The following is a 67,042-nucleotide window of genomic DNA, read 5'->3' as shown; positions in this document are numbered from 1 at the left end:
TGGTGTAGAACTAATTTTCTAATTTTTATAGGTCGACGATAATTCTTTTTGTGAAACTTTAATCAGTAATATTTATCGTCAGCGCGTGAGAATCTTTGCTTAGTTTTGGAAAAAAAGTTGCGAGTGAAAAGAAAATAACTTCACGTGCAATCAGAGTTGAGAAAAAAAGTTTCAAATACAAACAAAGTCGAGAAATGTTAACTTGTAGGAGCCAGCGTCCAAACATGGCCTACTGGTGGAAAGTTTCGGAGGCCATGTCACTACTTGACAGGGAGCTTGTAGGCTTGGGGTTACAAAACTACGTTACTTCACAGGATTCATCAGTCGCCTACAGCCCTATACCTCAGTGATTTTTAACCTGTTTCTGATAAAGTACCACTGAGGTGTTTCATCAAGTCGTCGTGTCAGTGGCTAGGGAATGTGCCGCCCGGGGCGGATTCCGATTTTGCCGCCCCTTCAAGAAAAAGCATGTGAAAATAAAATGGTTTTAATTGACTTAAAGTGGAATTATTGCATGTTTTGAACCAGTAGCGTAGCCAGTAATTTTGAAAAAGGGGTTTTAAGGGCTGGCGGGCGAAGCCCGACGGCGTCCTCGCCTAAGACGACACCCAGCGGCGGGGGGTCTGGGGGGCCTCCCCCAGAAAATTTTAGAAAATTACTTTGGATTTGGTGCATTCTGAGAGCATTTTCAACAAAAATGTGGGTATAAATCCCCTAGTATAAATAATATTTATAATATTTTGAATGCTACAAAACTTCGAACAATTGAAAAATTGCTTCAAATGTGTGCTGCAATAAAGCATTTTATCAATTACTTTTAGCTTATACACACTAGTATACAGTATGATACACTGCAGTATACAATACACATAATTTCAATTGTATTTGACATCATGCATATTTGACTTTTTTTTTCACATTTTCAAGCAAATAGTTTTGAGACGTAATCCTAGTTGAATTGACCTTTAAAGGAGTACAATGACATATAAATAGTATAAGGGTATGCATTTCATCAATATAGTGTGACAGAATATTTTTTTTCAAGTTATGGAGAAAAAATGGTGAATGGCATTTTTTCCGAAAAATCAGCATTTTTGGGAAATTTCAAATGCGTTTTCGCAAGCTATTCCTAGACCAAATAAGCTCAGATTTGGCATGGAGTGTTTTTTCGGGCCTATTTTCAAATAACCATTTGAGGTTTTCGATTTGGTGAAAAAGTCCATTTTGCGACCCACCCTAATAAATATTCCTGTAAAATGGTGCTGTCCGGTGGCATAGCAAAAGGATAAGATCATGTTTTTTTGGAAATTTTTCGGTAACTTAATAAAGCTAAGTCTCTATGTTTTCTTGTTGCTAATTCCTGGCTGAGATATTTGAATGTTTGGTATTGGCAAAACTCGCTCTTTTAATGGAGTTTCGTTTAAAATTAGGCAAACTTTGTTTTAGAGGCATAGAGACTGAAAGCATCATTCTCAATATCGTGACGTCACATGCGTGCCAAAGGGGGGTTGTAACCCCCAAACCCCTCCTCCCCCTTGGCTACGCCACTGTTTTGAACGTTGCCATTCTGTTTGCTTTTATTTTCCGTGTACTTTTGCATTATCAATAAAAAAAAAAAAACGTCCTGTCTGAAAGTGCCGCCCGGGGCGGTCCGCCCCCCCCCCTAGCTACGCCACTGCGTCGTGTACCAGTGTTGAACGGAGTTTGATTTTTGAAACTTCACTCCTACTCCATGAAACCAGACTACAATCCGAATCCACTCCGAAATCGACTTCTGAGTAAACGTGATAGGCTACTCGCCAATGCATATAAGGGTGGTCCACAAAAATGTGACATATTTTGTTTATCTGTCATTTCCATAAAAATTAATTCTACCTCTTGATTTTCAGGTTAGTTATAGAGTACAGCTATAAGTTTTATGTGTAGCAGTATGGAGCCGGGATATCAATTTTCAGTGGCTGAGCGGACAAAAATCATTGAACATTACTTTTCGAGAAAATCTGTAATCTTGACCCAGAGACATTTTCGTCATGACTTTCCTGGAAGGAAAACACCGTCTCGGAATACTATCAAACGCTTGTTAGAGAAGTTCAGAGACACTGGCAGTGTGACTACTGTAGCAACAATAAGAAGCATAGTGGTCCACCTTCCACCGCAAGAACCCCCGAAAAAGTTCACGATGTTCGAGCTCGTGTGGAGAAGTCTCCACGGAAATCCACCAGAAGACTTTCTCAGGAAGTGGGGATTTCAAGATCTTCTGTCAATAGAATTATTCGTGCTGACTTGCAACTTTTCCTATACAAAATTCAGCTTCTTCAGACTCAAAGTCAAGCCAACAAGGATGAACGATTTGAATTTGGTCAGCAAATCAGTGAACGGATTGAGAACAATCCCGGTTTTTTGGATGTGGTTCTCTTTAGCGACGAGGCCCACTTCCATTTGAGTGGCCATGTGAACAAACAAAATATGAGATTTTGGGCAGAAGCACAGCCTCATGCGCATGTGCAAACACCCTTGAGTGTAACAAAAGTCACAGTTTGGTGTGCAATAGGACGTAATGGCATTTTTGGTCCCTACTTTTTTGAGGACGACGAGGGATGCCAGGTGACTGTTAACACTGAACATTACATCAAATTGCTCAGACGACAATTCATTCCAGCAGTAAGGAGGAGAAGGGGGACCGACTTGAATACAGCTGTATTCCAGCAAGACAGTGCCCCACCGCATTGTTCCAATCGTACCCTTGAGTATCTGCATCAGTACTTTCCTGGGGATCGATTGATTTCAAGGAGGACCAACAACCCCTGGCCGCCATATTCACCTGATCTTAACCCTCCTGACTACTTCCTCTGGGGATATCTGAAGGATAAAGTCTACCAGGACAATCCTGATATCATTGACAGACTGAAGGAAAACATTAGAAGAGAAATTAGAAGAATTCCAAGGGACATGTTAGGGAGAGGAATGGACAATTTCAATGTGAGAGTGGCAGCGATGATTCAGCAGCGAGGAGCATGGATCAAACATATTATCAAATATTGAAATAACTCAGAAACCGATTCGTTTTTTCAAAAGTGCTTTTGAGGGCAAAAACTTATAGCTATGACCCATCTCCGGCTGAAAGGATTTTGAAAAATCTTCAGATTTGTAGAAATTATGAACAAACGAAATGTGTCACATTTTTGTGGACCACCCTGTAACACGAAAAAGCTCAGGGGTGCAAAAATCTTGTCAACTTTGGTAGCACGTAAATGCTTTCAAGCGGCGCACACTTATGAACATTTTACAGCCACTTCGAAAATCGTGGAGACAGTTTTTTTCTTTTACAAATAGATCTATGTGGGACTATTTGATTTAGTTGAAATGCAAAGTTGCTGAACCAAACTACGAAACTTTTGTAAAAAATGAAACTCCGAATCCATGTTTTGAAAATTGGGCAAGCTCCGGCTCCACTCCATGCTCAACTCTGACGTGTAGCCTACATACCCCAGTACTGTAGTTGTCAAACTTTACGACGCCTTTGAATAAGTTTGCTAGAATTGCGACGCACCCAGCGATAGGAATTTCAGTATTTTTATTTATTTGTTTGTCTCCAGCCTCCATTTGTCTCGCCGCGAAGTAAATTAGAGCTGTGCTAGGTAATTGTTAAATTTAATCAATTGCTGCGGTTTCGCGATAATAAGTGCGAATGCACATGTCAGGGTAGCCTATAACAACGTCAGATTTTATAATCGCAGTGGAGTTTCGAAAAAAAAAAACATTATCATTGTTCGACACCCGTGGATAATTGAAACGACGTCGACGCATGCAATTTGAGAACTTCTGCTGTAGCAGGGGCGGATCCAGAGGGGGGCGATTGGGGCGATCGCCCCCCCCCCTAAAACCCATAAAAGTAGCTTTATTCTTCATTAATATGTATACGATTTGGAAAACAACATATCGAAAGCAATGCTGAATAAGTCTTTCGCCATGTTCAAAGAATAGGTTAGGCTACAAGGTAGGCTATAATAATAACATAGTATAGGGCTATTATTTCGTCGCAGAGTCTAATTACCGAACGAAATTACTAAAATTTAAAAAGTTTCTAAACTTTTTGCCAGCACTGTAGTGTAGAGCATAGCGATAAATCCCTTAGCCTAGATAAGTTAGTTGACAGAGCAGGTTATTGGTAACTTTGACGGTCAAACGTGGAACTAAAACCATTGGAATTCCACCTTGAAATTGCATCTAGAAACAGCAAAGCTCAATTTTTTCGTTGAGACTTTAGCATCTTGACACCTAACATCATTGCTACCACAAAATTGCTCAAGTATCGACCCGATAGCATTGACAAAAGTCATTTTTAATGCCTACAACGGCTGGTTACGTCATATATATAGTGTAGAATCAATGGAATCTGCTCAAGGTTCAGAGATCCAACTGTGGAAGGAGAAGTGGGAAAATAAAACTGTTCCGGCGACTGCTGCAGTCTTACCGATGACTGCGGAAGAAGCTTTACAACAGTGTGATGAAAATGTGTACACTATCGTACACTCTCTTCTAAAAATGCTATTAACCTTGCCAGTCAACGTAGCATCAGCCGAAAGAAGCTTTTCATCTCTTCGGTCGTTGAAAACCTGGCTGAGGAACAACATCGGCGAGGAAAGACTAAATGGATTAGCCTTACTATACCAGCATCGGGACATTTTAATTGACACAGACTACGTGATAAATCGATTTGCCAACAGTAGAAACCGCAAACTTGACTTTGCGTTGTAGTCAAAATACGACACCTATTAGCCTACCGTACCGGCAAAGTAGCTTTTTATTTTCGATTTATTTGTGAAGTCCAGAAATAGTTGTTTCTGTTATTGTTAGTTTCTTTTTTGTCTGGTGCAGCGACCGTGCATGACACGTTTTCAGGAGGACTATATCTTTTGGTCGTCATTTAATTATGTTTAGCTGCCATTCTATTGTACAAATTGTAGTGTTTCGCTGGTCCAAAATAAAAATTTACAATCGATACCTAGCCTATAGTGGCGATTCTACGGGGGGTGGAGCATAACCCAGTGTTTTGACCTGGCCCCCACTTTTGTTGCTCATTATGTTGAATGTATGCATAACCTTTCCTCATTGCTCTTTGTAACAATTCAAAACTTGTCAGAGGAATAAAACCTCGAAGTTATACAGTAAGTCTATAACAACCTCGATGTCTGTATCAGTATTGGGAAGACAGAATTACCTGTTATTATCTTTCCGAGGTCAATTTTTAAATTGCCGTGAAACAATCAAGAGTGAAACCTTCAGTCTCAACTGTAAATGCGGCTAGGTTGCTCAGGCTTCAACTTGACATGGCAAGGGCATATCAGCTTTTCATCCCTCCGTTTGTTAAACAACAGCATTGTTGAAGGTTTTTTAAGTTATAGAATTTCAATTTCTCATAATTTGTGTTCGAAATGCTCTCAGAACGCATCAAATTTGATCTAAATTTTCTAGGGGAGACCCCCGTCGTTGTTTGTGCCTGGCTGATCACTTGCCTGAATGTCAATGACATCGCCCCCTCTAAAGTAAATACCTGGATCCGCCCCTGTGCTGTAGTCTACTCCCACATTTCAGAAACATTCATTCGATCAAATAGGCTATTGCATTTACAAAAATATAACTACAATGATATTAACTACAAAGATCACAAATCAATTTACCACATTTATTTGGCATCCACCAACTGGAAATGCGTGTTAAATACTGATCACAAGACATTCATATGGACATATACTTATGTCTTTGCACCTTATAGCCTACATAGAAATTACAGCTCTACCGTACCAAACGATGCATCGAAATTAAACTGCCTAACTTGACATCAGACAGCAGGAATGATAGAATTTACACCTTTAGAGAAAGAAATAAATCACATGAAGCATAGCAGTGTAAAAGGAAAACTGGTCAGAAATCACACAATGCTCTTTCAGGGAACGATTTTTCTACAGATTAGGCCTACCGCCTACTTGGCTCCACACGAAAGATTTCCTACTAGACAACGATTTATCGCCAAAGCAAACTAACTTACAGTTTAGCCATTTTTTGTTTGGATAACGAAAGAGAATGATTTTGGTAAGCGTACTTTCAAAGAATTGTAGATTTTCCTTTGCATGCCATCGGTTACTCATTCCCTGTCATTATTAATGTCATTATTAATATAACAAACGTTGGCTGCACTGGAGCTAATCTATTTAGGTGGGGGTTGCATAATACGCCGATATGTGTCTGCGGAGCGGTAGAACAAACAATGCAACACATACTCCACGAATGCCCCATCTTACGGCCCCCAAGTGGAATCATTGGTATTCGAAAACTGGACCCAACTACCGTATCATGGCTGCACGATGAGGCATTGCCAATCTAAGCTACTTGTTCCAGACAATTGTTCACCTAATCAAACGTCATATAAAAACCGTTCAAGTCTACTGAATATTACGTCATGGAAATTCCTAAAACATGAGCCAAAATTGCACCATCGTTCGTAAGACCTGTGTCAAACCTGTTTAAACCTGTTTCAGTTGAAACCTGTTTAAACATGAAATGTTGCGTCGCGCTAACTGCTGGCGTGCCTTTGAGTTATCACAAATTTTTCTGATTCATTCTCGAAGTTGTTTGTTGGAAGTCGGTCGCACATTTAACTGGTTTATTTGGTGCTTGCTAGCTGGACAAATTCTCCGTCTTTTATCCAAGTAATCTGTATCGTAGTGACAGTTTTAGAGGTGTACGGCTTTGCATCTCGATTTCGATAGCCGCGGGCTAATTTTACAGGAATACACTTTAAGAATAGACGTTTCGAGGAGTGTTTCTTTTTCGGTCACTACATGCAGACAAACGGATCCGGGAACTTTATGTTACAATTTTCCCACGAAGAGATTATGGTTTACCGCTGTGACCATAAAAAATAAAAGACGAGTTCTTGTTAGCTGGTAGGCCAAGAAGCACTAGAAGCATAAAAAAAAATAAAAGAAGATTTTTGTTAGCTGGTAGGCCAAGAAGCACTTGAAGGCATAAAAATAAACGACGTGTTTGTTGTCAGCTAGTGCAGAAGAACTACCGGTACTTAGAAGTACAAGAAATAATAAAAGAAGATTTGTTGGTTGGTAGTCTACACTCTTACAGAAGCAAAGAAAAGTAAAGACATTTCTTCTCAGTTTGGTACAGAAGAAAAATAACTTTGACATTCATTGGCAAGAAAGAAGATTAAAAGACAATCCATCTGTGCTTGTAGATTCAAGTGGAAGAATCCAAGCAAGTTTTGTGGACTTTAGGACTTCATACCCGTACAGCTACGGTATCGTGCATTTAAATTCTTTTTTGTATTTTTTCGGTCTTTGCAGTTAAGTTTTTTATAACTACTGTAGCCTAATAATTTTGTGTGTTTGTGTAACTTAATTTTTTTAATTGTTAAATTTAGCCCCAACATTTAATATGTCTACACTCGGTGGCGACAGGGACTCGACCGCCGTAGACTCGACTGAGTTTAAGCCTGAAGATGTTCTTTGCGGTCGGGCAGGCCATTCTGGGGAGGGACCCAGTAACGATGAGGCTAAGTCAGTTCGAGAGGCCCGGCATCTTAGACGGGATATTTTGACTCAAATTGGGAAACTTTCTGTAGCCCTAGGTTCTTTGAGTGATAAGCAGGAACTGTTAATTTTTAGATCTAAGTTATCTACTTTAGAAGAGGAATTACGGCATTTCCATGCTCTTTTGACTAAAATCTTTAACTCTGCAATCTTGGCAGAACTTCGTGATAGGGTAGATCCCGAATTTAACTCGTTAAAAAATAACTTTGAACAAAAAGAAAGTGAGTTCTCAGATATGTTGGATGCTGACATACATCCTGAGGATAGCGCCTCAAATGTAAGCACTAGGATGTCTAGGACTTCGTCTCGGATAGTGGCACAAATTAACCTGCAGCTAAGACGAGAGGAGCTCCAGATACAAGCTGAGGCCGAAGCGAGAGCTGCTGAGGCTGCCGCGAGGGCTGAGGCCATTCGAGCTGAGGCTGCCGCGAGAGCTGAGGCCGAAGCGAGAGCTGCTGAGGCTGCCGCGAGAGCTGAGGCCATACGAACTGAGGCTGCCGCGAGAGCTGAGGCCATTCGAGCTGAGGCTGCCGCGAGAGCTGCTGAGTTTGCACTCAAAGACACTCAGTTGAGGGCTGAACAACGTAAAGAGGTAGTTTTAGCTGAATATCGATCAGAGGTGAACTCTCGGCGTAGCTCTAAGAAGGGCTCTTCTAGGCATTCCAGAAATGAACATCAATCGCAGTTTAATTTACATAACCTTTTCCAAACGCCCGTTCAACCTGTGAGTGGACCAGGGCAATCCACACGTTTTCCAGCTGTTTCAGGAGGTCTCGGGGCCGCGGCCTCCAGTGATCTGAAAGAGTTTAAAGATGAATTATCGCAGTGTTTGCTTTACGCGCAAGCTTATGGTCAGCGTGACAAATTGGAAGGACGTTTTGTTTTGGATTTGGCTAAGCGACTCCCGTTTGACGCTAAGCAGCGTTATCTTGACTTTTTAGGTGATCAGTATGGTGGCACTGATGAGCCTACTTTTCAGAGTTTGTTTGAATTTGTAGTACGGGAGGAAACGCGTAAGTCGACTGATTTTAGCATTATGCTAATGGGCGATTCTGGTGAGTCGCAGCAATTTAAAAAGTTTGGCAAAGGAAAATTGCCTTCATGTCCGGTTAGGCAGACGTCCGTAAAACCCCATGATGATGTGATGTCAGGGAGTTCGCAGTACTCGACTGTTGTTGGCGCACCGCGCGGTGGTGAGGCTAGACGTAAAGACCTGCCGGCATGTATTTGTTGTTCGTCACGTGGTCAAGTTGAATATCATTTTTTGTCTAATTGTAAAGAATTTTTGCGCTTGACACCTAAAGATCGGAGAGATGTCATTGTGAAAGCTGGCAAATGCTTGAATTGTTTGCGCTAGCATATGGTTAGGGATTGCGTTCATGCAAATAACTGTCGTAAGTGTGGGCCTAACAACGATAGGAAACACCATTTTCTTCTGCATGATTTTTACCACGAAGAGATTATGGTTTACCGCTGTGACCACTACTACAAGTCAAACGAGAAAAGAAGAACTCATTCCCTGACAGCAAATCAGTCGTTTTTTAGCCTACACTGATTTTCTGTTTGAGTCGTTGCTAAAAGCCATCACCTTCGTGAAAGCGGGGCTTGTCTATGCATGAAAATTTAATTTAGGTTTGTGATCATATTAATCTTTGTCAAAAAATCTGTTAATGTTTTCAACATCTTGCACCATGCAATAGTTTGTGGTAGAAACTTGGAATGATCCTAAGCAGCGGTTCTTAACCTTTTGCCTTGTCGGCTCCACCTTGAAATTACCAATCAATTCTTGCACCCCCTCCTAGGATTGACTGAAAGGTAATGGACGCCTACAGTTTGAAATTTTTGCTGAAACCTGGTAAAAAAGCTTTGCTTATGACGTCATATTATAACAAACCTTGATAATTTAGCATTCCCGCACCACCTAGCACAGGTCTCGCACCCTTTTGTGGTGCGTGCAGGCCGTGCACCCCTGGTTAAGAACCCCTGATCCAAAGAGTGGCGCTTATAAACACAAGAAATTCACTATTGCCTACTACAGTAGAATTCGCCTATAACGGCTTCGTTTATAACGTCAATTCGGCTATAACGTCAGTTTTTGCAAATCCCCTAGAGGTGCCGTTATAGGCGAATTCTACTGTATTTTCAGAGAGGATGTAAGAAAACGGTTTAACAATAGCAAACGTTTGTGAACTTCAAACGAAACTACGCCTAGCTCGAAATAGATAGGCTACCGGTATGCTACACGAACGCCGCGTGTTGTCGCATTCCCTTTAGTTTACAGTGTTAAGACAAGTAAACAAATAAACACAATGAAGACATCGATCGAAGCCATTAATAAGCCAGCTTCTTGTATGACAAAGCTTCGATAATGGAATCGAATGACAATATGAAGTACCCTGCTTTGAGAGAACCAAGGCAGCTATCATATTACTGGTCTCCTTGTCTGACAGTGGACTGCCCGCCTTTTGTATTGTCTTAGGTGAAGTATGTTGCAGGTACAGTTTAATTATAGAAGTTTAGTTTTGGGATAAATTCGATAAGCGATTTATGTATTTTATTGTAGCCTAAACTATAAAATCGCTTTCAAAACTTTAGCCTATCAAGAAATTCTTTCATTTTAGAATATTGGCTAACAACTAGATTGCATAATCAAAGTGAACAAATCGGAAGTCTTTCTGCATAAGTTGGAAACACCTGCTGTCTATAATTATGAACATGATTCCTACATTTTCACCAGTTCCAGATTCCACGTCTGTAAGTTGACTTGAAATCAGGCTATTCATTTAATAACGAAGTTTCTTAGGCGAAAATTATTTTAATTTTTTGTAAGGCTAAGCTAGATTTACTCAATGAGGCCCAACACAAAATGTGTTAAGACAAGGTTTCTGACCGTCGCAGAAGCTTGATCAAATCAGATAGGCTTAAGCTAGGAAGGAAAAATTAGTCTAGAAAAATACAGCCTGCGCAGTTCAAAGGGGGAAAATTGCGTCAACAAACTTTTTATGCGGTAAACAAAAACAGTAGGTACAAAACACCTGATGATCATAAATTAGCAAGACTCAGCAAGTTTTTGTTTTGGCAGAAACGATTTCATTACTACAAATTTTGAGGCTTAAAGTCAATGTAAGCATGCCAACAATTAAGTTTAAACATGTTATTTTGATCATGTCTTTATGCTTTCCAGGCATTAAAGATGCAGTATTCGCCGGTGCTCCCCCCATTTACCCCGCACTCTAAAGTTCACCCAACGCCACACAACAGAGGAGTTAGCTCTTGGAAGATCAAGTGAGTGCATACCTATTTGGTTTGCAAATAACCTAAGCAGAAAAAAATTGCTATGAGTTCTTGCATGAAACTGAAACTATAGGCAATGGCATTTTAGGAACTGGGATTACGGTAGGCTACTGCTTTATAATAGGTTATTTTAGGTTTGGGTTTTTGATCAATAGCTTTATTGATGCAAACATGTAACGGTTAATCAAGAGCTGGTGTTACAATTGGCAGCCACAGTTTCTGCATATTTTTTACCGTGTGTTAGCCTAATTATTTAGCCTATGTTTCAGGAGGAGAGAAGAGCGGTTTCCTCCTTTAACAAAGAGCACGTCCGCCTGGAGAGACATTCATAGAGAAGATTCGTATAAAGAACCTGTAACTGTAAGATACTAGATCAGTTGATGAGTTACAAATGTATTTGAATCCGATATAAGACATTGATGTACGTGTGCTTTGTCATTTGAATAACGTACATTGAAAACAGCACTTTGCCAGGGAGTTCAACAAGTTTAAATTTTTACTACTCGCATTGGTCGAAAACAAACCGTGGGATGATCATTGATCAAGCTGTGTGTTAATATTATGGTAGTAGGCTATGTACAGCCTAACGCAAGATTTAATTTGTTCTATCTCTTCTCTGTACCATAATTTATACATTGTAGTTTTTCTTAACATATTTCAGACGAACTGCTATCGATAGATTGACTATAAACGGTTAGAAATTTATTTGCAAGTTTCTTTTTTGCCTAAAATCAAACTTCTTTGCAATTGATCAAGAACCTCATTGCTTCAGGTCCTGTCTCCAACGACATACACAGATCAGAACAAAAGTTTTCAATCCACCACGGTACTGCGCTCTGTTCCCATCATGCGGCGACATCTTGACACTTTCGGAGGTCGAACTTTCTCTCTTCCTGCCAAGACCAAACCAGTGCCTTTCCACACCGGCCGATTCATTGTATGACGGCATTTAGAGTAAAGTAGGCTATCTTCAATAGCGGATTTAGAAAAAATAATGGGGTAGCCTACCACAATTTGGTTTCAAATAAGCATTGTAAGAAATAAATAAAAAGGCATATTTCCTGGCATCAAAGGGGCTAACTACAGCTTGGATATCATGCAGTCTTGGTTCGAATTTTGACAAATTTTTCTTAGTTTATCACTAACAACTGCATTTTTTCAATTTTTTAGGGGCACGTGATCAAGTGCCCTCTAAATCCGCTTTTGATTGTGATATCTAAGATTGTGGAATTCATGTAGGTTTTTGCAATTAACTGAGTTGTGTTAAAATTTAATAATCAAAAAATGTAATGTGCAATCCCAGCGTCTGCAGACGTTGAATTGATGTTTAAAAGGTCAAATTCGGTAACAAATATGTCACTATGTGCACGTGTGAAGAAAGGAGCGTTTCTCCTGCAATGGACAGTTGGACACCCAACAACGAAAGATAGTAAGGTCTTTTGAAAAAACAATAATTATTTTTCAGTTTGATCCAAACAACAAGCCCATATTCTTTGAAGAACTGACACAAAATCAACGACTCCAAGCTGAGATAGCAATGGTGGAAAAAGTTCGAGGTTTAAAAAGAAAAAGAGAAGCTTTAGCGTACAAGCAAGTCTACTCTTTTGCGCTGTTAATATCATTTTCATTTGACGCTTTTAGGCTACAGATTGCAAAAGTGTGCTATTTTGATTTGTCATCCTTTTAACAAGGTAAATAATTTGGAACGAATGATGTATGAATATCGAATGAATATTACAACACAAGTCAATAATGAGGTTGATCGACCAAGCACCAATTTATTGTGATGTACTTGTATAGTGGAATGTTCCACTGAAACAGCGTTTTCGAAGGATCAGATTGGAAAAATCTTGTGCAGCAATAATAAAGGACCACCCTTAGTAGCCACAATAACAAAATTTTAATATTCAGGTGGGGCTGGAAGAAGTTTGATTTGTACGGTTTTGAAATGTCTCGAGGAGAACGGTACAGCGTTCAAGCTGAAGTGCAAAAGCTGAAGGAATTAATTTTACCTTCGACTGCTAGAGATATCTACACCGGTAGAGGAATTAGACTTCCAGAGTATGTTGATATTGATATAACGTTACTTGAATAAAAGGAACAGTGTAAAATTATTTACCCAAGTTAGTAACTAAAATAAGGTACTTTGTGGTCTATCACCAAGTTGCCTACAGCTGTAACACCTTTTTTGCAACATTTGTATTGTTTCCAAGCATCGGCAGTTTATAATCACAGAGCTTCGGAAGATGGTTTACTTTTTTGTACAATTTGTAATCAGAACGTAAAGAGAATCTACTGAAATTTTCTGTAGGCTACTAAGTTACAAAGCCCGTAATTTTGAAAAGCTAAAAAAACTATTCAATTTTGAAAATTCTTTTTCGAATATTTTCTCTAAATAGGAACTATCCTTTCTTACATGGATTTAAATCGAAAGACGTCATACTAATGTAAAAAATAACTGATTTGCTGACTGGGGGTTTGTGTCGATATCTCGTCTCCGACCATTAAAGACCAGTGGTTATAATTAGATTAGAAAGCTTATTATCTTGTGAAGCTGACACCAGTCTAAACAAAATTAAAATTGTTTGCTTTGTTAGTGCAATGTTTTGGAACATAGTAATAAACTTAACATTAAAGAGCACATTTTCTTTGTCAGGCATCACCACACAAAACGACCAGTCAAACAGCCAACCCCGGTGGAACCACCATACCCACCTCCTCCATCCACAACGTTGCTCATGGATCGTGATCCTCTCGCGATGAAACCAACCTCGCCACCACTTTTGCCTCATGGTCAAAAACAGCAACGAACCGTATCAAAGACGGCTAGGTCACGTGATAGGCCTATGTTCAAGCAAATCGGGCCTCAACTTCCACCACAATCCAGTGTTGATCTTGTGGTTCAGAGCGTGCCTGTGCCAGGTAAAGGCTACAACTACCCGGGAAAATATGTCATTTTACGTCGTTTCATGATCAAACGATCTTGTTAATATTTGTCTTTACAGGAATAGTTGTATCTCCAACACCGAGACACCCAACAGATAGAACAATTGTAGAAAGTTCAACACTAAGTGGTAATCGTGAGCCATCACCGCAACCAACGCCGGTTAGTTTGACAATGGTTGGCTAGTAGGCTAATTAGCTCTTACTGGACTACAACTATTGGAATAAATTTATGTCAATTTACTCAGTGCTTTGCAAGTCCTTTCAAATTTCAGCTTTAACCAGACATCTATTGCAGTGAAATACGTTAAGTTACAGTAGCTATTAATTTGTAGTCTTTGTCTAATTAGTGTTTCTCTCTTATGTTTTTTCCTTTCAACTAGTTAATCTACTGGTTTGAATTGTTAGGTTGGCCGTTTATAATAATGTTCATCGATGCATAAGCCTTACAGTTAGGTATTTTCACGCACGTCTTAAACCATTATGGCATTGTAACCTTTTCCTTTTGTTGGTTATGTTACTATATTTGGTTGGTTGGTTTTGAATCTTTATCCTCGGACTGACAAAGCCTTGATAGGTTATTCCTGGTAGTTTTGCATACTTGTAGAGGTTCTTGACGCAGGGCCGGCTACCGAGATTGACAGAGTGAAGTTTTCCGTTTGTTGAAGTGTTGTGGCCGGAGAATTATTCCATTCACTAGGTGCCACTGAATGGAGAGGCAGTCCTGAAATGCGTTGCTCAAGCGTACACCCCGAGAGTCGAACCAGCGCCGCGTGATCTTGAGCCGGGCTCGTAACCACTGACCAATTGTAGACCGATGCATGATCAAGGTCATTGAAAACTAAGGTGGCTCGTTTTTGAACTTTTTTTTTAAATTCTCTCGGGGTAGTGGGGAAATGGTGCCAATGAGTGAGAAAACGCTCATGACAAAATTTGAGATACGTGAAAAATTGTCTTCAGCCTCCTCATGGGGCCCAAAAATCGAAAAATGGGGTCAAAAACGCATTTTTTTTCAAAAATATTTTTAGTTTGGGTAGATACAATATTGTTTAGATATATCTAATTAGCCTAAGAAAAAAAATTGAAGTCATTTGAACTATTCCTTCAGCTTCCTCACAGCTTCTGAAAATTTCCATTTTGCTGAAAATTTCGCTTTTTTGTGGGTGGTTACATGATACATAATTGCGTTAGACATTTTGCCAGCTATAAAACGTCATTGTATTTCTCTTTATAGACCTGCCCTGAGCTGTTGCGTCATTTTTTAATGAAATTGGGTTAATTTGGTAGGAAAAAGTGACGTCTTTTATTTGAATTTATGTCACTGACGAAGTTTGTAGTTATGTAACCACAAACAAAAATGCGAAATTTTCAGCAAAATGAAAATTTTCAAAAGCTGTGAGGAAGCTGAAGGAATAGTTCAAATGACTTCAATTATTTTTTTAGGTTATTTAGATATATCTAAACAATATTGTATCTACCCAAACTAAAAATATTTTTGAAAAAAAATGCGTTTTTGACCCCATTTTTCGATTTTTGGGCCCCATGAGGAGGTTGAAGACAATTTGTTACGAATCTCAAATTTTGTCATGATTGTTTTCTCACTCATTGGCACCATTTCCCCACTACCCCGAGAGAATTAAAAAAAAAAGTTCAAAAACGAGCCACCCTATTGAACACGCATTGCTAAAATTAATGAAAATATGTATAACTACATTACTTCAAGAAAGCTTTTAAAATTTAAATCGATTTTTTTCTACATCTTATCCAACTCAAAACGTTTTAATTAAAAATAAAAACACTCTTGCGCACCAAAATGTTAGCTCTAACATTGCAGCGGTCAACATTTACCTTGTCCACTTCTGTAATAAGAGAATTAACCACAGACAACGAAAACTTTAAAAAGACGGTTTCTTCGTTTGACACGCATGTTGCCTACCTGTTGGATGTGGGTGGAGAAAAATTGTTGAAAGTTTTAGTGATTTATTTTATTTTTGACAAGATCATGAAGATGCATGAGCCAGTGGAAACAATTGAAGTTATTGAACCACAACCTATTCCTGTTGAGGAAGATATGGCAGATAAGTAAGAAATATGTTTATTGCATCACAATTTGATCGCTTGGAACAATTAGCTTGTTTTTCGAGAATAAAACTTGTTGCTTTGGTTGACCAAAAAAGCGTAACAGTTATATTTACTGTCAAGACTTTTCAAACGTTTAGATGCATTGGAGCTGGGGACTTGACGTTTCTAGTACAGCTTTCTATAGCCTGATATAGATTGAACTGCCAGAGTCAAAAACTATGTTTGTACAGCTTATTAAAGCTAATCATTGGTTATTTTTCAAGAATGCCCAAACAACCATCGCCTTTGGTAGCTGAAACTCCTGTAGAAAGATCTCGCTCAATGGCGGCACCTAGCGCTAGCCCTGACGTAAAAGGACAGTTCAATCCCTTGATTTCAGCATCGGCAGTTGACGATTCGATCACCACAACTGAAGAGTTTGCAAAACTAACAAACCAGTTCTTGCAACTAGATAAGGAAAACAAAGGGTGAGTTTTATTGTTTGTTTGTTTTTGTTTCAAGTTACTCATTAACTTCTGCTTATTATTGCTTTGTGGGTCTGTTTGTCATATGCTCAAAGCATTTGAAATTTCTTTCAAAAATTAATTTGCAAAATAAGTTCTTAAAATAACTTTGTGAAAAAATCATGCAGTTCACTGGAAAAATAATTGAAAATATAAATTGATCTCTGGATTGGTCAAACGAAATGTTACAAATTCGTCTGTCATAAGTAACAATTAACAAAATATTGATTTTAGTCACATCGCGTTCGACCAGTTGATATCGGTGTGCCCAGCCGGCCTTCTGGAAAGCCAGCGAGGCTTCCTTCAAAGCTTGTACAACGTCACGACGCAAAACCGTTCGTTTGGGCGAGATGAATTTGTCGCCATGACGTCATTAGCGCATCGATTGCTTGGCCTCAGGTGTGTTGGAGATTTCTCAATTTATTTTTCACTGACATTTGGAAATATTCGAATTGCGTATGGCGCCATCTTATTGCTTTTCCTTTATCCCATTAGGTAATATGACACGTCATCAACTTTTCTTGGTTAATACGACGAGTCTGATAACTTTCGAGGGGTTATGCGATGTTTAAACATTCCGTTGGTGTGTTGCAAATTATTTAAATCAAAGAACGCAGTTTGCTAAAATGACTCTGCACTTCAGTAAGCTTAAGCTGATTAAACAGAGCAGGTCTCGGAGAAACAATAGATTTGTTGCATTTGGCAGATCAACAGAAAGAAAAAAATTGCATTAAAATATGAAGACATGCACATATAGTACTCGCCATGAACATTCTACCACAAAAAGAATGGCTTGCCACCGTCAAATAGACGTTAAATCAATCAACTTTAGGAAAAACTTAAGTTTTCCACTTTGAAAGATTTTGCTTTCATCAGAAGCAAATTTTTACGTTATATAATTTTTGTAAATGTTATGTTATATAATTTACTTCATGTTTCAAAATAAGGTACAACCAAAACGGTTTTTGGTATAAACTCTGATTTCAAACAGGCAATAAATCTGTAGATCACAACATCGCTGACAGGTACTGACTTAAATCGTGTCTTACTTTGTCGCAAAAAAAAAAATTGTAGTCAAAATTGAAATCTTAGTTCTATCTATAACACTGAGCGGTAAAGGCGTGATAAAAAACATGGCAATTACACAACTTTTCACACTTTTGCTTTTGCAAAGCAAATTTCAATGCACATAAGCACAGCTTTGTGCTTCGATATATCTCTGATTTGCACTTACAAAACGCTAAAAATGGATATTAGAACAGAAAACAAAAAAACAAACGAAAAAATACAAACTACGAACATAAAGGCTATAACCTACTGATGAGTACTAATGCACAATCACATAAAGTTGACAAATAAAATACAAATTTTGCAAATGTTCTTTTGGGAACCTTGGCTTTGGTTCTAAATTAACAAGCATACGTAAACCACAACAGGAATGTTAGCTCATTTTTACAACGATTCAACGTGGGTAAAACTTGTTTTCCATGAAAAACAACTGACTATTCTGGAAATCTTCAACCAAAGTTGCCCTTTTCTCATTGTTTTAACGTCCCTGGACGTTGAAACGATGCAAAAAAGAAGCTTTTGCCCGCAAAAAAACTATGTCCATGACAAGGAGTCGTCCAGATTATCTTTTTTTGAAGAAAAACTGGCAATTTGACTATCCAGGATTGTTCTAGCCAGTTTGGCAGCGGTTAGGAGTACAACATACAGTGCATAAAGAACATTGACCAAAATTAACGAAAGAAGAGTGTAGATGTGGTACAGGCATTGAAAAGAGACTTGGAAAAAACGTCGCATGCGTAGATGTGCGATACGCCATCTAGCAGAATTGCACTGGGTTGTTACTTCTTCAAGTTCGGTTTCCACAGTTTCTAATTCGAGGTCAATCCGTTGTAATTCAGCCAAAAACACCTGTAAAACAACTCAACGTATAATTTTTATCGTATCTCGCAAAATTTAAAGTAATTGGATGGAAGGACAAGAAAGCCAATCTTCGTGTCTATCCTTTGGGCATGCCGATAAGTGTCTTGCCAAAGAAGCAGCCGACTGTTTTTGAGCGGTATCGAACCAGCGCCCTTTTGTACGTCGTACCACGGCTCTCACCACTGGTGCAACATTAGATTAGGCAAAATGGAGAATGTCGGTTCAAAGTCGTTGCTTAGTTGGTTTTTCCGCCCTCACAGTCCTGGCCAGTATGAGTTATATATATTCCGCAGTAATTGTTATCCATAGATAGAAATTGAGATATACATCATTCCATTTACACAAACTGAGCTGTTGGTTTGTAGACATTAGGTATAGACTTCTGACTGTGAGCTACAAATTGCGTGGACTTGATGATGTTTATGATATGAAACCCAGCCCACTGAGCCCAGTGATTAAATCCAGAAAAAATTCTGTTCTTTTCTTATACCACGCATGTTCCAATTCTGGACTTTTGATTGTAGGCCTTCGTCACGTGATTTAATTGTATTGATAATAATTTTTTGTCTGTATTCAGAGAAGTGATTTATATTGTCCAAGCATCTTGAACGTTATGTTATTTTTGCATTGCTTTACAAGTTTACAACAAATCTTTTCGACATCTTAAAAATGTTAATTCTTATGCCAAGATGCTAAGTTTTGCATTCAGAAAAGCAGCTGAACAAAAGTGTAGCCTACTGATTTGAATCACCAAAGCAACAAATGAAAAGTTACAAAACAATTATGAACATTTTCTTTACCTGCTTGTGGTTATTGAGGCGATTTCTCTCACGTCCAAGCTTGACTTTCTTTCCATTGAGTTCGGTTAAGTCATCGTTGGCTGTTTGTAGTCGTTCGGAAACTTCCATTTCGCTTTACATAGTAAATCTACTTCGTAGGTTAGTCATTTACATACTGTACAGCAAATTCAGATTCTAAAAACAAAGGTCTTTGTGAGCTTTCCTTTTTGGTTGAACGTATTTCTGCTAACTGTGCGCAAATCCTAATACAGTCCACTGTGCGTTAAGCCTAATACAACAGCATATTATAATATCACACGTCGGCGTGAAATAACCTACTGCATCATCATCAAACCAAAAGCAGAGCTCATAATAATTTTGTTCTGTACTTTTCACTCAACATGAAATTGTTTGTACTGGCCTAGTAGAAGCACATACACTTTCTAAACCAGCGGTTCTCAACCAGTGGGCCATGGCTCACTGGTGGGCCATAGAAGCATTTTGAGTGGGCCACAGACATATTTTAAAAACTGAAAGATTTATTGAAACATTTTGTTTCATTTTTGTCACTAGGCTATAGTCAATTTTACACTTGTGTGTTTGTTTAGTTACAATTAATGATGCTGCTGTTTTTAGCTACAAAGTGGCAATCATCATTCTATCTAAGTATTGCAACATACAGTACAGTTTTACATCAACTCAGTTTTTACAACACTTTATGATGTAATAGACTACTAGTTTGTGGTTACAATTAAGCCATCTTTATAAGCGGTAGCCTTAATTGTTGAACTTCTGCAGATCCGCTTTTTAGTAGGCTACTTGCAGCATTTTATTTTGTGGATTATTTGGGGAGGAATTGACAATACAGTACTTGAATCTTTAAGTTTGATAAAAATTACATTAAGTATGCAGCCTACCAGGGGCGCCGAAAGCGGGGGGCAGGGGGGGCGAAAGCCCCCTGCCCTCAATTTTTCTGCGGATGGGGGGGCAGGGGGACAATGATGTCCTTCTGAGGTCATGTAAGCTACTGCACATTTTGCAATATAACAATTTCTGCTATTCGCTTTTAGCCTAATTATAATCTTTCATTGTTGCCTCAAAATAATATTCACCACACAAAATTCTGTATCACAGTATGTTACATCATTATAACATAGCATGATGCCCTTCTGTGCTATTGTTCTTTGCCTAAAACTTTAAAAAAAAGGCTTTTCAGCCACAAAAGTGTCCTTTTTTCATAATCCTGCCCCCCCCCCCCCCCCCAGTCAAAAATCGTTCCGGCGCCCCTGCAGCCTACATCAATTTTTGATAACAGAAAAGAAAGAGGACAATGCGTATTATGTTGTAAAGTTCTTAGTCATCCAAATTACAAGGAGAAGGATGAAGATGTGAATTTTTTTTAACGAAAAAAAATACTGTGAAGCGTCAGCGCCTGGATTCAACAAGGGGATTCCAGTAACATTCCAAAGGCAATGTTTTGCTGCTTTTTGTTTATAAACCTTTTTTGTAATTTTTTTTCTTACATAAAAACTGAATGGGCCACAGAACTTTTATGCAAACAAAAGTGGGCCACGAAAGAAAAAAGGTTGAGAATCACTGTTCTAAACCGACTTCAAATGCTTTCGCTTTCAAATTGTCCTATAATATAGGTTAGTAGCACTGTCCCTTATGTAGGCACGGGCTAACTCAGACAGCAAATCAGTCGTTTTTTACATTGATGCAACGTCGGCAGGGGTTAAATCAATCTAAAAAAGACTGATTTGCTGTCTAGGATAGTTTCTGTTCTCGCCGGATGTCTGTTTCCTGCACCTGGTATGTGGACTACATCTGGTGTGAAAACATGCATGGCACAAAGAAGTGGAAACATCTAATTCTAAGCTTTGAAAGTTTTTTTTGCGTGGTAGGATGGTTGTTGACCTGTGATGTTTGACAGCACAATGAAAAGCGAAGGAATCCATTTTTTTACTTGTAAGTTATCGTTATGACAAAATGCACTTGTGATTGTATCCTTTGTTTCTTTACATTTGATTGTACCAATAGCCACTGTGGGGATGTCAAGAATAAATATGCTTACTGTGATGACTACATTTCGAAAACATATTAAGACTGCATCGTACTCTAACAATTATATTTTCTGAGCTCTCCTGAATTAACACTGTACTTGTGTAGAAGCTGTTCAGTCATGAACTCTTTTCAGCTCGAAGTAGCCTTTCTCACCTTCACGTAATGCTCGGTTGGCAACCTGAATGCGCTGTACGTGCAAGCGCCATTCATGTTTACAACTATTGGTTCGACTTTCGAGGTTTTGATTGCCTTTCCTTTATGAAGATAAAAGGCAGCAGTGCTGTTGAGCTGCACGGCTCTTTTTTCCCATTAGTTTATGTGCTAACTCTTTATTTTAGACAAATATGTCGAATTGCTGATCATTCTTCTAACGTTGTGTAACACCAGCTTAACGAGCATAATCGCTTGTTGCAAAGAGGATTTGGTTTACCAACAATGTAATCTTTAACTTTTAACTTGCCATTGTACTTATCTACCAGCAGTCCAAAGGTTGTATTGACTGTAATTTGTTTTAACGTTTCTGCGTAATTGCAGTCGCATATCTGATGTTACTAAACGACCACAGCTAAGCAACCCGATTTGAATCCCAAAACGCATCAAACATGTCGTGGGCAACTTTATGGCAATCTTACGTAACATTATCTAATCGTTTGATTTATTTCACCAATGAGTTTGTTTTTGTGTATTCAACGTTAGAAGACATTGCGAAACAAGATCAATATTGAGTGCAGGGAATTTTCCATGTCTTCTTCAGCACAAATACAAGTAGGTGCAAGACGGGTTCATGCTTCCGTTGATTAAAAATACACCAGAAAGTGCTAAGTTGGGCTTTTAGAAGCAATTTTTTGGTCGAAATGAAATTTCCACTAAGAATTTGATTTAAAATGAAAAGTCAAGACAACGATTTTTGTAACAAAAGGATATACCGTACTTCAAAATATTCTCACGATTCTCAAACTATTTGCACAAATTCAAAATCCAGCAAACAACATTTGTTCTTGGTGCTTTTGTCATCGCAACACATACAGTATTAAAACACTTCATTTACATCTCACTATAAGATAGCATACTTTAAATATTTGTTTTCTACATTCTACAGTAGATTCTACATTCTACAGTAGTAAAAATATGAGGCTAGATACGAAACATGTTTAACAGGTTCATAAGGTTCTGCAGTTTTGTCTGTTTCCTTTCAGCTAAATTTAGATGTCAGACCTACAGTATGTTGCAAAAAAACATCCTGGCATGAAAATTTTTCTGAATTAGTTTTTGTCGATTATAAGCGACTGTTTCTCAACATTGCTAGACATTAAAACAATGTCAAGAAATAAAACAAAAATTCTGGACTTCAATCGACAGCACTTGTGGCCAAACGGACTTTGCTCTTTGTCTGTACAAACAACAGATAGTATGAGGGAAGTGATTTGGCAACTGTCTTTTTTAATTCATTTTCTCTCGCTTCACTTCATTGCACAACCATGGAATTGCAAACGTCAACAAACCTGTATTGCTGTGTCAGCTGCTGTCGCAACAACACGGCAAGTCCATTTGCCAGGTCAACAGTCAATTTTCTTCAGCATTCTACAACTTTTACTTGAAGAACAACATCACATCCAGCAAATAACCTTTCAGCTGCTCGATCTAAGCATTTTGTGAAACTACTTGCTTATCTACGTGATTCTTAGACCTTTCACCAAACCTGGTAACCTGCATTCTTAGCGTTTGAATAATGAGCTTGCAGGCAGATAAATATAACCATAAACAAACATAACTCAGCAACAACACTACATTTAACATTATAAAAAACAAAAAGCAAACGTTTTCGGCTAGTCATACAGCCCTTTTCAAGCCTATAAGAAAATACATATTAAAAGAAATGCTAAAGTGTTTGTCCGAGTTCGACATCAAGATTCACGAGGCATTGATCATCAAATCTTTAAACCCAGGGCTCAACAGGCAATTATTTGCTGGCGGATCTTTTAACAGTTTTTGATTAAATTATCACGTCTTGTGCTTCTCGCATTTGCTTCGTTTGTGTCACTATCTCGTGTTGTGCTTCTGTCAATTTTGCGCAATTCTGCCTGATTCCTTTTCTGAACAATTAATTAATTTTTTCTTCTCAAATACTTGACCCGTTGTTCTGTGTAATTTTCAGTTATCTTGTTGTGTGAGCAAGACAGTTTCTCAAATGTTTAGATTTGATCATATTTTTGCTGTGATACTATATGATTCTTTAGCATTTCTTTTAATATGTATTTTCTTATAGGCTTGAAAAGGGCTGTATGACTAGCCGAAAACGTTCGCTTTTTGTTTTTTATAATGTTAAATGTAGTGTTGTTGCTGAGTTATGTTTGTTTATGGTTTAAAAGAGTTACCTCTCTACCCAAATTGTAAGATAAATATAAATTTACCACACATCTTTTCGCTATCGAGTATCGACCACTGTTGCAGCGAGGCGTAGCATGACGTCGTAAGATGATGAATCAAATTTGCATTGCTCATTGTCAAGCTGTTGAATTATTTCTGTTCATGAATTGATTTGTATAGCAGTCTTTGGGCCATCTTTAAGTCAGAGCTGCTTGATTCACTTCATTGTGTGTTGCTGTCCATCTATTGTATGTTTACCATCTTTAGTTTGCCTTTTCATTTCTTAGGACCACATTTAAAACAAGTTCAATTCTCACTACGACCATGATATCTCTTGCTCAATGTAGTCATTGCGAGAAGCAGTTTCCCACGACGCACTCTTTCCAAAGAAATTAATCATTGGATTACCTGTCTTCGCTCATTTTCGAAAGCCATTGCTCGTGACATTTCAGAGCCGTTGAGAGGCTAATTTGGGCCCGGTCTCAACAGCATTCCCGGCCCCTAAAACAAGATCTACTGAAAAATACAGTTCTATTTAAAAAAATTAAGAAAGGGAAATATTTTTGTTTCTCGTAGATTGAAATATTTCCCAACCCATTAGGGAAATTTTCTTTGAGTAGCATCCGATTAGTAATCGGCTGCCGAAAAACATATTGTTGATTGAATGGTTTGAATGGCTTGCGTGGAAGCTATACCGTTATGGTTAGCGAATCGCAACTGCTCGCTGTACTAGTATAGTAAGTGCTCAGCCTTGTGCTGATAGCCGGGAAGAACGCTCCTTTCTTCACAAAGGGAAATATTAATGACATCTTGGAGAAAAGTAATAGTTTTCCCCAAAACGCAAAAGTAATTTTTATAATAAAATGAACTTGATGGAAATGCACTGGAGAAAACACAATATGCGGTGTTTTTACTCTATTTTCTTGCCTCAAAAGGAAAAGCTTCATGGCCCTTAAAACTATCTCAGGCCCAGATTCAAAAGTACCCTGGACCCGTTTTTTAGGTGGTTAGTTTAACCGCTCGCAGAAGTTGTTTTTGCAATGCGAAACGAATCGCTTTCTATTTCATTCAAGAAATATTCCAGCCAAGCTCTTCACTAAAGTACCCACTGTCTTTGCTTAGGTACAGATTAACTTTTTACTGACCAGAAACCACCAACATTAAAAACGTCCGAATAAACATGTTTTGTTTCCATTTCTCTCAGAGAGTGGGACTGCTCAAAATAAAACGATTTGAAACAAAAGCAACATTACCACATCATTCTATCCTTCGATAAGGACTATGCCGTGGTGACTGGTGATGTCTGTGGGAAACGACATACAACAAACCACAACAACTCTGTTCAGCATGCTGCGGTTAAGTTACAGTAATTTTTTGAGTAGGCTAAGCTTTGTTCGCCCAATCACTTATTGCTCAATGCTGTACAAGGGCGGCAGTTGGCCCTGTAATCTTTTTCACCGCCCTCATAGCAAAAGCGTCATACCATTCTCTGATTTGTAAGTGTTTTAAATTTTTTACTGAAGAAAAATGATTGGTTGGCCATGGCCATCTGTTATCTGGGGAAAAGAATAAAGAAAGCGTAAAAATCTAATTTTTAGAAAAATTTATTTAAACGTTTGCCCAAAGTTAGAAAAACCTGGAAATTTATGCAAAATGTGACAAATCAGGCCGTATCTTTAGGTGGCCATGGGTTGGCTCTTAGTCAAAATTCCAGTATCTTTTGCATTTGCAACGTCATGTAAATATCACTACTGATTCACCAATTACAGGTTTAGGCATTGTTTCCAGACAAAAAAATCGCTAAATCTCTACAAGCGTCATTCAAAAACTCCTACATGTCCCTACGCAAAGTTTGGCACTGATTAGTCAGTGTCAACATAACAAAACGTGTACTGTAGCTTCATAAGTCACCATTGAACCTGCTTAATCAGCCACGTTTAATTGGACCATTTCAAACAACAATATAAGTAACGAAATAGAATCCAATAAATTACAACTGAGTGCAAATCAGTGTATTGGTCACGTCTATTCAAGGGCGTAGCCAGAATTTGGGAGGGGTGTCATACGAGTATTTTGCATAATGTGAGTATGCTCGGCAACGAGCAAGTCATCGAAGGCGGAGCACCTATATAGGGGAGGTGCGGTGGTGTTCTTCCAGAAATTAGTAAAAAAAAAACTACCTTAAAATTGCGCATTCTAAGAGTATTTTTAGCCTTAATCAATCGTAAAACTTTATTAACTAATGCTGTAACAGAGTGTGAAATATTAAATCAAAGTATTTCGGGTGGGAGAGGAGAAAATTGTTTTGGTGACTAGTTGTGATAATTAATGGTGGTAAATTTCTACGTATGGCAACATTGGTTTAAGGTGCTTTATTTCTTTCAACAGGCAGTAAATACATGTTGCAAACTGTTTTGTAACACAGCAATTAGCAACGCCATTATAAAGGTTGAAAGAGCTGCCAGGAAATGCAAACATTGATGAATCATCGACGCATTCCAATGCATTGGGACTAGCTAGGTGAAGGGCTGAATCACCCTGATCTCGGCTAGCACAACTTGCCTTTTTATATCGTTTCAATGTCGTCAGACGTCGTCGTAGCTCAGTCGATGGAATTCCCAGCTTTTGCAAACAAAGAATCGGCAGAATGAAGCAACTGTGGTTCAAATCTTGAGGTTGCGCTTAAGCCACGCATTTCAAGGACCTCAATGAAGGAAATAATGAGAATACAACAGGGTTGAGCATTATAATCATATATTTTACATTTTTACGAATAGTTTTAACAGTCGAACGTTTTCGGTTTAACTTAGCCCTCATCAGGAATTTGAAAATAGTCATAAAAATGCAATAACTATGTAAAATGTATTGTTATAATGTTCAAACCTGTTGTACTGTTGTGTCTTGCCTGTCTTTGGTACAAGAAAGCAAACTCTCTCCCGAAACCATAAATAATGAGAAAGTGGTCAACTTAGCTGAATTGGTCTTGTATTATTGGTTCAAAGTCATCGCAAGTAAGCAAAACTACCAGGATTAAGCTTCCAACATGGCCGTTTTTTCTGTCCGAAGGTTAAAATTCAGTCAGTTGAAATCTTTCACAAATTTTGTGAATTAACCTGAAAGCTGTCAAATTGTGATTTGTATCTTTACCAGACATTTTCTAGTGAACTTTGTTGACACATGCAACAGAAATTGTTTGTCGGCTTGACATTTAACAACACTGCAACAACAACATGACACGTAAGCTATTTTTTTCTATTTTCAGCTCGTCAGTGCAAGTAATGTTCGAACAAATCGACTTTACAACTTTGGAAGAATCGATGACGCAATACACGGTATAGTTTTTCTTTTTTGTGTGGACAAAGTTCCCAAGCCTGCAAATTAATCTATTTTACATTGGTTCAATGTCTAAATAATTCATCATGTTGAATTAAAGTAAAACTTGACTGGCTTGCTGACTTAGTTAGTAGCCCAGTGATATAATCAAACTTGGAGTAATTGGAAAATAGTTTTCAGCAAGTTTAAACTTCACTCAAGTTTGAAACTTGCATATACTGGAAATTGGATTAAATTTGATACTGAAATTGAGTTTAATCGTTTGTTGGTATCAAAACCTAATTTATTTGCATGAAAATGAAAGATTTACATGCAAGCGTGCAAATGGCCTGCGTAGCTAAAAGCTAAAAACTTTTCCGGTAGAGTCAATATGTACCTTCCTTTGCAAACAAAGTGCTAAAAATGCATATACTAAATATAGAATAAGCTCTCCAAATTGTTGAGTGAGTTAAGAAAATTTATACTCATACATGTATGTTAAACGTCTATAAATTTTTTAAGTTTAGCCGAAGATCGTGTGGCAAATTTCGCTTTTCTATAACGTTAGGCTTTTGACTCTGAATTGCGGGTTGACAGGCTGCACATCAGTCAGTTTGATTGTAGTTAAGCGACTTAAATGAAGTTTGTGTGAGGTGCTCTACTGGTGATTCTGCAATTTGTTCTGTGGGTTTTGTTTGGAACAAACCCAAGGTATTTCATAGTTCTAATTTTTTTTTTTTGGGGGGGGGATCTTCTAAAGGCCGTGGTTGTGGTGACTGGGGTGACACAGGTGGTTGAAGCTGCTTTGTCCTTTGATAGTAGTAAATTCATTCACTTGAGTTTGCGTTGCTTAGCATTTCATTTATTATTGAGCACTCTTTTTGCTTTGTAGGACAACTTATCGTTTTTCTTTTTTAATACTGATGTGTAGATAAATCTGTGACCAGAATATCGCAATACATTTAGGAAAAAATTAGCAGTAGTACTGAGAATACTAAAAATTTGAAGACCAGCATCATATTGCGAATTTGGTCAAAATAACCAAAGTTTTAGTTCAGTTTTATGGATTAGACAAATATAGTTGTCTAAATTGTCCAATTTTTATTAAATCAACCACCCAGAACTTCATCCTGTTGTTTCTTGCTACTGAAATGTTTTGAACTTGTATTTATACATCAATGTTTCGGTGACTTTGAGGTATATGTTTCGGTATATAAAAAAAAAACATTTCTTAACCGTAAAGTTTGTATGTCAAGCTCCTTTCTTGATGCGTTATTTTGTTTTTGGAGGTCTCTATCAAAATTATTCACAGGGACGAATGGTACAAAACTACAAGACAACATAACATGTACCTATGTACGTTGTCAAAGTATTTGTAACAATGATAGATAGTAGAAAACAAAACTGATAAGCAGTTTAAATCTGGATCGTGTGAAGATTGTAAAACATTGAAAGCTCATTTCGTTGTGGCTTGTTTGTTGAGAATCCTGGTTTTGTTACATGCAATGAAATGAGGATTTAATCGATGTATTAGGTGTGGTCCGCAAGTAGACATGTATGTCTTGTAGGCTACTTCTCTGTACAACTTCTGTTAAGAATGCAATGCCTCTGTAAACAAATAGGTTCACTTTAAAAATATTTTATTTTTTCCTTTGTTTCTTAATTTGCCATTTCTGCTGAGTAATTGTACATTATGGTTTCAGGAGTTATTCAGTTCTGTCGATCGAACCGGAAGAGGGCGTATTGGCGTTGGAGCACTCCTTCAAATTCTCAGCACGACTCTCCAGCGCCAGCTAGAGCCCGATACTAAGTTGGCTATACAAATCATGGAGACCATGCAAAAGGTACTTACCTTGAAGATTGAGTTTTCTGCATTAGCCTACGTAATCGGTGAAACAAACTAAACACTTAAGTATAGGAAATCTGTCAACGGTGGCTGTGTAAACATAGACTTGGCAAAACGTTTAAATAGTTTTACGTTACTGTGTGGCTCAGATAGTATTAAACTTACATCACTTCTCTTCTTCTCTCTTCTCCCTCGACTCTGGGGGGAAGAACAAGCACCTTCTCGTGGTCCCTCCCGTCAGTACCATATCTTTAAGAAAAAAAGATATGCGAAGCGAAGCTTGTCACACTCGAGCAAACCAGGCCCAGGCTCAGCGCAGGGTGGATAGGGAAACGCCCTTATCTGGGCGCGGTAGCTCCTTTGTCGAAAAGTACCGACGACCCACCGTACTGCAGCTGAACACCGAGGGCATTACGGCCAGCAAGCTCAGCATCATCGAGTATCTGGCCACAAAACATCAGGCCCTCGTTATTCTCCTCCAGGAAACCCACTGCACATCTGTGGATAAGTTGATATTACCCAACTTCACACTCGCAGGCGCAACCATCAGCAGGAAACACGGCCTCGCCACGTTTGTCCATGAGCAACTGAGCTGGACGCCAATCAACCAGTCCAGTGCTCAATCGGAGATAGAGTGGCTATGCATAGAAATATCAGGCTATCACATCATCAATGTCTATAAGCCACCACCCTCACGCTTAACACCAACAGCCATCCCAGTGTTCCTCCCACCCAGCCTCTATGCTGGCGATTTTAATTGCCACCACGTTGACTGGGGCTGCAACATGTATGGCATTGGCATGTATGGCTTATGATACCGTATGGCATAGCGGCCTTACCTGCAAGTTATTCCGTCTGCTCCCTGACAGACACATGGTCCATATGATGATGGAACTTGTGCAAAACCGCAGTTTTACCCCCACAACCGGTAGCGGTCGTCGAAGCAGACTACGCCGACTTAAAAACGGCGTCCCACAGGGCTCAGTCTTGGCTCCTCTCCTGTTCAACATATACACCTACAACTTGCCCCCCACCATCTCCAGGAAGTATGCTTACGCAGACGACCTGGCACTCCTGCACTCAGCAGGAAACTGGCAGTCAGTGGAGAGGAACCTCAGCCAAGACATGCAAACACTATCAGCATACCTCCAGAAATGGAAGCTACAGCTCAGCAAGTCAAAGACAGTGTCGGCGGCCTTCCACCTTAACAGTGAGATAAACATCAACATTGATGGGGAACGCCTGCCCTACTGTGCGGAACCAACATACCTCGGCATAACCCTCGACAGGTCACTCACGTACCGCCGGCACTTGAATCCACTGCGCAAAAAAACTATCTACACGCGTCGCACTTTAGAGGCGATTGGCGGGTTCCGGCTGGGGAGCTGGTGCTAAAACTCTTCGCACAGCTACCCTAGCCCTTGTTCATTCCACCGCTGAGTACTGCGCGCCAATCTGGTGTCGTAGTTCTCACACCCACCAGATTGATACTGCCATCAACGACGCACTGCGTACTGTGACTGGATGCATGCGTCCCACTCCAACGGACTGCCTACCCATCCTAGCAGGCGTCCAACCCGCTGAGCTACGCCGTAAAGGAGCCACGATTTCTCTCGCTCGCCGCGCTTTGGACCCCGACCATCTCCTCCATGCAACATTCAAGCGACCACCACCTATAAAGCAGCGGCTGAAATCAAGACGCCCCCTTGTGCCGGCCGCACAACAGCTACCTAAAAATGCAGAAGAACTTGGTTTAAGTGCGGCACACTGGACGAACCACATGTGAAACACGGAGTGGCAAAATCACACCTCCACGCTCCGTGACTTCATACCCGACGCCGATCCCCGCCCACCAGGGATGTCCCTCACAAGGCTTGCCTGGGTCAGGCTTAACCGCCTGCGAACTGGCGTCGGCCGCTTTCGTTCGGACATGCACAAGTGGGGCCTGGCTCCTTCATCAGAATATGAGTGTGGTGCCACGGAACAGACCGCAGACCATGTCATCCACCACTGCCTAACCCACCGGCCTCCACACGGTGCGCATGGTCTGAGGGTCCTGGACAACGAGACTGCTAAGTGGCTGAAGATTTCCTGCCCTCCAATCTAGCCTGGAAAGATCGCTCATACGCCATCATCATCACTTCTCTGTAGACCTGGGTTTGCTTTGTTTCCACGCTTCGTGTACTGTAGTTCGCAAGGGCGCCGGAAGCGGGGGGGAGGGAAGATGCTCTACCTGCCTTCTATTTTCTGTGGATGGGAGCAGGGGGGCAATGGTGCTCTTTTAAGCTCATGTAAGCTACTGCACATTTTGCAATACGATATAACAATTTCATCTATTCGCTTTTAGACTAATTATAATCTTTCATTTCTGCCTCAAAATAATATTCACGGCACAAAATTCTGTATCACAGTAGGTTGGTCCACATCATCATAACATAGCATGATGCCCTTCCGTGCCATTGTTCTTTGTATACCGGACACTTGCATCATTACTCGATGATGAGCTGATGGATGAGCATTGTCGCTATATCTTATTTTAAAACTTTAAAATAAATTGGCCTTTCAGCAACAAAAGTGCCCATTTTTCATAATCCTGCTCCCCCCCCCCCCAGTCAAAAAACGTTCCGGCGCCCCTGAATGTCCGCCCTGATGTGTCAGTAAATAAGCACTCATTTTAAGAAGAGACACTGTCAAGAAACGATGGTTCATCTATCGACGTGTGCGCTTGAAAAACTCGTTTCAAGGACATCTTCATTACGCGGAACCTATTGGGTGGAGTAATTTACTAGCAAAAACCAGCAAAAATTTCACGTTGTCAACTTTGGTGAACGGGTCTGTCTCAGTGCCTTTACAAATGCGCGACACTACCATCAGGATTAAATTTTAAAACGGCTTTCTCAACCTGACGATAAACGTTGCTACATTCGCAAATCGATCACTAAACACAACCTATTCGGATAGGCCATCATGTATTTTCTTCAATATTTTGTATAAATCAATTGTTTTCCAAGATGAGGTGCACTTACGGTAAAAGATTTAAAAGCAAAACATTTTCCTAAAGAAACAGAAATTCTATGTCTTCGTAAACTTTTAGTATTGGCAAGTCTACAAATATTGCTTAGCCCAGGACTTCCCAAACCTTTTTGCTCGCGACACCTTTTAATCTCCTAAAATGTTTCGCGACCCCTTACGATTAAAATGACGAACAGTGCGAAATATACATTTGTAATTATTTATTGAAAAGCTTAGATCAAACGAATACCAAACACAGTTTACCGGCACTCAGTTCAGTTTGTTTTTATTTATTTCTGACCATCACAACAAAGCCTATATGAGTACACTACTGGAAACAAAACAAAAAAGCAAACACATTTATTCAGTGTGATGAGTGTGACTGGTTTCTGCTACAAAGCAAGTCCAGTCGTGGCTCAGTGTTTGTTAATGCAGGTCTCAAGACGGTTTCAATGTTGCTTAGGTTGGAACCGTAGGCGAAGTGAGAACATTTCAGATAAATCATTTTGAAATTTTGGCTTCCAGATGTTCAATTTTTTGATGAACGCATCAATTTTAGATTTCAATGCAAAATATTGATGTTTTCTCCAAGGAGGGACAAATTAAATTCGTTTAGTTTTTCAAGCAAATCTGACATTTGATACAATTTCAAAAGCTAGATGTTATTGCGAAAATGGTGGACCAAGACTCAATTTTATTCTGTTGGAAAAAAATCACGATTTCGGTTTTCTAAAGCCATTTTAAAGCATTGACTTTTGAAAGCCACCTCACTTCACGATGCAGTAAAAGAGTTTTTAACTCCAATTCCATTTCACCTCATAAATTTTCAAAAGTACGGGCAGATACAATTGAGTGGTGCTCGACTCTTAATAAAGTTAATAACTGTCACAGCATCTCGCACAGAAGTGTTAATATGTAGTACCTTGTGCAACTTGGTATACTTTCTGCGACCCCTGAAGTTCGTTACACGACCCTTTGAGGGGTCGCGACCCCCAGTTTGGGAAGCCCTGGCTTAGCCTACTGGTTTGAAAGATTACCAAAATCGTCAATGCTGTGGAGCCTAAAGTATAATATTCTGTTTCAGGAATACACGAGTGATGTTCCACGGTTGGACTTTCTTGCTTTTATTCCTTATTTTCTCTATCTTGAAGGGATGAGCTAGTAAACATTGGAAAACTCACCGAAAGCTATGCTACTCAACATCACGTCATTTTAGGATGACCAAAGCGTAACTTTTTTATGCAAATGTAAAAAATCGTTTTACAATAAATTATTGCATTTCCTATGCCAAAGATTTCATCGACACCAAGTAGCCTGGATATAACAATTTCACATTTTTACGCTAAGTTGCTTCTTACCCGCACGCCTAGTGAGCAAAACTGGCCCTTTTAACATTGACTAGACCAGAGCTGACGAACTTGCGGCCCGCAAAATAATTTGACAATCGCTCATGCATTAAAGACAAAAGACATCTCAAAGCTGTTTTATGTCTTTACTGGTAGGCTACACCTTTCCTTTGCTACAGGTCGAGGCTGACAGATGAAAATCTTAGTATCCAGTTGAGAGTTGCCACGTCGTCTGTTCGACCTAATATTGAACGCTTAGTCAAGCAAAAAACTTTCCAAAAATCCCACTAAGCAAAAAAATTCAATGCTTCAGTGTTATTTTTTAATATTTTATGCTTCAATGCTGCATTAGACAGCTTCAGCTGTATGATTCGTATGGGCTTTTGTTTGTTGTTTGAAAAATAAATATCATTAACTGATTTGTTGTTTCGGAGCATAATGGTCGAAACATGTAGTCAACTTGAGCAAACAGGATAGAGCCAAAAAAAGAAGAAATCATACTCATATGAAAGCAAACGCTTCGAAAATTAAACTGTCTTCCTTATCAGTGCAAGTACTGTTGCTCTATACTTTTTGCTCAAGTTGATTTGTTTTTATTTTTTACTGTTGTACAGTACGTTTCGATTCTGCGTAAGGTAATTTCAACTGTGTGGGTTTTATTACTTTCATCTGCCGTTTGTTACTTTTCATAAATAATATCTTGAGTCGCTTCTAAAAGATTTCATAGTAGGTTACGATTAAAAAGTTGTGTGGCCCGATAACTCATGTGTAATTGACAAAGTGGCCCGCGACCGCAAAAAGGTTCGTCACCCCTGGACTAGACTTTGAAAAAAGACCAAATTTGCTTCATCAGTGTAAAGTATTCACGAGTTTTATGTTTTAATTGATTGTAACACTATCATCATCGGCTCTTTTTTGTATTACTTGCAAAAGATTTAATTTTTTCGGGGCAAACGTAAAGTTTCAACATTTGGTTGCAATCGGCCGTTGTTTTGTGGTCGTGAATTGGAGTATAGCCGACTGAGAGAGTTGTACCCTACTTGACAAACCGAATGAGACTTCATAATGGGGTGCCCCATTTGTTTATATGTTGTGACAAAACATCAGAATTATAGTTAGTAGGCACCTTACACGTGTATTCTCCTGCCAACTTCAAGATACGCCACTGGTTACGCACATTGTAGGCTACTCATTGTGGTGTTATCGTCACATAAAAAAAGAACTTTGCCTAGTTATATTTTATCATTTCGCCAATCTGAGAACTTTCCAGAGTTTTGCTTAAAAATGTTGGTTGTCGAAGCACATTCATTAATTAGTCCTTTTCCATTCATTGTAAGAAAAGGACTGATGTGCTGACTGGGCGTAACTAAAGATACAAAGGCGGACAACCGCTGCGATACATCGCACAACACTCGCTGTTCTGCACTACTCGCCAGTGCCTGAGGATTGAGTTAAGTTGAGACAAGACAGGTAGAGTTGAACTTCTGCAGTGGCGAATTTTGTTGGTCACCAATGTGCAGAAGGCGACTGAGTACTCCTCGCCTAGGCTCATCAGGAGCTCCCATCGACCTAAACCTAAGTATCATTGTGGAGCAAGTTCCTTGTAAACCCAATGACGTCACGAAAGCGAACATTCTCTATGATCAAGCAACAGTTTGTAAAGAAATAAGAATGATGAAAGGAAATTGAACAACTTCCATGGCGGGTGTTCCAACGTTCTATCATGTTAAAAAACGTCATTTTCACACAACGGTTACATTTTATTGGAGGAAACGCAAACAGGTGAGACAACGGCACGGAAGCAACCGGTGAAAACAATAAATCGACAAAATCTCGAAAATAGTCAACTGGGGTTGCAGCGTAATGCATCGCTAAATTGAAGGGGACAATATAAAAAAAAATTAACACCACTAACACAATTCAGAAGACTGCAAACTGGAACAAGCAATCATTGCAGAAAAAACGCATTGCGTTAATTCTCAACGTACCAGACGTTGAAACATATAGGCTACGTCATCACACAAAGATAGTGGAATGCCTCAACTCTTATTAAGAAAATAACTGCATGAAATCTCACAATTTCCTAACAGGTAGGTTATTGCAATGTTAGATTTGTCTTGTAAACTAAAACAGCAAACCGTTTTAATTGATAACAAGTAGCACAAAATGAATAATATACAGTCCGGAAAAAAAGTAGCAGGCTGTGTGATATTGCGTTAACGTTAATCACATGTTTGCACGAACTTTTACAAATTCACCGATAGCTAATAGGTTTTACGTTGAAAAGCGTTAAAGTTTTAAACGATTGCAACAAAACACAGCTTCAAGCAAAAAGATTGATTCTAGGTTTTTTCGTTGATTAACATTGTATAAACGTAACTGTTGCTAGCATGCAATTCCAACTTCTACAGTGTATGGACGAATGTAAGCAATAAAAATAAGAATTTTCGCGGAACAGTTAACAATTTTGCAGATCTCCTGCGTAAACCATATGGACGCAAATGGAGGTTTGAAATAAAATTGCTTTTGAAATGAAGCTTGCAGCTTAGAAACCATCGATTTCGGTCATGGAGCCTATTCGAATCTTACCAAAGCAGTCCTTTGTTTTAACTCAGTCCTTCAACGTAAAAAGACGTTGAATCAATGTAACAAGTAAGTGAAGAGTTGGTTAAGTAAACGCGAGATTTGTTTCCCAGCCTGCAAATCAATTTCTTTTTACATTGATTGTTAAATCATTGTAAAAAGGATCTATTTGTTGACAGGGTTCTTTTCAACTAATAACAGACTAAAATTGAGCAAACTTATTTATATTGCAAAGCCGGAATGTTATAAATGCGTAACAAAATGGTTAGAATACAATACATGAAATGAAACGTCGTCCGCACAAGACGACGACAAACTGCCATTACATTGCTAAAATGGAACAGTGATATCGAAGAATGTAAGTTACTTTCACAAATCACCAGGTTTTGAAATTGATAAGGCGTTGTAAAGAATAAGCCTAGACCTAGGATTCGACAACTACCGGTGGTGATGAGTGCAACAAGACCTCAAAATAGTTTCCCAAACTTTTTACGGAACTTGCATGCTCGCCCCAACAGCGGCTTGTGTGTAAAGTGAAGTTTCATTACTTGCAACATCCTTGATAAAAATTAAATAAAAAAAAAAGTGCTAAATACAAAATTTGACTTGTGTTTGCTGGAATAAATTTAAACCAACACTCTATACACCTATTTGAAAATGTCAAATTTCATGGGTGTGCTTAAAAAAACAAACTGGCAACCCTGTTGAGAAACATATCTTATCGTTACGTCATAATGTGTTCACATTTATTTCATCAGACAATACAAAACTGTTGTTTAGTTAGTTTTTAAACTGACTATAATAGCTAATAATTATATCTAAGCCGCCCTCTGACGGGAAATCGCTTTTTTGCCACAAGTTTCTCATCACAACTTGAAATACTTCGTTTGTGGGAAGTCACAACATGCGCGTCATCAACGTAACTGTCAAATTGCCTTCTTTTTACACACATTCAGCAGCGGATTTTTCCAACTGGAAAGTAGAGTGCTGGATACGGGGATGAATACCTACGCTGGATGAATACATGTACAATCAAGTGTCTATTGAACGATAGTCAGTAAAAAAACATTTGAAACTTAAGTGTTTGCTTGATCGAGAAACAAAACTTCTCCGTTTGTTAAATATTAAGACGCTACAAATAATGTTAATTGAAACACAGAGTAAACAATACTGCATAGATGTTAATTAAAGTTTAAAAATAGCCGTTATAGCGGACTTGAAGTCAATTAAAATTTTACTTTTATTTTGTAACTTTTTGTAAATAGAAAAAAACATATAAAGCAAAAATAAAACTTTCGCAAAACCAAGTTAATTCTCAGTCAAAAACCAACCACGACCTATCATACAGAACAATGTATCTTAATGATGCAAGCTTAAATGTCTCTTTCATGGGGATTGATATAATTTTTAACCCAATCCTACGAGGTGAACACGCACAAGTCGCACATGTGCCCTTTAACTTACTGAGAGGTCAGAAATAACAAATTCCTATAGTCTGCTGGTGAGGAACAGGCTCTTCAATTACCGGTGTTTAATATTCTCTGCAAATTTCATGTGACTTCAGGTCGTTCGATTTGCTCGTAGTGGTGTTGCATTTCAGGGCGAGTTTGTAAGTCCACCTGTGCGTCACCGTCCGGCTGCGTGATCGCAACGTGGTTTGGGAGGTTCACTTCGCCTATGGACGAGTAGCCTGCGCTGGTAGAATTGTTCGGCTGGAAGGTTCCGTCGGCCGAACCAGGTTGGCTGAGGCTCTCATACACGGCCTCCGGATTTGTTTCATCAATCTGCGGCAAATTTTGGAAATCGGTTTAAAAAACAAACGTAAATGGTGGATAAGAAAACGTAGGCTAATCCTAAGCAGAAACAGCTCGAATAATAATCGAGTATTTTTTTTTTATAGTTGTTGCAGATTCATGTTGGCTGGTAGATCACATTACTTTAAGCGAGCCCTTGAGGCAAGGTCAGCAACTTAATGCTAGGAATAGCAGTACAGGAAAACGCACCAACTTAGATAACCAAAACAGAAAATACTTTAATGCAAAACACGTTGAAACAGGCCGTCCCAATAAGTAGCCGGATCTCACATAGGCAAGTGCACGCAATATTTTTTAAACAAAGGTTAAAGGTAAGTTCCACAGTTGTCAGAAAATAAAAAATAGGCGAACACACTGTAACAAAATCAGTAGTAAAAAAGTACGGGCCAGTGGTTTTGAATAAGGCCACCACAGAGAAGCACAATGAATGACTTGTGAGAACACTTTCACAAACACCCAAAATGTGCGCACGCTCAACGAACGGCAACAGTTACTAGATAAATATAATTTTCTCTGACGTGATATACAACAGCTTTAGGAAAACAACGAGGCACGTTTTCTTCATTTCAATATACCGTTCTAAGTGTACTTCTAAACTCAAAGAAGTGATCAAAACGCTAACCCAGGGTGTAGATTAGGCTTTTGTTTGTTTAATGAAATAAAGACCTGATTAGATGGTAGGGACTGACGCGTTCACTCGGAATAAAAACGGAGCGTGAAAGTACGATATCATGACGTACTATTACGTTAAAACAATGGAAATAAACTGCAAAGGTAATTAAGTTGAATGTTTTGTGGCTGACAGAGATACTGACCTGCGCGTACACATCTCCTGGGTTGCTGTCGCCATCACTGACCCGGGGAAGATTTGCATATCTCTGTTTCCTCTCTTCTTCCACCTCTTGCCGCAGCCGAAGGTGGTCAAGACTTTCACGAACGCACAGTTTGTCGTACATCGGAGCCTTATGAGATGAAACATTGTGGGCTCGGTCGTCAGCAAACTACATTATCTAATCGAGTCAAACGAAAAAAAAAATGCTCCCAATAGACCGGGTTGTCAAACAGTCCACAATCGAGGAGGATTGTTCCGAATTTGCTTTATTAAATAAAAACACGTATTAAAAATTCGGATTCTTTTTAGGCCTCATTGATAACAAGCCTCCTGGCATCAACCTAGGTTATGAGAACCCTGGTAGGGAGCCGGTTCGACACCGCTGAACAGCATTCAGCTGTGTCATTGGCAGGACACTTAATGGCATACCTGAAGGTGAACACGAAGATGGGCTTCTTTGTCATTTAGACTCTAAGTCTAGAGTATCTAGACCATTTAATCTAAATCTTCAATTATTATTGATCGTAAGCCTAACACGACAAAAAAAATCAGGCAACTTTAAAATAAACAAGTAAAGAGCGCCTGTTACCAACCTAGAAACCTTCTCCTGTACCCAGCTACCAAAATCCGTTTTTGCAGACGTTAAATTAATCCCAAAAAGACGGTTTTGCCACCTGGGTATAGATCCTTAGGCACAACCAGGATCTGAATCACGGCGACCTGCAGATCGCTATGGTCTGAATGCGGCAGTGATAATTTGTTGAAGACTAAACTTGAACCCAGCTTTACTTTGACTGTTTCCGTCTCATTCCTTTGACTCGTGTTCTCGGCCTCGTGATCGCCGTTCTCATCCACAAGATCATCTTCGCTGTCAAAGTTCCTTTCTGGGATAGGAGGGGCAGCAGGCTCAGTGGATTCTAGAAAAGTGACGTAGTGACTCAACACACACACGCGGGAGTTGCTAGGCAACTAGCCTAACCTTGTGTTGATGACTTTAGCAGCGAAACAGAGCCGAGTGTAGAAAAGGTGTTATTAGTGCAAAAGACTGACAAAAAACATGTAGGCCCACAAATCGATAACACCGCCTCGCCGAAATGCTGGTAAGCAGACACGAAGCAATTCAATAATTGTGTAGAAACTGAACTGTTTGATTTCTTGTTGTTGAAAAACAGCTCCGCTTGGTCAATTTTAATTTATTTATTTGTTTTTAATTAAAAATGTATTAAAATTTAAAAATACAAGCATTTATAGTATCGTTTACATCAATTCTACTATTGTCAATAGCAGGGATGCAGAAACCAGTTTCCCCGCGACAATCGCTTCTCTAAACAAGGTGATTCCCACACCATGACAGGTGACGCTGTGTAAAAAACTGCCAAATAGAGCATTGCGTTGCTTTCACTTTGATTAAATGAACGCATTCTCTCACCCGTCTTTTTCTTGACGCTGAGACCCTTCTTGAGTTTGTCGATCGACGCATATTCAGGGGGGGTTGTGTACATGGAAGTACCAGCAGATGTCGATGGCGTGGCATCTTCTTTGCTTTCGTCGCATTCGCTTACAACCTAAGCAGTAAGCAACTAAGCATGGATGCATGCATATCAGTTCGTTGACAAAATTCTACACACAACGGAAGTCGGGCACCACACTGCCTCCCAGGCATCAATTTAGTATTCCAGTAAATTAAAAAAAATTGTTTTTAAGAATCGGGTGAGTGCGACGTAGCCATCACAAATAGACAGAAAATTATAAACTTCAAAAAAAAAAAAAAAACTCCGGCGTAAACAAAATCCGTCATTTCAATGTAAAAACCGACTGATTCAGTGTAATAATGACTGATTTTGCTGTCTGTGGAGCGTAGTGCTGCTTCACAGATCAACAATTAACACTTCTTTTCACTTTCAGCCTTACACATGTGCAAGGTGTAATCAGTGTTCGGTATCATGTCATAGTCAATTAACTCTGAAATAGGCTAACTTGTCAGCCTGGGTCTGCTACTATTCGGTGAGTCCGATTCGGTGAGTCTGATTCGGTGAGTTCCTAACTTCTAACCCCTAACCTTAACCCCTAACCCTAAAACGGCAATGATAATTAGACTACGGTACCCGATAATTTAAAAAAAAAATTGAAAAAAAAAACCGTTAAGGGATCGGACTCACCGAATCGGACTCACCGAATCGGACTAACCGAATCGGACTCACCGAATCGGACTCACCGAAACGGGCCATTCCGTGTCAGCCTAGTATTCGTTTTTTAAGTATTTTGTAACTTGATTGTGCCAAAGAAATTCATATTATTTTGTTTGAACGATTCGCATATGTTGACAATTTGACTTGTTTTTACTGTAGTTTTCCTTTGAGCTGTTGATAAAGCAAAAATAGTACTTATAAAATTGTGTTTTACATGGCGCTCCATCTACCGCGTTACGCTTAATTGTGCAATACTAACGGTTTCAGCACGGTTGCATGGAGCAAATTAGTTGCTACGCCAATGCTATTGGTGATATTACTTATTAAAACTCTATGTTTAAGAAAAGAAAAATTCTAAATCAATGTAATATCAAAAATGTAAAGCAATGTTGTTCAGTCTGTGACAGCCATTGCATCCAGCAACGCTAATGCCAGCAAAAGATGTCTCCTAAGGGAAAATATGTCGTTTTACGTAGAATCAACGCTTTCAGGTGTTGAACCAACGACGGTGACATTATTTGCTTTATGGGAGTGGTAACTAATTTCAAACAAAGAAATAAAGAACAAGATAGACCCACAACAAGTTGGCTAATAACGTTTGATGTCAAGCTTATTGTGATTGATGTTTCAAGACAAGTGATATGAAAATAACATTGGAAGAAACAATGAGTTAGAAGCCCTATATCCAATCTGAAACAGAGGGGAAAATTGCAGAATGGTGACCATGTCGTCCATATCAAATGAGCACAGCTAATAACTCGAGGGTCACGGCTTGAGGGTCCACCACCACAGCAATCCGCCAAGGCAAAATCCGGGTCTAAGATAAACCTCATTAATCAACAAATTAGCCTCCAGTGCAGCAAACTCAAAACAACAACCTATGTACACCACGGCCTCGATTACAAGCTTTTTGGGTCCCATCAGCATGAAGCCGTCGCCTGAGAGCAGACGAGAGATGTGTTTATTGTAAACCAGGGGTTCTTAACCGGGGGTAAATTTACCCTACCGAGGGGGTAAATTTACTGACTCATAAGTTAAAGCAAACTTCATTTTTTCAGTGATTGAAGAATTGGTAGTGGTGCACTCGATTTTGATTCAAATTTATGCTTAATGTAAGTTTTCGTCTTTTTCTTTTATCTCCACGCAAGTAGACTACCAGTTTCATTTCAGCAGCGTATGTGTGTCACATTTTTGGAAAAAATGAATACTGGAAAAAATGGACAATTTCTTTCAACAAAATAATATATCCTGGAATCATGTGGGTTTACTTTGCACAGAAGGTGCCCCTTCTATGCTCGGCACTAAGTCTGGCTTTGCAACTCTGGAGAAAAAAACGCGCACCGAACATCATTTTTACTCACTGTGCCCTTCATCGACATGCACTAGCAAGTAAAACCCTTCCAGAATATTTGAAAGCAGTATTGAAGCATGTGGTTGAATGTGTGAATTTTATCAGGGCACGTGCTCTTAATCATCGTCTTTTCAAAGTGGTTTGTGATCAGATGAGATCAGAACACTCTATTCTCCTTTATCACACCGAAGTTCGGTGGCTCTTTGTAGGGGTCTTGTTTTGTCTCGAGTTTTCGAACTACATGGTGAAATCGAGATTTTTCTTCGAGAACGCAAATCCGCGTTGAGTAAGCACTTTGACAACAACAAATTTATTGGTGTATTGGCTTACTTAACAGACATTTTTTCAAGTTTGAACCAGCTCAATATGCAAATGCAAGGAAAAGTGTTACCATTATAGATGTAGGCTACATGATAAAATTCAGGGCTTTCAGACAAAATTAGATCTGTAAAGCAGTGCTCTTCAACCTTTTTGTCCGTGGTACACCTTTTTTCAATTTTTAATAACTTCGTATACCTCACAAATAGCCTAGCAATGTTTAATTGTACACAGGAATTATAAAAAAAGTAATAATTAATTAATTGTTTGTTAAAGTGATTATAGTAGTCTTGAACTGGGCACAAGAAACTACTCATGCAAAAGTGCAAAAAACGTCAAAATTGAAGTTGATTTAATGGCTAGCTTGTTGTTGCATTGTTTCGGCAAGTTGGACATAACGTGGTGTTAGCTCTTTCTCTATTCCTCCCGCATTAAAGAATCAATGTCAAGTATCGAGTTTCGTTTGTTTGACTTGATCTCAACAAGACTGGAAAATCCTTCTTCACACAAATAAGTGGTAGGTATCTGCACCAAGACATCAATGGCTTTTTGCACGAGATTTTTGTATTCGGGAAATTCAAGAAGAGAAAGCCAACATTCTGTGTAATCCACTTCTCGGAATGAGTATTTTTGATTTATATCAGCCCGTAGTTCCAATAATTCCTCATCCTCAGTTGGTTTGTCATTAAATGGTTGGATAATCTACGAGTTTGCTTTCAGACATTGTTCGTTATCTTCAGGAAAATACGTATTCAAATTGTCGGCAAGTAATTTCAGGTGACCAACAATAAAGGCAGACAAGTTATCTTCAGTAGAAACGTCCTCAAACTCCCAGCTAGACTCTTTCATGTATTGACTTAATACAGGAAAGTCATTGAAGTTCCTCGACAAAGCATTCTCTTTTCAGAGTGCAAATTTCATCTTCAGCGCATTGATCTTGCTAGTTGACCGAAATATATCACCCCCTCTCCCTTGAAGAATGATGTTCACTTGGTTCAAACGATCAAAAATCGACGCCAAGTATGCCAATTTTGCAATCCAGAATATGTCACGAAACTTGGAAGCCCTTGGGTCTCCGTGTTCAGTGTAAAATGCCCCTAATTGTTCGCGAAGTTCAAACACACGGGAAAGAACTTTCCCTCGCGATACCCACCGTACCTCTGTTGTGACTTCCACTATCACAGATCTAAGCTGTATACCCTTCGTATACCCTTCTCCAGCTGTATACCCTAGTTTTGATCTGGTATACACTTGGGTATACAGTATACCCGGTTGAAGAGCACTGCTGTAGAGTACAAGAGTTCAAAAAGGAAATTTTTAGTACTCATATTTACGCAAATTTTCCAACATTTGATGATTGGAAAGTCAGTAGAAGTTGCAACTAGATTTCTGATCTCGAAGTCGACATATGCCAGCACCTTGCCGCCTTAAAAAAGAACTTTGACGGTTACTTCGAAGGTGAAAGTTTTAACAGTACCGGTACTGCTCTTTGGATAACTCCTCCCTTCGAAGCCAAGTTAGCAAGTATTGCTGACGATGATCTTTGCAAAGATGAATTGATTGATCTTCAATGTTCAACAACGCTTTGTTCCAAATTCTTATCGTGCAATGGTGACTTTTCCAAGTTATGATGTGAATTAGTCGAAGAGTTTCCTACGCTGACTAAGCGTGCATTTGAAGTTATTATACCTTTTCCAACTACTTATCTGTGTGAAGCAGGGTTCTCTTCATTGTTGACTATTAAAACAAAACATCGATCTCGCTTAGTTCATAAAGACGACATGCGAGTAGCTCTTTCAACGACTGTTCCAAGAATCTCCAAAATTGTTCGTGGAAAGCAAGCACAAAAGTCATTTGAGTAGACATTATTTTTCACAGGACCCCGTCAAGAACAATCGTGTCTTCGGCAAATAAACAGCTTGTTTTTGATATTTGCCAAGGTAAATCCAGACAAAAAAGGATGTTTTGCATTTTTTCGCATGGTTAACTGGACACGATGACATCACAAGGGGCCACCAAAACGGTGGGGGTAAATTTTACTTTTTTAGTTGGCAAGGGGTAAACGAGACAAAAAACCCCTGTTGTAAGCGATACAGAAAATCAGAAAATTGAGGGTAAAATTTCATTACTTTTTTTCTGTAGACGTTTTAAATGCAAACAAAATCAACAACACGGATACATAGCAATACGGATGCAACACTGCACAGCCATCAGCAAGGCGTAGCAAGTTATCTTTGAATTTTCAAAAAATTGAGCAACACTATCACAAATCGATTTATTCGTCTCCAGACAGAAAATTTATCGTTGAATCAATGTAAAAAAATGACCAATTTGCTGTCTGCGTAGTGACGTTAATGCCATTACGTGGATGAGATGATCACTTGTGTGTCAATCGAGAACAGATTGAAATAGAAATAAACGAAGGCGTGAACTGACGTAATACCGACATCGCGCGACAACCACCTGTCCAATGAAGAGCAAAAAAGCACTCACTTCAGGGCCTTTATCATCGACTTGAGCATACAGGTCAGTGTCTTCTTCTAATGGGTCTGTAACCTAAAAACAACATTTATTTACATGTAAAGTGCAGATAAAACTGAAAAACAAGCCTAAGTAAAACGTAAAAAGATGCGTTACAAGCTCTGACGACAGTTGTTAACATGCAAAGTATGAGGAAATGTAAACAAGAAAAGGGGTTAGAGGCATTCCACAATTATACAAACCGCAGTTCTGAACCGTTCAAAGGCGTTTATCATCCCACTTTTTCAGCCTTCTGATCGATTTAAAATCTCTTTTTACGTGAAATACTATTTTAATCACGAAATTAAAAAGATGAAATTAATGCTTTCAATCATCCATATGAAACGCGAAAAACGTCATTTATACAACAAACAATGCAGCCAAGCGTGCATCGTAGGCGTCAATATTTTTTAGTTTAAGTTGTGCAAAAGTGACAACACATTTGTAAGTGTGCCCACCCACACCCATCCAACAAGTTGCTTTTTTACATCGTTTACTGACACTGAAAAAACGCACACTTCTGCTGGTTTAAAAAACACCGCGCACAATTCGCGGCTGGAATCTGGGTTGTGACTTGTGACGAAGTCCTGTTCAATCCTGGCAAGCAAAGTTTCCATTTTTACATCGTTTCAAATGACAAGCTTTTTTTAATTGGGATGGCATTAACATGCAATGGCACAGCCTGCCAGTAACGCTACGACAAGTGATAACAGCATTATTGCTGAAAGGGAAAGGATGAAAGGGAAAGTATATCGGAGCTGTGTGCGGCCTGCAATGCTATATGGTAGCGAGACATGGATATTGAGAGAAGTGAACTGGCAATCCTGAGAAGAACGGAAAGGTCAATGGTGAGAGCAATGTGTGGGGTGAAAACGAGAAGGGAAAAAAGGACTGAAGAATTGTTGGATATGCTAGAGATGAGAGAGACCATAGACCAACTGGCAAGGGCAAATGGAGTAAGATGGTATGGACAAGTTTTCTTAGAAAGGCACTAGATCTAAAGGTGGATGGGAAGAGGAAACGCGGTCGTCCAAGAAGAACGTGGAAACAACAAGTGAAGGATGAATTTAAAAAAGTCGGACTGAAGGAGGAAGATGCAAGGGACAGAGTGAAATGGAGAAAAGGGATTAAAACAATTGCTGCGAGGAAACAATCGGCCACCCCCACTAGTGGGGAACAAACCGACGATGGATTATGATGATGATGATGCTATGGCGTACGTTGATACGTGGTTGAACCAAAGCACTCAGCAAAGGCGACTGGTATGTCGTATAAACAATTCGCACGCAATGCAGAAATGCTATAGCAATTCTACATATATCCAACAATCGTTCCGCAATATTTAGTGCTGATACAGCACGTTTTTATGAGTTAACAATGAGTTACTTAGTTTGTTGAAGATTGTATACACTGCCTCTCTGTACGTAATAGACCGCTGAACCCCAACAAATTTAAAACTAACTTTTTAACCACCGAAGAGTCGAAAGATATTCAATTATTCATGCAAAACAGTTAACAAATAACATTCGTTGCATCTTGACCTTTAAGAGTTCCAGTCCTTCATTTTGGTCATGAAACTGTAGTAGGCTATGCTGGGCAAGGATAATCGCTTCCTACCGTCCACGTGAAAGTGATAGAAAGTCGTGAGATGACAAAAAAAAGTTTTGTGTCGAAGATATGTTCGCGTGGGACTTGAGCGCATACCATTTCACAGCCTACCCACACAATAAAATCCGTCATTTTTACATTGATTCAACGTCTGCAGACGGATTTTGCTGTCTGGGTAGCAATCTCTCACTAAAAAGGAAACAACGCACTCTAGAACATGTCCTACCTTGGCATAAAAAGACGAATCTCCACTTCCTTCTTTAATGTCAAGAGTTTTTATTTTTAACCGAACAGGTTCTTGCTTCTTCTGTTCATTGTCCACCCTGGCGTACATGTCCTCTTCGTCCTGGCATCAAATACACAAAAAACAAGTCAGTTTTAAAACAGGGAAAATATGTGTAAGATCAAATGCAGCAACAGTTTCATTTATCAACGACTTTTACAATCGATTCTGATTTAGAAAAAAACATACTTTGAAAATCAGCAACTAACATTCAAACTGACATGAGATAAATTTATGGCATAAACACAAAGCTAAACAACTTACTTAATTACAAATAATTTTCAACAGTGGTCTGTTCACGTTAAAATGGTTTGACATGTTTTGTTACCAACGGTTAATTAGCACATGCAATAAGTTTATGATGTAACTTATGCCTCGTAAAAAAATAGGAAATAAAGAGAGATAAATTTTATGTCTATCTTTAAGATTCACGCATGTTATTTAAAAAATAATTTCAAAGTTTTCAGCAAAGATATTACAAAAGCAGCTAGAGTGGCAGTGGGTTCGGAAGCAACTTGTGTAAGCACAAATGGCAGCAGCTTCACAATGAGCAATTAATTGGCTAGTCATAGTTCCGTTCTACTGACAAATTTCTTTTAGGCATTGTAAGGAAATATACGCGTCACACAATGCAGAGCAGCCACTGTTGTTAAACATCACAATTTATATTCGATGTTTTGAAATTCAAACCAGTTGACAGCATGAAGCTGTGAACTGGGGTACACACAGGCTTCATAGCATTTTGATGTGGTGCATTGCATTGTCGTTCTTCCAACATTCATTCAAGAAGAATGTGCAATTCAATCATGAAACTATCCAGAGATTTGAATAGGAATTCAGTAAGAAAAAACGGCAAACCGCAATACGTCAGAAAAAAAATCGCTACTTTTACATCGCTTTAATGTTGTTGGACAACGATTCGACTACCCAACGTCAAGTTTTGTTGCCAGAGTTCGGTTTCAAAACCGTGGTGTATCGTGGCGCCTACGTGTCTCCAGGGAAGCTGCCAAGTGCGGCGTAAATTTTGCTTCAAAGTTTATTTCCTTCAGAAAACAACAAAAATCGGTGGTTTGATTTGTTTGGTAACTGCTTCCATGATGATTGTTCAACATCAGCAATGCGCTCTGAACCGAAAGGCCTGCACGTCAGTTTATGATTGGTGACGTCAACAACTTGATGCTTTTCGGTGAAGGTGTCACAACTTTCACAGTTTCACTGTTTAGAGTTGGGAGCCAGTGGTGAATGTCATTTCACACGCAGCAGCCATCAGCTGGCAAATTTAGCCACACTGGTATGCAACAGAAATACCAAATTATCACAGGCTATGTGAATATATAATATGATCTGTAACATACACCGCCTTCAAGAACTAAAATATTGATTTTGGTGAATAGAATTGTTTTCTTCAAGAATAAATGTTTTTTCTCTCATTCTGATGGAGTATAAAATTTGTCTTCGTAAACTTCTCCTCAACTCCAAGAAAGGTTTTTCTAAGAATATACTAAAACAACATTGTGGTGGCATTACTTTGTAGCGTGCATACAAATTCACAACTAAGATTTTGCAAACAGTGACATCAATTTCTAGCAGAATTCATTTAATCTTGAATCTTACATATTGCTTTGTGAGGCATGAAAGTTTGCAAGGTTGGGCTTGTGAGCGATAAAAATTCGTAAAATGGATTTTGTACCCGTATGTGATAAAAATTCGAAGTAAACTAGTTCAAAATTTTACGAGTTGGAGCAAATCAAATAGACGGGAATAGAGTTGAAAGGCGAAATTCTCAGACAGTAAATCAACCGATAAACGTCAGCAAACGTTGAACCAATGTAAAAAACGGTTGATTTGCTGTCTGGGTGGTGATTATGGCAGCAGAAGCCAGAAGCTTGAGCTGCAATTTGAATCGATGTAACTTCACTTGTTTGTTTACATTTAGTGATTTGTGTGAATCAACAGACAAGACAGTAGATTAGAGGTGATTATGTAGACGCTTACTGAAGTTGAAACGATGTAAAAAAGCTAAATTTTGTTGGCGTAAAAAGCCGGCTGTGATGCGCCAAATACTTTTTGACGTAGTAAAACATTATGCATAGGTAGAGGACGTATGATAAAAAAAAACTAACGAGCAAAAGTTTAATGCGAATGAAAACATAGCCAGTTTTTGTTTGCTCTGCACATATTAAACCGAAATCGTTTAGTTATTGCCGGTTACTGCGTCATACTCTGAATACACAGTTTGTTATACGTCAGTAGAACTGCCACTTAATTTTTTGTTTTATTGCGCAAATACTAAGCTATTTATATTCCTAACTGAGAAATAAAGCTACAATCCATGGATACCAAAGGATATCAAAGAGCAATATAATCGTAAAACTCGGCTGCAGTTTCCACAAGAAAGGCAAAATTTTTTTTACAATGATTGAATTTTTTACATTTAAAGCAAAAAATGCACGTGTGATGTATAAATAGAGCTATAACTATGTTTGAAGTGTTTGTGCTTGTATCGATCGTGAATATGTCGTCATAAATTGCATGCGTGCAGAGCAATTCTCTTTCACAGCTTTTCTATGCTTTTTTAGATCGATATGAAGCCGGTCGCAGTAAAAGATGGTAAATCACATTTTGACGGAATTGAGTTAAGTGCATACTTGTAGTCAGAAAAGCATTAAGAATGATCTGTCAGTGTTTCAAGTTGTAATTCATTCGATTTCGACCAAAACAAGGCAGCCTTTTTTACCATAGTAGAAACGTTTTGGGGAAAAAGTTGGTATGTGCGCAGGCCCGCAGGGTTGCCGCCAAAAGTACTAACATAAGGAACAAACATAATATTAGATTTTTGGATGTCTGTGGGAAGCAGGAAATCCCTACGGCATTTTTTACAATGAGCTTCTCAAAGCTATTTGATCTTAAACACTTACAATATTATCAAATCAAAAACTAACAAAAATGGTCACAACTTGTCACCCCCCTTCTTTCAATCTATAATCGACGTGACCAATACACTCACACTGACTACTTATGACGTAACTGTTACCTTTTCTACCGTTTAAAATTTAAATCGGTTATAAAAGTAGGCCAGGGAGCCTGCCTAAAAACAATTTACGTTTCAAACTTAGCGTGCGTGGCAATTAGCAAAAGTATTAAAGTCCAAAGTTGTGTGATTTTTTTAACGGACCTGCATTATATTGATTCCAAGGAAGATGATTTGAAAAAGAGTTCATATCAACTTTCGCACAAAAACTGTTAGCTGGAAACTTGATACGTAAGATTTTCGTGCGAAAAGTTGATAAGTCACAAACTAGAGGAAAAAGTTGATAAGTCCAGATTTTATTTGCAAATACAGAAAAACAACAGAACCTATAATAAGTTAACACTTAAATGATACGTAAAATATATCCATAAACTCCGTCAAACCGACATACCCTCAGTAAAATATTAAAATGTTTAAATTTTTTAGTATAGGTTTGAAAACTTCAAACGTCGTTTTCTCAAAATGCCAAAGTATGACCCATCAAGTTTTGCCGCAAACGGCTTCATAGGTTGGTTGGGAATAGAGTTGTAAATGCAAAAAAAACGAACCGTTTTTTTTTTTTAAAAAAACGTGTTTTTTTTCAAAAAAAACACGCGTTTTTTGGTTTTTTTTCATATTTTTCTGGAAAATTTGCAAATTTTTTACAATTTGCAGCTTAGTTTCATTATAGTGCTCTTGAAAAACATTAAACTAGTAAAATTGCTTTTATTGGTGTGCTGAAATTCCTAAGTGTGTGTGCTTGGCAGCAGCATATGTTTTTGCATAGCCCAAAAGCCTACGTTGTTTCACTTTCTTTTTCATTCTTAGGCATGTTTGTGGCAGTAGACCTGACAAACATTGAATTAATGCAATTTGATACATGACATAATGTAGATGAGTTAATTTCTTTTTCCTTTTATGGAAGTGCCCTTTATGGAAGGTAGCCTACGATGTTAGTATACCGGTAGGCCTACTGGTTATTCTTGTACACACTCAATGGGTTGACGAAATTTTGGCAAAAACAAGATGGCAGTATTCAGAACACACATTACCTTGTTTGTGGTAATTTACTAATGCAAGCTATTGCCAATAGTTTGTTTAAACATGTTTTTTAACTGATAGCTTAACAACGATGTAGCCTATATGCTTTATAAACGTTGAAACAGAAGTATTCTTTTCGTGTGTTGTAAAAGGTCTTAGACACTTTGTCATTGATGCTTCCTGCAGATCATTTGTGACATAATGCAAGAAATCTTATCACTGATATTTTTAGCTGTCAAAAGTAAGTGCATTTGTCAGAAAAGGTTTTGGTTAATGTTCCTTTCAAATGCCCACCACCCATGTTACCTATTGCTAATAACTACCAACCATGAATGAAGAAATTTCCCTTTAAAGTGGAGTTTTTCAGCACTGCTCAGTGCTCAGTGTTCACATAGTGAATAAATGCTTCATAATACTTTTCCTGACAAGTATACAGTTTTACCCATATTAGGCTACCGCAATGCAGGATAAAGATACAAAACAAACTTCAAAGATGAAAACTTATTTTATTTGGGAACTACGCTGGAGTAAAAAGGAGTGAGAATTGACCTCTTGTCGTTACACACCAATAAAACCATGATGCGTAACTTTAATTTTTTTTTTTTTATTGGGTAGGGTAGAGGAAAGATTGATGAAAAGTTTGGCAAAAACAGAAACGTGCTAAAGTCTCAAAGTCCTGAAAACTACAGTAGTTCAACTTGGATGGATAAGTGCAACCATACTTCTTTTAAAAATGTCTATGACAGCACAATGGTGTGATTAAGGGAAAACAAACATGACTATGACATCACAAAGTAGTATTTATTGAACTCTTCAAGGAAAATTAAAAACAACAAAATGTTTCCATCTTTCACTTCATTTAAATGTGATTTGGGCTAAAAGTTGGGGCTTTAGCACTACACTGCTTTTGCCAAACTTTTCATCAATCTTTCCTCTACCCGATTAAAAAAAATTTTTTTTAAAGTTACGCATCATGGTTTTATTGGTGCGTAACGACAAGAGGTTAATTTCTTTTTATCTCAAAAAGTAGTCGCCAAAACTTGTTTTAATGTTCATAAACAGATAGCCCACCCCAGAAAACATGGGGTAGAGCTAAAAATTATCCAAATATGTTGAGCGGTTCTTGACATATTGCCATTTTCTATTGCTCCTTATCTATGAAGCCACCTAGTGGCTAAGGTTACTTCACTTATAACTCGAGAACCGCTTGTGTGATTTTCATCAAGTTTGCACCAAATGCACATCAACTGAAACAACCTCTTGACGTTGTACTGGAAAAGGTGTGGAGTGCTGCTCAAAAGTGCCTTTGTTAAGTAGAAAAACAGGACACTGACCAGTGACCACCTGGTCCTAACATGCCCATTAACCAAAATCCCAGGTGGCTTCGAAACTGTACACGAGTGTGGTACTGCATTTAACAACTGGCTCGACCAAATTACAGACAATACTTGAGATGTGCCAACCATAGGACACTGTTACTACTATTTGAGACAGTGAGAAATCTTTATGGCTCGTGTGTTGAGACTTGGGACCTACAAAATTGCAATGAAAAAATAGGCCTATACCAGACATATAGTCTGATTTAAAGTAAGTTATACGAGTTATGAGACTGTTTCTTTGTTGAAAGAGACGCTATAGCAATGAGTTTACCCTAATTGCTCCATATTGTGACATTTAATGTCAAAATAGGTAAAAAAAACAAAAAAAAACAAAAAAAACGAATAAAAAACAAAAAAAACGATAAAAAACGAGCTCGTTTTTTTTAAAAACAAAAAAAAACGTTTTTTTACATCTCTAGTTGGGAACGACCGAGCAGTACAATCGCTAGCGGGGAGTAAGGTAAAACAGATTGTAAGGTACCCTGCAAATCGCTGCTGTTGCATCCTCTGCTCCTTGAAGATCAAAAAGTCACAATTGTGATTGCGCTTTCTGTTGATTTTATGTAAGTAATACTTTTGTTTGGTTGGAAAGTGGATAATACTCGTTGGCTAATTCCCAGACAGCAAATCAACTTTTAACATTGATTCAACGCCTGCAGATGTTGAATCAATGTAAAATGGTTGATTTGCTTTCTGGATTTATTTCGTAGAACCCGATATCAAGATTGAACAATCAAAGAAGCAAATTTTGAAAAAACAAACAGCTAGAAAAGCACTTGAATAGGCTATTAATACTTGGAATGACCTAATTTGTGTTGAAGATGGGTAAATAATTAATTAATGAAATAGGCCTAAGCATACCTGCATATCATTTTCTTCTTTGTTCAGAGATTTCAGTGTTCCTTCAGGTGGTGGTGTGGGTAGCCGCCTTCCTTTAGGGCTGGCATGCTTTGTTTCAACGCTATTGTCACCTACAAAAACAACTTTGGACATTACTTACAAGGATATCATACAGGAAAAACCTGGGGCAAAACGCTCAATAAAGTACGACTGTGTCTTTGGCAAAACACATAATGGCATGCGATGCCTGGATTCCTTGCTTTTCAGTCTATAAATCCCGTTGTTAAAGATTTAGATATAATATAATATTATATCTAAATCTTTAACAACGGGATTAAACCTGGTTGGAACAAAAGTTACGACTTGCATCGGTTTTGACAACATACAATCGCGGCATTCCTACAATATAAATGGTTTCACTTATCTAGAAAAAGCTGAAATCAGACTCAGACTGGTCTATGCTAATGACATAAAAAAGTTCAGATTTTTTTGGACGTCTGTAGAGTGAAGACGTAGAATCAATACAAAAAATGACTGATTTTCTGATTTGGTATTAGACATCGTTTTGTTATTAGTATTTGAAACAATTCTGTGTAGTTTTGTCAGTACAACACAGATTCTCAATGGGGGTGTTACGGCAATTGAATAGGGTGGCTACTTGCTAATATAAGTCATGAAACAGATTCATCATCATCATCGGCCATGCCTGAATAAGGCGTCGGCTACCGTGAGTCTCCACAACGATCGATTGTCCATACTTCTAATTAGGTTTTCAAAATTTTGGTTTGTCCATGTTGAAAGATTTTTGAAGATTTCCAAACGTGGACGTCCCCGGTGCCTCTGACCAGGAAATCGCCCCATCATTACCGAGTGTTCAATTCCGCGTTTGCGGTAGACATGCCCGATAAATGTCATTTGCCTTTTTTTGATAGTTGTGATGAGGACGCCAGGGGTGCACCCAGAGCGTCTCCACACTTCTTCGTTAGTGATTTTATCCATCCAGTTAATTTCCATCATTCTACGAATGAACCAAATTTCAGCACTGTTGATCTTCTTCTCTATCTTCGGGCATACAGTCCAGGATTCACAGCCATATAGCAGAACTGACCAAATGTACACATGTAAAATTCTTATTCTAGTGTTTAGAGAGATTGAATTAGATTTCAGTATTTTGTCCATTTTGAACAGATTATGCAAAACAATAACTAACCTAGTTTTAAGCCTGTCAGAGTGTCAGTAGCTGTTAGCTACATGTATTTACGAGACAAAATAGTTGCATTTCAAACACTTGATTTTTAAAATACAAAACTTCAAAGAAGTGTAACTAATAATTTGAATATTGTTAATTTTCGGAGCTAGTCCTTCATCCAATCATGTAATATTTGTAATAAGCTATTATCAACGTTTGCAGCAGCGTGGTGAGTAAACAGTTGTACGAACAGACGACTTTTGCACAACGTTTATGACTGTACTTCGCTTTAAACGCGCTAAAAAATTCAATTTACCTGATGCTTCACTGGCAAATACAGCTACACAGTCTGCTGAATTTCGTTGGGAACGAAATACATGATTATTTCCAGAGTCATCATCATTGGCGGGGGGCTGAGGGAGTTCACGAGAAGCTTGAGCTGAACACATGAAAAGTATGAATTAAAAGAATATCTGTGTTCTACTGTATCATTTATAAGATAAGCACAGTTTTTCCTCACAAGTAATTACAACAAAAAGAGCTCAGGTTGTAATGCAAAACAAAATTTGGAGCAAAACTATTGTAAGATTAACAACTAAAAAAAGAACATTGATATAATCTTAATACTTGTCAACCAATGCTACAGTGTGAATCCAAATTACATTCTTGTGTCAAAACAAAAGTGATCTCAATGAACATCAATTTTAAGATGTAAAGAGAAGTATGGATGTGATATACTTGACACAAGCACATTACATAATTGGTTAAAAATACAATATCGAATAACACAATTATTATCTTATGGCGTTCATAAGATTTTCTTCATCATGGTTGTACAAACATAAACAATGAGGCATTTTAATAATTACATGCTGAGTGTGAGCGCCTTGCTTCATTTCCATTATTGACAAGAATAGTTTGGTTCTGAGTGTTTACGGAATCGTTTCTGAGATGGCCCACTTCAGGATCAATAAGATCATTTAAGGGAGCAGTTTGTGAATACTTCACGACCTCAATATCTCTCCTTTGAATAAAAAGATCATATAAATCTCTGTGAACCTTTGAGTAGTTGACTATCTTAGGGTAAGAAGGAAACGTAAAGTTTTTCGATAAGTACAGTATGCATTAGGTCAAAAGATGTTTGTTCAATGAGCCATATACGCTGCATTCGCTGCAAGACAGCTCAGTAGGTTTTGAAAAGCATATCAATGATTTAAAAAACTTGTATATCAAGTTTATGGAGTAAAAACCCTCTCAGGGTGACGATGCAGCAAAGAATGACACCAATTCTTTTAGACAATTAAAATGTAGATACCATAAATAGCTTACTTCTTTTTCTTTCCAGTACAAAGTATTAAAAAGGACACTGAAACAAAGAGTGAAACAACAATGGCAAGAATGTATAGAACCATTGCAAACAGGAGAATAAATTAGGTTTCTTTTCCTTGAGTCCCAGTTACATGTATATATAAAATAAACTGCTTTATCAAAGCAACTGAAACATGTGCAGCATTTTTATTAATGAACAAGACATACAAACATTATATTTCTTTCATTCTGAAATATACAGTTATATATTATTATAGTTATTAACATAGAAAGGAAACAGAGGTAAAGGGAATAATAAACAAATTACATTTTACTTATGAACATAACTGTCTGTTAAATATTTGTGTAACAAACAAATACCATAAGGTATTTTGTGTATAAACATATCTTTTTGTAGAAGCAGTTGTAGGTTAATCTAATCAAAAATTAACCAGGCGTTCCAACCATTTTGCTTCTCAGTCATAGGTCTGTTACAAGGGTCTGCTACTATTCGGTGAGTCCGATTCGGTGAGTCTGATTCGGTGAGTTCCTAACCTCTAACCCTAACTCCTAACCCTAAAACGGCAATGATAATTAGGCCACGGTACCCGATAATTTAAAAAAAAAAATTGAAAAAATCCCCGTTAAGGGATCGGACTCACCGAATCGGACTCACCGAATCGGGCCATTCCGCTGTTACAAGCATGACATTTGACAGCAGCCCTGGTAATTTATGAATACATGCAAACAATAGCGATCTATATATGCAGGCCTTGCCAACATGCAAACTGGATGCCTGGCTGGAAGCCGATATAGTTTTAATTTTGAACTTTGAGCTACATTTACTTTATATCCTTTTGAAATGATAGTTTGAAAATCCAAATTGTTAAAATGCGATCACTGAATCTCAAATCACTGCAAAATTCCCAATACCACGTTCAGAAAAAAGACAAATCTTTTCGCATTGCTAGTGTTGCCAGACACTTTTTGGATTTCCAGCACGTGTTAAAATCTAGTCCATTATTTGTATGGTAATAAGGATTTATTCCCTCTATTCTTTCTTCGATTTATTCCCACAAAAGTAGTTCAAAATCACATAAAATATGATACACAAGGACTATACAATATATATGATAGTATATATTTATCAACTACTAATCAAACTACAGTCAGAGACTATTTGTAGATATTCTAATACGAAAACAACCTTTTCGAGGGTGTTTGATTGGGTGCTTTCTTGAAAATCTAGAAAAGGCTTCTGTTTTTAAGGAAATTTATTCATTTAGATAGACGGTTTTTGTGTTTACCTTCCTATACCCATGATAAACAAAGCAGTTTATGTTGTAATTGTTTCACAGTGAGGTAGATGCTTTAATTGACACATTTTTGCTGAGACTTTAGTTGATTAATCTCTTTTATAAGCTAATTACATTGAATAAACAGATGCAGCTGTGGGGTATTAAATAATTTCCATCCCCATAGAAACAATTGTATTTTAACTGACAGAGTGTTTATCATGAAACACTTTTTGATAGCTGTTTTTTTGCAGAGACTTTTCAGGCATTGGTCCAAAATCTCAAAAGAGGCTGTCGTCGAATTGGCATATATCTGAATCGGCATCTCCAAAACGGACCATTCTGCTCAAATTATCAACTTGTACTAGCAATTTTGGCTACTAATAGATCAGCTTCTGGTCAAGTTTAAAGCTGCAGTTAGTATGACTTGTGTATAAAGGTCACCATTATGCAAGAAAACATGCATCTGACATTAACATTTGAATGAGATAAACTTAATGTGTTGCAGCCATAATGTATATTGAGATGCATGATTTTTCAAGTCATGCAAAAGGCTTTGTTTAAAACAGGTTGTGTGATAGTGAATTAGTGATACATCAGATAAATAAGGACATAAAACATCTAGTGTAGCCCATAACAAAACAAAATGTATTTAAATATATATATATAGACAGAACGTCTATCCAAAAAGTTAATTAAGACAGAAAATGAAAAAACAGAAATGTTACTAAAGACTCTGAATGAAACTTTTTACAAACCTTAAAAAAGAAACCTTGAATAAAATTTGATTTTATCAATTTAGTCTGGTATCCAATTTTACCATTCCTTAAAAAAAGCCTTATGAATTCCATTAAAAAGCAATTTTGAAGTTAAAACTTAACTTTATTGATTGACTAGTTTATTTTATTGTGTACCGTAATATTATAACATCTAAACAGCAAGCATAAAGAGTAAAGACCATAAATAATAATTGTACCCCAGAGATGTACGTATACGCCTCAAATTCTACGCCACATACTTGCGGCGTAGACTTTTTGTTTGCGCTAACGCTTGCGGCCACATTTTTTGAATAGTTTGCGCTTGAGGCTACGCCGTAAAGTTTTCATGGTTTTTTAGCGCATAGCGTCAACGCATACTTTTTAATGTATTTTTTTCTCTACAACACGCCAATACCTTCCAGCGCTGCAGTTGAAAGAATGTTTTCAATGGGCAAAGACATATTGAAACTAAAACATAGCAAAATGTCAGATGAACACTTTCAGATGCTTGTGTTTCTTCGTGGAAATTCAAAATAAAACTTGTTTGTTTCGAGTGGTTTATATCGTGTGAATGTTTGGCACCTAGCAAACAAAATGAGTTTACGCTAGTGTATGCGCTGACGCTGACCCCGCCAACTTTTTTTGTTTTTTGACGGCGTATGTTTTTTCGAACGTTTGCGTTTACGCTCACGGCGCCAATATTTTTTGTATGCGCGTACATCACTGTTGTACCCAGAAACGATCAGGTAAGCAAATGGTTCAAGTAAACCACAACGTGAAGCTGCGAAGTGACAATGACTGTCTTCGAGTCAAGCAACCAGCCAACCACTCTTAGTCAAGTCGATGAGAAACATTTGATACCAAATAAAAATATGTCAGATTGATCTAGTTTGCAGAAAAATACTTTGATTGAACAGCTATCGAAAAATGACTTCAAAGCTTTTTAAATTTTCAAGAAAAACAAACATTTTGTATACAATGAAATCTTTCATTAAAAACAATCGACTTTTCTTAATATTTTGTCATTATTGCCCTTGTTTTTAATGACCAATACAGGTGATTTGGCATGGAATCACTCACATTTCCAAAATATTTATGGGTCATCTCCTGGCACTAAACTTTTTTGAGCTCCATCTTGAATGTGTTCAGATTTGGTGTCTTCTTTTCTGTAATTGCCTTTTTAATTATTAGCCAGCAATTTTTGATTGAATTCAAATCTGGACTGTTAGGAGGCCACTCAAGCACATCAATACAATGTTGTTCAAGGAACTTCTTGATCTTTTTAGCTATGTGGCATGGCGCGTCATCATGCATAAAGACCTCCCAGTCATGAATGTGGAAGAAGTTCAGCATGTGCTCCTCCAACACTTCATGGTAAACATCGACAATCATTTTTTCGTTCTTTGGCAGAAAATACAGGTCTGCCTTTTTTTTCACCAGACAAACTTCCCCAAACCATGACTGCGTCCAGATGTTTGATGGTTACAATGGTATCACAAAGATCAAAGTGATTAAATGATCTAGGGGGCCTCACTGTGGTGGGGTGCAACCTAATTCGTACCATGAACAATTTGTACCGTCAGTTTGTACCTAGAAAAGAACGAAAAAAAAATTTAAAAAAGCCGAAGTCGCTGATTGAAGTTTCCGCAAGGTTAGGGTATCGGAGTAGCGGTAGTTAGGGTTAGGGTATCGGAGTATCGGTATCTGCAAACAAACAAACTGAAAAGATCGAAAGAAAAAAATAGAACATTGCTGATCGCAGTTTCCGTTATTCCGCAGTTTTCGCAAACATTTCAAAATTTCTGGTAATGATCCTAGGAGTTTGCTGAAGTCGCTGATCTCAGTTTCCGCAAACATTTTAAAGGGGTTAGAGTGTTTCCGCAAACAAAGAAACTGAAAAGATCAAGAGAAAAAATAGAACAAAGCCTAAGTCGCTGATCGCAGTTTCCGTTTTTCCGCAGTTTCCGCAAACATTTTATCTATTTTAAAATTTCCGGTAATTTATTTATTTATGTACGATATTAGTAATGATCCTAAGAGTTTGCCAAAGTCGCTGTCTCGCTGATCGCAGTTTCCGCAAACATTTTTAAAGGGTTAGGGTTGATCGGAGTTTCCGCAAACATTTTAATAGGGTTAGGGTTGATCAGAGTTTCCGCAAACATTTTAAAATTTCTGGTAATGATCCTAAGAGTTTTTGTTTGTTTGCGGAAACTGTGATCAGCAACTATGGCTTTTTTTAATTTTTTTTCTTGATCTTTTCAAGGTACGAACTGATGGTATGAATTGTTCATGGTACAAATTAGGTTGCATCCACTGTGGTGAAACCCATCCGGAAAACCTGGAAGTTGCTTTCATCTTCATTCTTTCACAACTTTCTTCATTTGCTAAGTTATAAGAGGTGTTTTGGCAGCTTACAGCAAGGCAATCCCAAGTCCTTCTGGAAACGTTGCTGAATTGTTCGAATCCTCACGGTCTCTAGCAGATCTGAATGCCAATTTTTCAAGACTAGTGCTGTCAGTTGAGGTCTTTTTTCCAGTTCTCTTTTTATTATGGAGTCTGTATGCTTTGATGTTTTTCTTTTGGAAGTGGCTATTTTTACCCAGTTGTTGCCATGGTTACAATCAGGCGTTGACAGAGTCCAGATTGGAAAGTTTGAACATTGCGCGGGGGAGAAGAGTTTCAGGTGTTGCATTTGCGCGGCTGTCAACATCAAACGCTGGAAATTGCGCGGTTGTCAATATCAAACGCTGGAAATTGCGCGTTTGAAAATTATTTACAAAAACGTAAGGAAAATGCTTACTGAAACCTTAACTTTGCAATTGCAATGCTGTCCTGCCTCGTTGAGCTTCTTTTGGAAATAGCATAACAGCAGCAGCTTAATAACTGCGCTAAGCGTGCTCCTATAGAATCAAGGCGATCTCTATCGTCTTATAGGGATCGTCTTGTATATAATCCGCCTGTATTATTATGACGTCACAAAACGGACGCAACTATTATTGGGAGGGTGAAAAAAAGGAAGGTAAAAAGCGGCGGAATGGAGATGATAAGGCGGAATGGATATGGATTTTTTGACAATTTTACTATGTTTTTACAATAAAAACATTACACCAACGTCGAGTGTTCGATATAAGGCCCTAGGATGACTTAAAACTTTTCAATTTGCATCAATTCAACTAAAAAATTGTCTAATTAAAGTTTAACATCAAAGATATGAAACCTTTGCCACTATAGTCAGTAAAGATCAGTTGACTGGTAAAACCATGTAAGATATCTATGGTAAAACGGGTCGTACCAGGGCAATTGATAGCACTTTAATTCAAGGACCTTTAGCGAGAATGCATATCAATACTCCTTACCTTACCGGAATTGTGGAAGACTTGTGCTTGGAAAGGTGTTTGTTTGACATTGATTTAGTAATTGGTAATGTGGATGAAGCAAGGGCACCTAGTGAACATGATCCGGAGTGGGGTGTGTGCTGCCGCTGTTACGAGGGCACAGGCAAGGAAAATGGAAGATAATGTAAAGCCTCTAAGGATAGCTGAGGTACAGTCTAAATTAACCGTTACGAGGAATAAATTGGCTGAGATTCAAGAAAACGACCTGACAGTACAGTGGCGCCGCCAGACCTTCAACATTGGGGGGGGGGGGCAAAATACTGACAGTGCAAGACAGTAGCATAGTCAAAAATTTTGAAAGGGGGGTTGTTGACAGCCGGCGGGCGAAACCCGATGGCGTGTTTGCCGAAGGCGACACTTAGCGGCGGGGGGTCTGGGGGTCCTCCCCCAGAAAATTTTGTAAAATTACTATCAGTTTGGTGCATTCTAAGAGCATTTTCAACAAAATTGTGGGTATGAATATTTCTGTAAAATGGTGCTGTCCGGTGGCATAGCAAAAGGATAAGATCATGTTTTCTTCGGCATTTTTCGGAAATAAAGCTAAGTCTCTATGTTTTCTTGTTGCTAATTCCAGACTGAGATATTTGAATGTTTGGTATTGGCAAAACTCGCTCTTTTAATGCAGTTTGGTTTAAAATTAGGCAAACTTTGTTTTAGAGACATAGGTTGATTGCTTTTTTTTTGCGAGATTATTACAGTTTTATTATTTATTAATTTTCTCCTTGGTTGATTCAAAAAACTATCTTATTCCGGTAAGTCACTAACTTTTATGCTCTGAAGTCAACCCAAAGTTTAGAAAATGTAACGTCATAGAGGTCATACATCTTGAAGAGTGTCAAACAAAAAGCTTTGAGACAATGAAGTTACTTTAGGCTATTTCTGATATATTCAAGTTTTGTACAACAAATAGCTGTTTAGATGTTAATCTAGATCGAACAAGCGATCTCAGCAGTTGCAGATGGCTTGCATCCTTGCACAGTTTGACGAGAAAGTACATCATAGGCTAAAACTTTTCTTGTAGCCTAAACAATGTAGAACATCCGTAAATTCAATTTGAAAGGTTGAAACCCCCGAACCCCCCTCCCTTGGCTACGCCACTGGTGCAAGACAGTGGTGGGCCTATATTATTTAATTTCTCTTGTTTTCTACCAGGGCTGGAAAAAATGTTTAGCTTCCCGGAAATCTGTTTTTTAGAGAAAAAATTTCCCGCGGCTTACAATCACGATAATGAGAACCTTATATTTTACTGATCTCCGGAGCTGACGTAAACCTTAAAAGTCATGTCGACATATTCTTGATGCCTCCCTTATCGAAAATTGTTCTTTGTAATACCGCTTTGAAGGAGGATTACGATTATGAACAAAAGAATAAATTTAAACTTCATTTTGAATTGAAAAGACATGCGTAATGTCTTCCAACCTTAGTTATATATTTTTTCATTATGTAACGTCTTGTAGGAATAAATTGAAAATCAGTAGGCCTATAATCACTCAAAATGAAAGTAATGGGACTACGAATCCTCATTAAACCAATCAATCAATCAATAATCTTGTTGCACTGAAGATGACAACCTTATATTTTACTGATCTCCGGAGCTGACGTAAACCTTAAGGCATAGATCTGTTAACTCAATTCAAAGCCTTTGAAAGTTGGGGGGGGGGGGGGCTGTCAATTCAACTTTTTTGTATCAACAGTTGTATTTCTAAAACCACTGAGGCTGCGACTACGAGATTGCTTGACTTTTCCTAACTTTTATTCACCTTTATTGAGCTTAAATATTGAGCGAATAAAGATTATAAATTGAAAGATATAAGGCATTTCTCAGCACATCCTCTGAAATATTTTCCCACCAGCTGGATGAAAGTAATTAATTTGGCCCATGTCTCGTTAATCCTAACTGTTTCACAGCGTGAAGGGCATTGGCTGTATGTAAAATAATGTAAAAAAAAAATTAATCACAACATTACTATGCACGTTCTTCATTACTCTACCAAAAAATAATGTGTAAACTCATGCTACAAATTACACTCATAAGTGACCTCAACATTTCAACGTATAGGCCTATGACCAGTTCTAAAATTCACATAGTTTTAATTTTCGGATATGCTCAGCGTGAATAATTTTACAAAGTGAATCCAAAATTTTGAAACCGTGCCAAAATAACAGAGATATCACTCCTAAAGCATAAGAAGAATTGACAGCCCCCCCCCCCAAACTGAGCAAGACTCCAGGAGCCCAACCTTCTAAGGGTTAAAAGTCATGTCGACTTATTCTTCATGCCCCCCTTATCGAAAATTGTTCTTTGTAGTACCGCTTTGAAGGTGGATTACGACTATGAACAAAAGAATAAATTTTAAACTTCATAGCCTATTTGTATTGAAAATAGGCCTACATCACGTAATGTCTTCCAACCTTATCACATTTTTTTCATTACGTAATATTTACCACCACCAAACCACTTTTGACGGTCGAATTTGTTAATTTATTATTCGGTAAAATGTTTAGATGATGTCACGTCATTACGCCGATTTGTAATTTCATTCATGACGTCGTATGGATGAAAAACTTTTACAAGTTTTATACTCTGCTGAGATTAAAGAAGAAACATAAATGATAAATATTGGAGAAATTGAGTCTTTTTTACAACTTAAGAATCGAACAACTTAAAACTGCTGAAACAAAACGTTTTGTTTAAGTGAAAGAATCACTGCAAGCAACCAATGCCAAAATGCGCGCGGAAGAAGTCATGGGAGTGTGAGGTATCAAAAATTTAACAGGTTGTTATTTTTCTACATCAATATGTGACGTTAGTTAAAACTTTAAAAATTCTATATCTTTGCTTCTGTAGAAAATCTTTTTATCTACTGTAACTGTACAATTTAGTCATCAAGGTTTTCCATACTTTTTTTTTAAAGAGAGAGCTTTTACCCTCCCCCCCTTTGCAACTTGAGTTGACTTACTTGAAGTTGGGATCCAAATATTAAAAAAATAATATTAGTATGTATTAATAAAAAAAAAATTAGAAAGATGATGCCCAAAACATTGGGGGGGGGGGGCAGCTGCCCCGCCTGCCCCCCCCTGCCGGCGCCACTGCCTGACACTGAAGAAATTTGTTAATATGAAAGACTCAATTAAAAGAGGAAGCAGGGGACGGCCATTTGGAGTTTGCTACAGATGCGGTAGACACGGACACTTCGCCAGGGAATGCGAATGCGTGTATATACGTTAAAAACTCTATTTATTTTTAAATACGTAAGACATTTACCCCATTTTTAAACCATTCTGCTCGCGTTTCCTTCGTCTGCCCCACCACGAGCTTACCATCCCTGGAAAGCAAATTTAATTCTGAACACGATTCAAAAATAAAATTCCGAAAAATATTTCGGGAAAATATTTTTATAGACGCTTGATTGAAGGCGTCTATAAACGTTAAAATCTCTATTTATTTTTAAATACGTAAGACATTTCCCCCATTTTTAAACCATTCTGCTCGCGTTTCCTTCGTCTGCCCCACCACGAGCTTGCCATCCCTGGAAAGGAAATTTAATTCTGAACACGATTCAAAAATAAAATTCCGAAAAATATATCGGGAAAATATTTTTATAGGCGCTTGATTGAAGGCGTCTATAAACGTTAAAATCTCTATTTTTAAATACGTAAGACATTTCCCCCATTTTTAAACCATTCTGCTCGCGTTTCCTTCGTCTGCCCCACCACCAGCTTGCCACCCCTGGAAAGGAAATTTAATTCTGAACACGATTCAAAAATAAAATTCCGAAAAATATTTCGGGAAAATATTTTTATAGGCGCCTAATTGAAGGCGTTTATCAACGTTAAAATCTCTTTTTATTTTTAAATACGTAAGACATTTCTCCCATTTTTAAACCATTCTGCTCGCGTTTCCTTCGTCTGCCCCACCACGAGCTTGCCACCCCTGGAAAGGAAATTTAATTCTGAACACGATTCAAAAATAAAATTCCGAAAAATATATCGGGAAAATATTTTTATAGGCGCTTGATTGAAGGCGTCTATAAACGTTAAAATCTCTATTTTTAAATACGTAAGACATTTCCCCCATTTTTAAACCATTCTGCTCGCGTTTCCTTCGTCTGCCCCACCACGAGCTTGCCACCCCTGGAAAGGAAATTTAATTCTGAACACGATTCAAAAATAAAATTCCGAAAAATATATCGGGAAAGTATTTTTATAGACGCCTAATTGAAGGCGTCTTTTAACGTTGAAATCTCTATTTGTTTTTAAATACGTAAGACATTTAGCCTACCCCATTTTTAAACCATTCTGCTCGCGTTTCCTTCGTCTGCCCCACCACGAGCTTGCCACCCCTGGAAAGGAAATTTAATTCTGAACACGATTCAAAAATAAAATTCCGAAAAATATTTCGGGAAAATATTTTTATAGACGGTCAATTGAAGGCGTCTATAAACGTTAAAATCTCTATTTATTTTTAAATACGTAAGACATTTCCCCCATTTTTAAACCATTCTGCTCGCGTTTCCTTCGTCTGCCCCACCACGAGCTTGCCACCCCTGGAAAGGAAATTTAATTCTGAACACGATTCAAAAATAAAATTCCGAAAAATATTTTGGGAAAGTATTTTTATAGACGCCTAATTGAAGGCGTCTTTTAACGTTAAAATCTCTATTTATTTTTAAATACGCAAGACATTTCTTCCATTTTTAAACCATTCTGCTCGCGTTTCCTTCGTCTGCCCCACCACGAGCTTGCCATCCCTGGAAAGGAAATTTAATTCTGAACACGATTCAAAAATAAAATTTCGAAAAATATTTCGGGAAAGTATTTTTATAGACGCCTAATTGAAGGCGTCTTTTAACGTTGAAATCTCTATTTGTTTTTTAATACGTAAGACATTTACCCCATTTTTAAACCATTCTGCTCGCGTTTCCTTCGTCTGCCCCACCACCAGCTTGCCACCCCTGGAAAGGAAATTTAATTCAGAACACGATTCAAAAATAAAATTCCGAAAAATATTTCGGGAAAATATTTTTATAGACGGTCAATTGAAGGCGTCTATAAACGTTAAAATCTCTATTTATTTTTAAATACGCAAGACATTTCTTCCATTTTTAAACCATTCTGCTCGCGTTTCCTTCGTCTGCCCCACCACGAGCTTGCCATCCCTGGAAAGGAAATTTAATTCTGAACACGATTCAAAAATAAAATTCCGAAAAATATTTCGGGAAAGTATTTTTATAGTCGTTTTTGTGATGCTTACTTTTCTTGCCATATCACATATAGCAGTCTTAATAGATACGATTTTTTGTCTAACTTTTCGCAATTGCAGTTGCTTTATCTTTGACAAGTCGAGTTTTTTATTTAAATTTCTGTGTTCACTGTTCATTTGGCTATGGAAAAAATATAAGATTTGCTTTGATGTGGTAACGAGAAGTGATTTTATCAGCTTCCGAGTGTTGCTACTTTCATCGCATTGTTTATCGCGCAAATTTTTACGGATCATTTTTTTAGGCGGATCGCGCAGAATTATTCTGCCAGAATGACGGTGGTCCATTGTTGCCATTATTTAGTTGCAGTCTCGCGGCTGGCCGGAGCGATTTTGCGCGGTTGAGGTTGTGATTTTTAGTGAATTGCGCGGCTGCGCTTATGATTTTTCGTGAATTGCGCGGCTGAAACCGCGGCTGGAATTTGAAGTGCGCGGGGGATTTATCCCCCGCGCAGGCCAAACTTTCCAATGTGGGACAGAGTTAGGATTAAAGTTAGGAAGGGTTAAGCTTACGAATAAGGTTTAGGGTTTGGCTCTTTGATCTTTACATTGTTGGTTGTTGGTCATATGATCTGATGTAAAACTGAGCTAAAAACCTGGCGTAAAAGTTGCTGTAACAAAAAGGTCTGAAGTCATTTTGCGATAGCTGTACAAGACCGTCAAAGACTCCAAAACAATCGCTAACAATTCACTGTGTTGTGCAACACAGCACTAATAAGCTCTTCCAAGTTTGACAAAACTGCAAACAGATCTAGAATTAAATCACACACATACATTCCCAAAAATAACAACGTTCCATGATAAACGGAACCTTATTTCTTTAAGAGTTAATCGGTTAAATGCATCAATCGATTAATCCAATCAAAACGTCTGGCAAATAGGTAGGCGATACGACTAACGAAGTTTGTCTGTACAGCATTATTTGTTGCATATAACACTTTGGAGATGAACTTACCAACTTACCTGCTAGTTTTAACAAGTGATATGC

General features: G+C 38.2%; 3 protein-coding genes across 4 annotated transcripts; 1 reads left to right on the top strand and 2 right to left on the bottom strand.

The window, feature by feature from the left end:
* The first annotated feature begins 10,223 nt into the window (after positions 1-10,223).
* Positions 10,224-34,305, top strand: LOC145786679 (uncharacterized). The gene is made up of 14 exons (XM_082598391.1): positions 10,224-10,358; positions 10,789-10,889; positions 11,168-11,258; positions 11,671-11,835; positions 12,364-12,488; positions 12,810-12,959; positions 13,555-13,820; positions 13,904-14,004; positions 15,841-15,923; positions 16,187-16,390; positions 16,661-16,825; positions 26,828-26,897; positions 28,581-28,721; positions 32,820-34,305. The coding sequence occupies exons 1-14, from the start codon at positions 10,314-10,316 to the stop codon at positions 32,895-32,897; spliced, it is 1,785 nt and encodes a 594-aa protein (XP_082454517.1). The 5' UTR covers positions 10,224-10,313; the 3' UTR covers positions 32,898-34,305.
* Positions 17,100-19,325, bottom strand: LOC145786680 (uncharacterized). The gene is made up of 2 exons (XM_082598392.1): positions 19,156-19,325; positions 17,100-18,343 (listed from the first exon to the last, which is right to left on the bottom strand). The coding sequence occupies exons 1-2, from the start codon at positions 19,261-19,263 to the stop codon at positions 18,029-18,031; spliced, it is 423 nt and encodes a 140-aa protein (XP_082454518.1). The 5' UTR covers positions 19,264-19,325; the 3' UTR covers positions 17,100-18,028.
* Positions 34,306-34,820: 515 nt separating the features above from the next.
* LOC145786488 (uncharacterized) lies at positions 34,821-55,547 on the bottom strand. 2 transcript variants are annotated; one of them, XR_014291299.1, is made up of 11 exons: positions 55,368-55,547; positions 54,908-55,062; positions 54,355-54,477; positions 52,871-52,980; positions 46,523-46,642; positions 44,662-44,724; positions 39,740-39,875; positions 39,100-39,227; positions 38,294-38,440; positions 37,129-37,448; positions 34,821-36,676 (listed from the first exon to the last, which is right to left on the bottom strand). XR_014291299.1 is itself a non-coding variant. In XM_082598153.1 (10 exons), the coding sequence occupies exons 1-10, from the start codon at positions 55,448-55,450 to the stop codon at positions 37,215-37,217; spliced, it is 1,299 nt and encodes a 432-aa protein (XP_082454279.1). In that variant the 5' UTR covers positions 55,451-55,547; the 3' UTR covers positions 34,821-37,214. The 2 variants fall into 2 exon arrangements, 1 of the variants encoding a protein (XP_082454279.1); XM_082598153.1 differs by having other exon boundaries at positions 34,821-37,448.
* Between the last annotated feature and the right edge of the window lie 11,495 nt (positions 55,548-67,042).

This window comes from Aplidium turbinatum, chromosome 17, assembly GCF_918807975.1.
Source record: "Aplidium turbinatum chromosome 17, kaAplTurb1.1, whole genome shotgun sequence".
Lineage (NCBI taxonomy): Eukaryota > Metazoa > Chordata > Ascidiacea > Aplousobranchia > Polyclinidae > Aplidium > Aplidium turbinatum.
Note: the sequence above shows the minus strand (reverse complement) of the source record. Positions and strands in the feature narration are given on the sequence as shown.

Bases quoted from the DNA above. Each gene is read 5' to 3' on its own strand.
- LOC145786488 (XM_082598153.1), bottom strand. From the start codon at position 55,450: ATGGTTCTATACATTCTTGCCATTGTTGTTTCACTCTTTGTTTCAGTG. The intron at 39,228-39,739 runs GTGAGAGAATGC...TCACTTTTCTAG, and splicing joins CAGCGTCAAGAAAAAGACGG to AATCCACTGAGCCTGCTGCC. The intron at 37,449-38,293 runs GTCAGTATCTCT...AATTTGCCGCAG, and splicing joins CAGGAGATGTGTACGCGCAG to ATTGATGAAACAAATCCGGA.
- LOC145786680 (XM_082598392.1), bottom strand. From the start codon at position 19,263: ATGGAAGTTTCCGAACGACTACAAACAGCCAACGATGACTTAACCGAA. The intron at 18,344-19,155 runs GTAAAGAAAATG...GTTGTTTTACAG, and splicing joins GCCTCAATAACCACAAGCAG to GTGTTTTTGGCTGAATTACA.
- LOC145786679 (XM_082598391.1), top strand. From the start codon at position 10,314: ATGAACATGATTCCTACATTTTCACCAGTTCCAGATTCCACGTCT. The intron at 26,898-28,580 runs GTATAGTTTTTC...TTATGGTTTCAG, and splicing joins AATCGATGACGCAATACACG to GAGTTATTCAGTTCTGTCGA. The intron at 28,722-32,819 runs GTACTTACCTTG...ATTCTGTTTCAG, and splicing joins TCATGGAGACCATGCAAAAG to GAATACACGAGTGATGTTCC.